Below are 72089 nucleotides of genomic sequence, written 5' to 3' on the forward strand. Positions count from 1 at the left end.
ACACACTGTGCCCTCTGCTGGACATATACTGCAATTATAACGCTGGTGAAGGGCTGGTTGAAAGAGAATTAAAGAAAAATGTTGCAAATGAGTGAGCATTCTTACATATTTTCATTGAATAATAATAATAAATAAAAAAAAAATTGTTTTTGTTTTTAGTTCATTGATGGTCGCTTGGATATTCTGAACAAAGAGAAGGAACCAGATGATCTCTTTGAGGAGGAAATCTTAAAGTGTGAAACAGCTGCAGGTGTGTGTGTGTGTGTGTGTGTGTGTGTGTGTGTGTGTGTGTGTGTGTGTGTGTGTGTGTGTGTGTGTGTGTGTGTGTGTGTGTGCGTGTGCAAATGTCTATTACTCGCCACTATTTTGTTTCTGTCTGTTTATATAGGGAGAAGCAAATCGTATCAACAGTTGGTTGGTCATTTAAAGGTAAGTTATTTTAATCTTCAGTGAAATAGTTTGAAGTTTGTTCCAGTCTTGTCGCAAAGTGCAACACAGATGCACTTGTACTTTTGACAGAAAGGGGGAGGAGCACTCATCCTTAACATGAAGTCCAAAGCAAACATGGGGGTGAGTATAAGGTATAAACCAAGGTGTTTTCAGCTGTGAATTCAATCTGCATTACCAAAACAACTAATGTTTTGATCTCTCCCAGGCCAAAGGTCTCACCAAGTCAGGTTTGAAAAACCTGCTGATGCACAAGGTGGGTCAGCATTTATGTGAGTATGTACTTTGATTTAATCAAATTTTGCTGTAGTTTTACTGTAATTCTTCTTCCTTGTGTGTGTGTGTGTGTGTGTGTGTGTGTGTGTGTGTGTGTGTGTGTGTGTGTGTGTGTGTGTGTGTGTGTGTGTGGCAGGCCCACAATGAACAACACACCCTACAAAGAGGTGGATCTGTGTCGCACCGCCGTGCTAAATCTGACTGCTTGCAGAACCGCCTGCCAATCACACAACACTTTGGGAGGGTGAGATCTGTTTCAAAACAATCCCATGTCTATTTTAAATATTTTATGAAATTGGAACAGATACCATCCACATAAATCCTTCTCATGACCTAATATTCATATGCTACTGTCCTGCACTGCTTCTTTGTGCAATTGTTGCTACTTTTACTGCTCCATTTCTTGTTGGGTGAATGTTGCGTTGCTATCCCTTTGCTTTGTTATTCTATTTTTCCTCATGTCAGTCACGTCCCCGTCGGCCTGCTCACAAACTTAGGGTTACTGGAAACGAGGAGGACATGCAGGACTCTGGAGACACATGGGATGGGTGAGAGAAACTGAGAGATGGAGAAATGTAGAAAAGCCCAGGAAAAAGACAAGAATACACAGCATGTATTTTCTTGCTTGTGCCATTCCTGTTTCTTATCTCTGTGCATCAGAGCTGTGTCTGGGCCTGTGGTCGAGGACTCTGAGCTAGAGAAGGATAAAGATGAGGGGGAAGATTCCTTACTGTGTGACTCGGAGGAGATGGATCTGCTGGGGGAGATCTTTGACACCCTCAGCTCCCGGAGCTCCCACGACCGCGGCCTTCTGTATGGCACACGTAGCCTGGATCTGTTTGGACCGGACAGCCATGACTATATCACAAAGGTAAGAAGATGAAGAACTGACACACACAAACACACACACAGACACACACAGACATTCTGTCTGGTCACACATAAATGTAATGTCTGGTCTAACATTGGCTGTTGTCTTGCCCAGCGCGGTTTTCCAGCCAACCCCAGCCAGGAGAGCCTGTCTCTGTCCATCAGCGGCAGTGGCAGCCTGCACAGCTGGAATCTGGAAACGACAGAGGAGCTTTCAGACCTGACGGAAGACTCTGATTGGCTGTGCCTGGACACCAGCGTACCAGAGGAGGAGGTGACAGAGAGTCTGCTGGCAGCGTGTGAAGTGGGGGAGCAAGAAAGCAGACAGAGGGAGGTCAGAGAGAAACAGGAAGAAGTGAAGGCAGCAATAAATGGGAACCAAGAAAAAGAAATAGTGAACGGAAATAACTTTAAGGAAGTGAAGTTAGAGGAAGAGACAAAGAAAGAGGGTCAAGAAAAGAGAGGGAATTTAGGAGAGGACCCTGTGAAAGAACTGGCTGAGAAGCAAAAGGATGAAGGGTTGAAAGAAAAGAGGGAAGACGAGCAAAATCAAAGTGAGGAGGTAGCTGAGGGACAAGACATAGAAACAGGAACAAATGAAATGCAGAAGGGCGAAGCAAGAGAAGAAGAGGGAAAGGAGAAGCAGGAGGAGAAAGGTGAAGAGGTGGCAGAATCTTTAAACAAACTTTTACAACTGAATACCCTTCATCCCAATGCCGAGGAGGAGCAGCAAAGACAGGAGGACATGAAGAGACCCACAGCTTCTCCTGGGCCTCAGAGTCTCATTGTTGATCCTAAACCTGCAGCAGGTCAGGAAAAAAGGAATGAAGAAGCAGTCAAGAAAGAGGAGCGGGAGATGAGACAGACTCCCTCTCCTCCTAAAGTGCTATCTGCTGTAGCGCGCTTCCAGTCTCAGGCGCAAAGGCAGGGCTTTCAAGTGAAGTACAGGACCAAGGAACTGGCTGAACCTGGGAGACCTGGCAACGTGCTTTGGAGCAGGGAGAAGGTACAAGCACACCCGCCATGTGACTCAAATATATCAGAAGAGCAAAAACGCTCAGAGGGGCATGAGGAGGAAGACCTGCCTCTAATTAAAGTGTCTGACCTGAAGAAGAAATTTGAAGCTTAAATTATAAGGCTGGTGACATTGTAGTTACTTTCAACAATGTGCAAGTCTGTCTTTCTGATTTTCTTTTTTTGTCTGTGACTCTCAGCCCCAGAACCAATTGTTTAAATTGGCTCAGTAATTTCCTAACACAGTAGCTTAAAGCGTAACTCTCACCAAAATGCAACCTAGTGCCCCTACCACTCCCATTCAAAAGGCCATTTGACTGAAAAATGAGAATACGGTAAATCTTAAAAGTGGCGCTTCCGTCCTAAATATGCTTTTAAACGAAAGTTTGACTCGGGTACATTCACAAAAAGACCCTAGGTTGCATTTTGGCGAGAGTTACGCTTTAAATCAAATGTTACAAAAACTGGAGTAAATAGTGCATTTGCTGGGGACTATTATCAGCCACAGATATGGTTCAGCAGGACCGTGTACGTGGGATTGAGTCAAAATTAACTAAAGTATGTATGTTAATCATAATGAAGGGACATGTCACCCAGTGAGGCTCACTGACATGTTTTTAATGTTTTGGGTCTGTTCATTTTTACAATAAGAAAAACATACGACACCTTGCCATGAATTAGCAAATATTTAAACATGTTTGTCTGAATGTTGTATACTTGATGAAATGATGTTGAATACACTTAGAATTAAGACATCAAGGAAGCATGGTTTCAATAAAGAAGTTGTCCAACACTGAGGAAAATTAATGTTTTGCATATCAGCCACTGTATGATGGGTCTTTTGTCACGATACATGAATATTTTCTTCAAGTGTATGTGTGTGAGACATGTAAGCACTTCATCTGCTAAAACTGACAAAGGAGTATAATTATTGAATTTTGGCGAGTCTTTACACAGAATCTGAATAACGTAAATGGTAATAAACTAAACATTTTGAACATCTAACATCCCCTTTCCTTTAATGGGCCAAGAAAAAAGGGACGGAAAGAGAGTCGTAGTACTGGGTGTGCACATATCTGGTTTATTAACAGAACACCTTGTGTACCATACATACTTTTATTTTGTTTCTAATAAATTGAGCTTCTCAGAGCTTGACATAAAAGTGCATCACAGTCATTTTCAGTGTTTTAATCAATATACTTCATAACTGGAAATATTGTAAAACACAAAGAGTGTAGTATATAAATACACAGAACACACAAAAAGAAATACTAACCTCCGTACAAATACAAAACATACTTCAGCTCATGTTCCTCATGTGGCAGAGTAAAGGGAGTGAGTTATTTTGATCAAAGGAATACGACAGAAACTCAAATGACATATTTCTTCATTCATGCAGGGAAATGGGTGATAATCTGATCAGTGTATTTGTTGTCACCAAGAATGAAAAAGTGCAGCACAGTGATAGTGTTTCTGAAGGTTTTCTGGTGCATAAGACAAATGTGGATCATCCCAGAGGACAGCAACAGCAGAAAATGGGAGGTATTGATCCACAGGTGTACACAGTGACATGGGGGGGTGAGTCTATTTCTAAACGCTCATCATATGAGGCGTTCTTCTTTGGGCAACGGGAGAGGCAGGCCAGGTTTTTCAGATCCCGCCGATGCCGTCTGTTTCCTCTCCTCTGCACTGGGCATGTATGTTCCCTCCATCCTTCTTTTCTTCCTGATGACACACAGCAGCAGCAGCAGAGCCAAGCTGAGCAGGGACAGCACGGCAGACAAAAACACTGACAATGCAGGTGGGATTAACACCTGCATCGCCATGGTGACAGACAGCTGGGAAGGAGGGGAGAATCCTACACAAGCCAGGCCGAGGGGTCAGTGAATGTATAACTCCAGATAAAACTATTGATATTACATGCAGCATGTCAAATAAAGTCTATGTGATGTTTTGGTATGCAATATCCAAATCATTTCCAAGAAGTTTCCTGGGGAGAACTGTGTAATTTTGTGGTATAACCTCCAGTCAATGCATAGCAGATCAACTATGCTGAATTTCCAAGTGTAATTTGTCTACAGGCAAGTATAAATTAAATATGTATGGAGAATAACTTTCCTAATAATATGAATTGAGTTCCCAAAGACTCCCCAAAAGCAAACACATATACAGATCAGACAACAGTGTTTTCTCTGAACTCACCTCCCTGAGGAATAGAAAAGTCTCGATCACGTCGGTGAGGCCTGTGTTGTTACATCTGGACCAACACAGCATCGGTAAGGTAAAAAGGACAGCGAAAAAATGATGAAATCTGGGGTTGATCAAATGGGTCTCGTCACTGTCCAAGATTCTATGTGCAAGAGGAAAAACAAAGATTATTTAGATTAGTCAGCATTAACTAAGAAAAGAGGTCGTCTATTAGAGCTGGGCATATATCGATATTATATCGATATCGTGATATGAGACTAGATATCGTTTTAGATTTTGAATATCATGATATGGCATAAGTTGTTTTTTCCTGGTTTTAAAGGCTGCATTACAGTAAAGTTATGTCATTTTCTGAACTTACCAGACTGTTGTAACTGTTCTATTATTTGCCTTTACCCCCTTAGTCATTATATCCACATTACTGATGATTATTTATCAAAAATCTCATTGTGTAAATATTTTGTGAAAGCACCAATAGTCAACACTACAATATCGTTGCGGTATCGATAGAGGTATTTGGTCAAAAATATTGTGATATTTGATTTTCTCCATACCACCCAGCCCTATCGTCTATGTTAAATCACCTTTTAGTCATAAATCACAAATTGTGGGGGGGAGGGGGAAGGCAGGTCAACATGCATGAGAAAGAATTGTGGAAAAGGGGAGGGACCACCACCTCAGGTAGATGCATACAGTATGGGTCGATCTGGTGAAGAGTTAAAGCACAAGTTAATATTTTTTATTTTATTCTTTTTATTAAATTAAATTATTAAAATTACAATTTTCACTCTGTTGTTATTACACACAGGCCTGAAATACACACACATGCTCAGGTCCTTCTACAAGCTCAAATGGAGAGATTTCAGAGTGAGTGGACTGCGACTGCTGGACAGGCACCCTGAGCAGTTGGGGGGGGGGGGGTCTGTGCCTTGCTCAAGGGCACCTTGGCAGTGCCCAGGAGGTGAAATGGCATCTCTCCAGCTACCAGTCCACGCTTTACTTTGGTCCGTACAGGGACCAGAACCAGTGACCCAACTCCCTACAGACTGAGCTACAGCCACCCACATAATAGAGAAATAATAAAAAAAACTGCAGATGGATGCCCTGAGTGATGTGAAAACAACCGGTCAAGAAAATATGCTTCTCTCAGAGCTTTGAATACCAGGGGAAATAATCTAACGCTGACTGGACTGGCAGCTAAATGAAGCAATGATATCACGGCCACGACTTAGTCAAGACAAGAACTGTAGACTAGTTGAACACACACACACACACACACACACACACACACACACACACACACACACACACACACACACACACACACACACACCCACCCCTTGGGCTACAGGAAGCTGCATGTAATTTCTCTTTATGTTCTGTTATAGACAAAAACAATACATAGAGAAAATAATCAGCAGATTAATAAAAATAAGTGTTGATTGTAGTTCTGAAATGCAGTTAAATGTACAGAATAATTCAAACAAAAGAAGTTACATCTTCACTAAAAAATTCCATCTTTATAAAATCAATCAATACTGTACCTGCATTGCTATCCTTCACACACGACAACCTTTGTGACTAGGATGAGTGTAAATGAGTCAATAAATGAACATAATATGTTGACATGGACAGAACACCAAAACTACAGTATAGGAACCACTGAGTTAATCAAACTCTTGAATATAATGGTGCCATAATACATGGGCCTACTATTAACGTCCTTTCACGTGACAGCCACGGGTAATTTTTCTCCTGGAAAGAAAAAGGTGTTTGACTAATTCAGACTCTGAAAAGACCTATTTCCTCCCTAACCCGATACACAATCACACCAACACTGACACACCCACCGAAGGTTTAACGTTATGTTGCCACAGACTGCTGCATGTCTGCGCACGGCGGAATGCAGCAGGTCCTGCTACACCTGTTTAACCGGTGTCTTGGCCCCTCAGCTCAGGTGAGCCTGCTGCTGCTGCTGCGAAATGACAGGTGAAACCGCTGATACTGTAGGGGTGAAGGAGCTTCCCCAGGCTCTCTGACTCACGAAGACGCTCAGAAAATGTTTCGGTTGCTGTTCGACCGGTAGGCCTATAGGACCTACGTGTTGTCTTCTTTTGAGGGGATAACCTAGATATTTGAGCAATTCAGCGGGAGTTAGGCCTACCTGCCGGGGTTTTGAGCGTCCAGGTGCGATGACCGACGACGTGCCCTGTGGTGACTCTTAGTTCAAAGCAAGATGCTCTGGCAAACCGACAAAACTCTTAATCCAGTCAGTGGTATGTATGTTCGCGTGTGGTATAGCTAAAACTATTTACTCCCACGCTCACCTGTCTGTCCATATGCAAATGTGCGTGTCCACGTGTCCCGTCTGCGCCAATCAGAAACATCTCTCTCTCTCTCTCTCTCTTTTTTTTTTTCTCTCTCTCTCTCTCTCTCTCTCTCTCTCTTTCTCTCTCCCTCTCTCCCCCTCTCTCTTTTTTCTCTCTCTCTCGCTCCCTCCCTCTTATTGTGCCATCAAATTGTCTCAATTTTTTTACTTTCTCATATTTTAATTTTAATTTGTAGGTTACTTTTTAAACACAAACCGCATAGCTCAGTACAGGGAGCAAAGTGTATTGATTCTGTTTGCCAAATCATCAATCACTCTGATATCATGAAGGTTTAATAATTAGAGAGAAAAAGCCTTGTGCAAGTTTAGAAGGCTGTTTGGTTTGTCAGCTGAGCACAGTCTGGCGTGGCCTAGTTTCATTATTACTAATCAAACAAACTGTTCATGTCCAAATAGTAGAACTCCTGTCGATATGCAGAACAAAGACACACTGTGACTGCTCAAGGCGGAAATTGGGGCTTATCAGAAGTTAAAAATTAGATAAAAATGAGTCATCCAGAATAAAAGTATAAGCACAAAGACATAAGCCTAATGCCATTTTTTATACTCAAGTCACACAAAGAAGCTTCCTTTGTTTTTCTAGTAGCCAGATGCTTTGTGGCATAGGTGGAAAGTGTTAGAATTGAGTTCTCAAGCAGATCTACTGTACTGTTCAGTGTGAGTTCTAAAAGGATGACAAATCAACCTCCTCCTAAATGGAAAAACTCTTTGAAATGCAACAACAAAATTTAAAGCCAGATTGAACTTTGCCTGAATGTTCACTCTAGCCAATATAAATGTGGCCAACTGATAACTGTGTTTGACAGTCCACAGTATGTGCACTTAAATGCAATTTAAAATGCTGCTATTACAAACAGTTAACTGGTGTAGAAGTAAGATACTAACTCAAAAATATTTGCAAAAAGAGTATGGTTATAACAATAGTTTGGCATTTTGGGACATATTATTGGCTTTATTTTTGAGAGTTAGATAAGAAGATTGATTCCATTCTCATGTTTGTCCATTAACTATGAAGCTACAGCCAGTTAGCTTAGCTTAGCACAACGACTGGAAATGGGGGAAACAACTTGCCTGGCACAGTCCAAATGTAATATTCATCTTCCAGCACCTCTGAAGCTAATTAATTAACATGTTATAGTTTGTTTAATCTGTAAAAAAACTACAATATAATATTAGGGGGGGTTATGTGCTCTGCACAGTCACTGGAGACTTGTCGTCACCATGGGGTTGACAGACAGAGGCAGGCTAGCTGTTTCGATCTGCTTACAGTCATTGTACTAAGCTAAGCTATTTGTCTTTCCATAGCTAATTGATTTACCACGTTGACTGCAATGGCCTACTACAAATAGATATTAAAGGAGTAGATTCATTGGTGTAAATTGTATGGCAAAATCTTTTGACATTTGACAAATTTGTCGACTATTATCTCCTTGTATTTATCATGATGGACCCTATCTTGCACCCAGCGCAGTGCAAAGCCCGATGCAGGTGTCTTTGCTAGGTTAAGACCGACGCAGTTGGCAATTTCCCGTCCAGCGTCCACGTTGTTTAAATAGCAAATGCACCTGCGCCCATCTGTGCGCCTATGGGTGTGCTGGTCTTACAGGGAGGTGTGTTCAGGTGCATTCTTGGCGTTATTGCTATTTTGAGGCAATGGAAAGTGATCGCGGCATTGACCAACAAAAACCTGGTCTAAAGTCAATAACGCAGCATTCACTTCACGCACGAGCAGATCAGTTTCTTCTCCTGAAAATCTCTCCTTTTCTGCTCAGCAAATCCGCCATCATAATAGCAATGTGCCAAGGTACAAACGCGCCTGGATTTTAAAAGTAATGGGAGATGACACTCTGATTGGTTTATTACACCCCCCAAAACACAGCTATGATTAATTAAGACATTTAAGTACAACCTTTTTAAACAATGCGCCTGGCGCACGGACCCTTTTTTCCGCCGTTTAACTAGCAAAAGTGGATTCGTACACGCCCTAAATGCACCTGCGCCAGGCGCTTCACACCGTGCGCTTAGATCGTTAAAATAGGGCCCCATAACTCCCAAGCCTGTGTGCAATAAATAACATCCACAACATTGTATCAAAATTCACTTTAATCTTTGAATCAATCACATTGAATGAATTGAATCAAATATCCAACATATGATCTGGATACTTTCCAAAATATATACTTAGTTTTATAATAATTAATAATAATTTCAAGAAATGCATTAAAACATTAAAATCACATAATACAATTATTGTTGTTATTGGAGAAAATTCCTTGCTGCTGAATAGCCCTAATTGTACTTTGACCCACATTGTCTGTGTGCATATGCAATATGTTTGATTATGTAAGTATGCTCATTTACCAGGCTCAAAATAGTAATTACAAGAGTAGTAAAAAGTAGTCATTTAAAGAAAAAAACATAAGTTTAGAATACTCTTTTCTGTAATTTTGCAGTGAACTGTTCATTCACAGATAAACAGTAGAAAATCAATGAGGGTTTAACCCTCATTGATTTTCTACTGTTTATCTGTTTCCTCAGAGCGGAGATTACAAAGTTTCTCAACTGCTGCTGGGAAATCATGTGGAATTGTGTTTGTATTTACACAACTGTAGAAATCTGTTGGATTAACATGAAAATAATGTGTATCAGTTGCACATATTAACATCTCATTCATTAAATTCATGTTCAATTCAAAGGTCTTGTATTTAAAAGTTCTGTATTATGTTCAATATATTAAATTACTTAACTAACTTGTATACAGAATGTTTTCATGTTGAATCAACCCAATCTGTTAGGAATCACGCTTATGTTTGGTTTATCAATTCTACATGATAATGTCTAAAATCTGATTTCTGCTAAAAGTATTTTGTACATCATTATTCCTGCTCCTGCTAAATATTTAAAGTACATTTACTACTGTACATTTTTGAAAGCAAAACTGTCAAAACGCATAAAACACAGTTCTTGCACAACAAATTGTATTTGGTCAAAGAATACTGTACATCTTTACCAAAAGCTTGAATGGAAAACATTGTACAGTGCAATTCAAACAAGTTTACGTTGTATATACTGCATATATACCAGAACCTAATAAAACACACTTACGTACCTAAAACATATGCCTTATGACAAATAGTAATATTTAAAAATGTTACGTTCGGACTTACTTCAAATCATTTTGTCAAAATTTCTGTTTTTGTCTCTCTTTGTAAGAGCCCTTAATAGAAACACAGTTAGACAACAGTTAGAACTAAGAGGAACACTGCATGTCTACAAGGAACAACCACAAAGAAAACTTAAAAAGCAGTAATGAGTTTATATACAAACAAAGTCCAAGTCCATGAGACATTTCCAAATGCAGTTATCCAAGTCTTGCCACACCATATTGCACTTACATAATACATATATGCACAATAAATATTATTCAAAATGCCTGCATTTACCAATAAAGTCAGTTTTAGTCAGGAATGTGCACTTGTAAAACGAGGGGACAGGGTATGAATGTAGCCACTTTAAAGGGACTGTTCACCCCACCCCCCAAAAAAATTGCTTTATTTTATTTATTTATATTTTCACGGCACTTTGAGCACCACAAGCCAGGTGCCATTTAGTTCCATTGTACTTGTGAGAATCTCTACTGCCAATAAATCCAACTCACACCAAAACGATCTAGATTGATAAATAGCAATACAGGTAAGAGGGGAAAAGAATTGTGTTTTTCATTTATCGTAAACATAACATGCACCCTGACACGAGAGAGATAATTTAAGAGGAGGACTGGTGACACATCATTGAGGTGAAGTGGAGGTGGTGGTGGTGGGGGGGGGTGAATAAAAGGAGGGTGCTGCAGAGCGACAGTCTAGAGCGGATCAGGATCAGGCCGAAGGATGAGTAGGACTCGGTTGTGGCTGCTGGCCTCTCTGGCCTTTGTCTCTCTGACTTCTCTGGCTGATGGAGCTCCATTGTAAGTAGACCTGCCTTACCTTTACACCCCCACATGTGCTTTAGTTAATTTACACAGAAAACAATGTTTATCTTCCTGGGGCCTGTTGCACACAGAACGATATTCAAGTTATCCTGGATAAATTTAGCTTTGATTTGGTTGCACAAAAGCAGGTTGAATTAAACCCAGCCAAGTAACCATGGAGATTTATTCTTTGCAGCTATATAGCCTGCTCCAGAGCAGGCTAACAGCCAGGCTAAGATTAATCCTCGAGTTTTATGTGTTAAATCAGCTGCCGCTCTGATCCGAAATAAACGTGTTTAACAGTTATTCCGATGTCTTCTGAATGTGTTCTGCTTTATTTTTATTAGCATGCATTACTTGTCACTATTGCTGTCACAAGTTTGATTTAAATCCTACTATTGCAGTTGTTTGGATGGTAAGAAATGGTTGCACTGGCACCGGAGATGAAGACAATGCGGACAATGCGGAGGAAAAGGGCTTTTCCTCTGCTGCTCTCCCCGTGAATTTGCCCCGTGCAACGTAGAGAGGCGGGGGGAGGCAGGGGGGGGGCAGGGGGATCCTCCCACATCCTGGCTCGGCAAACGTGCAACCAATTAAGCCGCGATGAGCGGACCACACTAGGTCAAGCTGCGTCTTTTCAGTTATCCTGGATTTCTTCATTCTACTTTTGTGCAACAGGCCCCTGATATTCACATTGCTATTGTTTAAACTGCAACCAACAACAATATCCAGGATCCTCTGCATTTATATTCAATTTGAAGTGTATGGATACAAATATTAGTTTTAACTTGTGTCTTGTAGTCCAGTTTGCATTTTGTGTCACAAAAGGTACTGTGGTCTTTGAAATGATGCCAATGAGTTGGCCTTATTCTTGTTCAGAGTTTGCACAGCAATGCATTAAGCCATGCTGGAGCTCATGATTGTTATCTGAGCTAATAGGTTTGTTTTCTTTGTGTAACTATGTGGACTGATGGTGGATGTGTCCCCTAAAGATTATGGTGCGGGAGGATGGAATGGCCACATAGCTCTCTTGCTCTCTTTAATCTGGTGTAAACAAAATCACAACAGCACATAATCTTCATCAACAGTGTGTTATGCAACTGCAAGCATTCATATCTCCAGCTTCAATTTTTTTATTTTTTCTTTCTCTGACTTTCACAAAAGACTCAAATGCATTTTCACATTACAATGCTATTTTAGTCTTTACATTGGAGTGGGATCATATAGTGGTTTTATTTTGTAAGATTTTAAATAGTGCAGCAAAAGTATTATTTCATATCTATGTAACATAGTTCAAGAGCAATATTAAAACATTCTGAATGCACATTTTGTCCACAGATAATAAATTGTAAATGGAACGCCAATTATTTTTCTATTTACGACATATTGCCGTAGTGCAAAAACATTGTGTGTGTGGCTAGCTAACTAGCATTAGCTTGGCATGCTACTAAAAGTGGTACTCATGGATAAAGTTACTATTACTGCACATACGTGTCTGTAACTTTCGGATGACATGCTAGTAGCGCTTATAATCAAAATATATGTTACTGATACTGGCAAAACACAATTTTTAAATGTTAAACAGACATATCAGTAGCAACACTGTTTGCATGCTCCCAACTCCATCTTCAATATTTTTCTCTTTGCTGAAGGCATGTACAGTGCGCAATAAGAAACACTAAGCCTGCAGTTTCATTATTAACCCACAAGGTGGCTCCAAAACTCTACATATGTAACCAACAGATCTATTTTGTAGAAATTCATGAAGGCTATTTCCAACTCTGTTAAATTTGGTAATTTGGTTGAATTGAAACTTTAACTCGCAGACTCAGAGACAGTGGTTCTCCAACATAAAACTGAGGGGTCAGAAGATAAAAAAAGGAATAAGTAGGGGAAAAACTTTGTACAAACAAATACATCTGTAAACCATGTGTATGAACACTGGCAACTCTCCATTATAATGTGTGTGTTTTATAGTGCTTAAAAAAAGAACATGTTTGTCAGTACATCATAAACACTATTGGTGTCACTTCTGCCCAGGGACTACAGTAAATTCACAATAATATCTTTCTCTATCTCACCGCTGCTCTGCAGGAATGTGATGTCTGCCCCTAACTTGTTGCGGGTAGGAACAGCAGAAAACATCTTTGTGGAATGTCAAGACTGCACTGGGGGAAACATCCCGGTCATCATCAACGTGATGAGCCATCCAACCAAAACCACAAAGCTGACATCCACATCTGTGACCCTTACCAGTGCAAGAAACTTCCAGGAGCTCGGACAAATAACTGTAAATGAAATACCGTCATGCTGTATATGCATGTTACTGTAACTTGGCTTCATTTTCTAACATGACCACAAAGAATGTAGATATGAATCCAGAAATGTACATGATGTACCCCAGCCTGCTCTTGATGCACGTACTGCTTATGTCTCATCATACTGGTTTCAGATCCCTCCTGGAAGCTTCAGTAAGGATCCTACCATAAAGCAGTATGTGTACCTGCAAGCTCAGTTCCCTGACCGACAGCTGGAGAAAGTCGTCTTAGTGTCCTTCCAGTCCGGGTACATCTTCATCCAGACTGACAAGACCCTCTACACCCCCAACAGCAGAGGTGAGTTCAATACTGAGCTGCATAACTGTTAAGAAACACACTGTGAGACTCTTTTTTTCCAAAATTGAATTGTACTGTAAATTAAAGTAAAATTAACCCCTCTTGACATAAGTGGAATAGTAAAATCAAAATACACCTTCCTCCAACCTTCAGCAGCTAAATCAACCTCTTTCTTTCTCTGTCAGTTCATTACAGGATGTTTGCAGTGACGCCCCGTATGGAGCCTGTAGAGAGGGATGCCGAAACTCAAACTGATGCTTCTATTTCCATCGAGATTGTGGTATTGTATTTTATCTTTGATAAACACAGATTGTAACATAATGTTATATAGTCAGCTGAAACTGAGAGCATGACGCCTCTTGATGAGGTGATATCACAAATGCTTAAAAGTAGATCATTTTCCTATAAAGGCCCGAAAAAAAAACTAAAAAACAGCTCCACAGTTAACTTTGTCTTTGTTAGGTTTCATGACTAGTAAAACATGTCCTGCTACTTACTGTAAAAATAAATGCAAGAAAAAATAAATCTAGTGGTCAAGTTGCACAGTGAACTCTTCTTTCAGTGGAGATGTTTTAGAAATCCCTGAAAAAGTGGATGGTAGACAAAAGACCTTCATCAAATATACCATGGACTTACTAAATCAATTTGTAAATTTGCACAGCTCTCTGTTTATGGTTGTTCAATATTGTTTATTTTTAGACCCCTGAAGGCATCATCTTACCACTTGATCCAGTCTCTTTGAAATCAGGGATCCATTCTGGAGATTTCCAACTTGCTGAAATTGTCAGGTTAGTATTTTATTTTCATTTCATTTCTATACATTCTGGGCCTGATTTACTAACACTAGCGCAGTTTGCGCTGCGTCTGTTTATGCGAGTTCGGTAATAGCGCACGCTATGCTTCCACATTTTGCGTAGTATTTATCAACCCTGACACCCATCAGGCAATCAGCGTCTTTCTCCGCCCACTAGACCGTAAATTGCGCTGTAGCAAAGCGGTACTTGTGCTATGATACGGCTGAGTGCAGACTGCGATATTCCCACTGCTGATGCTATGACTGTTTGAAATGATCCTGATGCCAATATTTGTAATGTAGCGAGGAGTTTAACAACTGCTGGAATGGGATGTGAACGCTGAGTGGGAGATGCAATTTCATCTTTGATTTCTTCCAGTAACTCTAATATTGCATGGCTGCTTGATCTGTAACGCTAAATGATGTTGTGTTCACTGACAAAGTGTGATTCTTGTGTTCAAAATATTTTCAGCCTCGCCTATGTCTTCGTCTTGCTCAAATTACTGTTGCCATTTCACCAGCGGCATAAAGGTCTACGAGGAAACTCGATTGCGGCTGGTTTAGACCTGCTTTTAAGAGGTGGAGAATTTCCCCCGCAGAATGGAGGCGCGCTCTTACTGACAGTCTTTATAAATACCACGGAATATATAATTAGGTGCACTTTGCGCTTATCCTCCCACCTTTTTGGGTGGAACTCCCAGTTTCCCCACGACCCTCCCACGAACGCATATTGAAAACGCAACTTGTCTCTTCTCGCTCATGTGGCAGACAATCTGCGATTTTACCCAAGTGCGCCCTGTTTGTAAAAAGCCCGCATCGGTTACGTCCGTCTTTGCGACCAATTATCAAACGGCTTAATAAATCTAGCCCTCTGTTCTTTAGTGGTGCATTTAGATGTTAACATGGAAAACAGCTGACCTAAATTTCAAAAGATTAATGTCTTAAATCATTGAAGATTAAGCAAAGCAAATTTCAATATGTTTATGTTATCTTTCTACAATTATTGTCCATGTTACCAATATATAGTGTTCCAAAATGATTTATTTCTGTGGTATAGATATATTAAACATAAAGTCAGAGTCCTTCACACATGGCCTGAGGAGGTTCTGGGTGTCGAGACAAGATAAATACCTTGGAGACCAATGGACTAAAATAATCATCCTAATAATGCAAAACACTGTTCTACAATATTTATTGTGCAGTTTGCTGGCCAACCTGAAAACTTTCTTTTTCTTTCGTGTTTCTGTTGTTAGGGACTGTTCAATATTTATTTAAGAGGCCACCAGAGGAATTTTGGGTTCTTTAGCCAAAATAGACTTGACCATCCCCTTGCCAGTGATAACTTTTCTATGACCCCCCAAAATTATTTGGAAAAGAGGCATGACCCTCCCCAGCGACGAATTGATGCCTGATGTACTGGTTTGTGCTTGGCTCAGATGTACATATGCTATTGAGTTTTTACAGCCATGACATATATGAGTTAACCTCTGCTTTCTCATCTTACACATCCCACTCCTCTATTATGGTGTGGTGGCCATTTCAGTAGATTTACTCACTAATATTGTTGTGGAAACACAATAAGCATGGAAACTAAAGGCACACTTTCTGCATTACTGCATTACTTCAAATACTAAATACTTACTTATCTAGTAAACTAGTATTCACCTGAAATAAAACAATAAAACATTGACACCATTAAGCAAAGCACACTGGGTAACAAATTCAACACACAAATTGGTTGCTATGGACTCGTCACTAGGCTTCCTCTGTCATTGTATATTTTAGCTTATAGGTCAAGCTGCCGAAGCTGAACATTATATTCCAAAACATATATGTTTATTTTTAAAGCAGATTTTAAATTACATTGTAATAATTTAACAATTTGCCCTTATGAAATCCAATCGCGGCACGGCTGTCTTGGAACGCAATAGACAGACGGTGGCGGAATGCCCCGAAACTTAAATTCAACTAAAATGTAACCTACAGTGTGTTGAGATGCCTCTCCAAACACAGAAACTAAGCGCAATCACTCCATAAAACGTTAAGACACGTTAAGGAAAAAGATCTGTATTTTTCCGTAATCCAATGACACGAAAAAAATGTAATCCACAGCGGTCAGTAGATCCACAAAAAGGGTCACGATGTATTCAGCAAGGCCTACGCACGTCACATTCACCAGCCAGCTCCAAACAGGTGAACGAGGCCTCTCCATTTCGCCGTTTAAACAAAGTGGAATAAACGTATAAAAGTCCAAATCTACACAAAACCCACAATCAATTAGTAAGCTGACATCAAATGTATATACATGGCATTTAGACAACCTTTATTGCAACATTGGCACGGCAAGGTGTCCAGACTAGTGCAACAGTGATTTTAGTTTTTTGCGTCCTGCTGCTCCCATCGTCAGCCAGGAAATATTTTTTTTACTAAAGCAGTATATGAAATCACCCGTATTACCTACCACCATTTAGTTGTTTTGTGTTTTTTAAGATATTTATAAAATATCTGGTCATGCCAGACGTAATTATTCCAGTCATTTTTTAAACAATGCAATTACCCGTTTGCTCCCCCTGCCCCCAGCAAATTCATGGGTCAGACCCATCTGGCAGTGAAGGAGGGCCGAGACAGAGAGCTACATGGAAAAATATGCACCAAACAAGCCACTTTAAAATTTTCCTGTTTTCATGAATACAAAATGTTGGGTGACCCTCCCCTCAACAAAGACATGAACCTCCCCTATTTTCCTCCGGTGGTCCACTCCATAAATACCGAACAGTCCCTTACTGCTCTCTGTATTGTAGTATAAACGTCAAGTATAACTCAATTTGTGCAAGATATAAATAGCTTCAAATTCACTTCTAACTTGATATTTATACGTTGTGCTTATAAATAATGATGAAATAATGTGTGTGTGTGTGTGTGTGTGTGTGTGTGTGTGTGTGTGTGTGTGTGTGTGTGTGTGTGTGTGTGTGTGTGTGTGTGTGTGTGTAGTCTCGGACTGTGGAAAGTGGTGGCAAAGTTCCAGAGCAACCCACAGCAGAGCTATTCTGCAGAGTTCGAGGTCAAAGAATATGGTGAGCCCCATGACCTGCACTTTTATTTGTATTTATATTTAATATTTAAAAAGCTATAACATTCATTATTTTTTTATTTGATTGGACCTACAATAAAACTCCTTTGATTTTTTCAGTGCTGCCCAGTTTTGAAGTTAAACTGATGCCTGTAAGCTCCTTCTTCTACGTGGACAGTCAAGAGCTCACCGTCAACATCAAAGCTACGTATGTGATGGTTTTGGTTTTGTGGCTTTAGAGACCTGATTGGGAGATTGATGGCAGGAGAAAATAAAGGGTGATGTTCAGAAGCTTTTGTGCCTCATACTCTTTTAGTCTGTTAGTTATTTAGTGTTTGTTGTATTTACTTTCCTTGTTTACTTCATTGTGGGCTTAAACATTGTGGATTTAGGTATCTGTTTGGTCAAGAGGTGGATGGGATGGCCTACGTGGTGTTTGGATTTATGCAAGAGGGTCGTAAGAAGAGCTTTCCAAGTTCTCTTAAGAGAGTGCAGGTGAGCTCGTACTTAGACGTCTGTTGATTGATGATTCTGTCGTATGCAGTATATGTATACAGCTTGGCCTTTACCAATGATACAAAATCTGCAAGATTCTAAAACATGAAAAAAGGACACCTATAGTATACCTCCAATTGTTTACTGTACTGTATTTCAAGATGCATTTTCTTTTATGTCACATTAGATAGAGGGAGGTATTGGAGTGGTCAAACTGAAGAGAGAGCACATCACACAGACCTACCCAAACATCCTTGAACTGGTGGGGAGTTCCATATATGTAGCTGCCAGTGTGCTGACGGAGAGTGGTAAGAAAGAGAGACTGTGTGTTTGTGCTTCTTCACTATGTTTGATCATATGTGGGTCAAATTAACTATCAGTATTATCAGTTTATTATCAGTTAATAATAATAATAATAATAATAATAATAATAATAATAATAATAATAATAATAATTATATATATTATAATAATATATAATATATTATTATATATAATAATAATTGAACTATGCACACACTAGTTGCTCTTTGGCTAGCAATGGCAACCAGAGTGTTGTCCTCCCCCACTAAATAACTCATATCAGCAATGCGGACAATAATAATAATAATAATAATAATAATAATAATAATAATAATAATAATAGTAATAGTAATAGTAATAATAATAATAATAATAATAATAATAATAATAATAATAATAATAATAATAAAATATAATAGTAATAATAAGAAGAACGAAAAATAAAATACAGATATGGATATGTTGTTCTGTATAAGTTAATCTAAAAGAAAGTAAACAGATGTTAAAATCAGTTTTGTGTTTCTGCATTCATTCACAGGTGGTGAAATGGTGGAGGCGGAGTTGAGAAGTATCCAGATTGTTACATCACCTTACACTATCACCTTTAAGAAAACGCCCAAATATTTCAAACCAGGAATGTCTTTCGATGTTATGGTAAAGTACTTATTTAGATTTATATAAACTGAGAGCAAAATTATTTTTACATTTCTACTTAAATTAGAAAAATCTTTTACAGAAAACATTTCATTAATGAATACAGTTACTCTAAAAACACAGAAACAAACACAGATGGCAATATATTCTAAATATGAAAGTTTCATCCATCATGGATTTCATTATGAAGCAAAGGCTGGTTTTCTCAAACAGGTGAGATTCCAGAGAAAAAGAGAAATGTTTACCCATTTGGGTCACTATATACTATCTAATTTAAGTCATTAGTGCACAGCTAGGACAGTTTGCATTAAAACTAATCTTATAACATGAATAAACTTAATATGTTTTAATAAAACAGACTACTTTCTGATTGTACAGGTGTTTGTGTCTCTGATGGCAGGTTGAAGTTGTGAATCCTGACGGCACTCCGGCAAACGGTGTTGCAGTGGTGGTTGATCCAGGCCAAGTGCAGGCTTTAACCCGAGCCAATGGCATGTCAAAGCTTACCATAAATACAATGGCCCAAAATCAGATGATCACCGTAAGTCTCTATTTTTTATATTTATTTTTTTAGCAAACGTAAGTTTAAAGAGTAATTTTGTTATTATTCAACCTGGACCATATTTTCCCATGCATTGATATCTAAGTGACTAATGTTAACAAAACTCTTAAAAATTGGAGATGAGCACAGCACCCATTGGTTAATTTTCTTTATTGGCACTGGCCTGACCCAATCGAATCCAGGAACCCCCTTCCCCACTCCCGGCCGCAAATTTACAAATCCCACTATGGCCACGCCTCCCGGCCCTGAGACAGAGAGAGGGTGAGGGAGTGTGTGTGTGTGTGTGTGTGTGTGTGTGTGTGTGTGTGTGTGTGTGTGTGTGTGTGCCTCACGTCATAACGGCAACAAGCAGTTTGGCTGTCACATTAAAGTTAGTGGCTGTCAGGTAACCTAACTGTTCAAGCTTACATTGAAAATGCTAGCAGTTAGCCTGTTGGGTAGCTTGAAAAGTCTGTGTGATCTATAAAATCAGTGTTGATAGCATCAGTGTTCCTTGAAATGCTTTATTAGCTCTTTTCCAGGGCATATACTACTCTCAGCTTTATTGTAGGTTTTGGGAAGGGTTATGGTTATTGGTATTTGTATTTAGCAGACACTTTTGTCCAAAGCAACAAAATATGAATCTTACAATAGTTAAAATTAACAGTAAACAGTGTTTAAAAGCCAATATGAAGCAAAATAGTAATAATAACAATAATAATAGCAATATAATATCAAATATCAATAATAATAAAAATACCATAAATATACATAAATAAATAACATAACTCTAAGAATTAATTTATTATTTAAGTGTAAGATCAACAGATAAGTCTTGAGACCCCTCTTGAAGGATCCAAAAATATCACATGAACGCAGAACACTAGGCAACTCATATCATAGAGGACTGTCTGCAGGGAATGTGTCTGACAATCATGGTGGGTGTGGGCCGCCTGGGCCAAAAATGCCAGGGCCGATTTTCATAGTCCAGCCCTGCGCTCATGTATTTGCTATTTTTCTCCTCCTTCTCCATTCACCGCTTTTTCCTTTTTCGTCTTAAAATACTTGGCCCCAACCATCGCTGCAGAGCAGCTATAATTTTAAATTAAGTTTCCCTCTTTAATCATAGCCCCCCTCTCTGTTCAGGAACATTTTTTTAATGTTGCCAGGAAGTAAATTGTTTCTCGCTTTGTACATTAATTGTGCCATTTTAAAATCAACTAGATCCATAAATGTCAGAGCATATGACTTTAAGAATAATGCATTAGTGTGCTCGCGATGACCTACACTATACTTATTGCTTTTTTGAAGTATGAATATTGTTTGCAGGGTGCTTCTGTAGGTGTTTACCCACCTAGTTTTACCTAAAACACCAATACTCTTTGCTAACTTGGAACGTACATGATTTATATGGGGTTTCCAGCATAAATTGTTGTCTAGTATCAATCCCAAAAACATATTTTCATTAACTCTTTCTAACATATTATTGTTAATCATCAAAACAACCTTTGTATTCAAATGCATTTTCCTCTTCCCAAACACCATAAATTTAGTTGTATTTAGATTTAGTGATAATTTGTTTGAGTCAAACCACAATTTCAGCTTCCCCAGCTTCTCAGACAACCTCCAGCAGCTGCTATACGTTCTCCACAGAATAAAGCTTAAAGGAAAGTGAATATCAGCAATGAATTAATGCTAATGTTCTATGTCTGAAGATGTTGAAAGTACATGTTAGCTATAATAACATTGCAAGCCAATGATGTAATAAATAGAGGTCACGCTTGTTAATGTTTTTCTGCCCAATGGTGGAGGTAAATGTATTTTAGTTATTTTATTTTATCTCGGATAAGTGTCACACAACTCTAAGCCAGCCTTCTATGATTGGTCATCTGCTCCTTGTAGGCAGGACTTGAGTGTTTTTTTATTTAAAATACTGCGGTATCACATGCTGCTACATGCTAAAGGCAGTCAAATATGTCATCCTGGCTGCCAGTGTTGTTAAATTCTCCCCAATTGTGGGTCATATATTCTCCTGAAACATTTCCGGTTATTTAGTATTTGGTTTAAAAGTCTTTAGCTGCGAATTTTGATTTTTGACTGTACAAAGTGCTGCTATATTCTATTAGTGTCCACTGCTAACTATAGGAGCTACATGCTAACGGCAGTAAAATATGTCATCTTGGCTGCCAATTTGTCAAATTCTCCCAGATTTCGGGTCGCATAACTGCTGAAATATGTCCAATTGGGTAGTGTTTGGTTCAGAAGCTTTTACCTGCGATTTTTGACAGTTGAAAGTGCTGCTTCGTTCCATTACAATCTAACGTTAGCCTAGTGCTAAATATTTGGTAACTGCATGCTAATTTATTGGTGATTTTTTTTCAGTCCAAAGTTTTATACACCGTTGCAGTAGCTCCACTTTCAACTAGTAAAACAACAGCGGAGGCTGCAGAGCGCAGATTCCAGGAAACACTCTGGCCAATCAGAGCAGACTGGGCTTTATCGGGAGGGGGGGCTTAAAGAGACAGGTGCTCCAATACAGAGGGTGAATACAGGTGCAGCTGCCATGGGCAGTATGAGAATAATAAAGTGTTTTTTTTTTTTAACATTAAAGCATGTTCTAGTACAAACTCAAAATAAGTATATTCTTGATAACGCTATATAATAGTTGCCCTTTATTAAGTGATTTTGTTGTTGTTGTTGGCTAATGCCAGGCAAGGTCTCCATAGGATAGGATAGACTTGAGACGTTTTTAATTTATTATTTATTCAGCGGTTTGTGTATGCTTACCTGTGTGTATGTCGTTAATTGCAGGCAAGGACCAAGGATGATCGTATTTCAAATGAAAGGCAAGCATCAGCCACCATGGTAGCTCTGCCATATTCCACTCAAAGCAACAGCTACATTCACATAGGTAAGGGACATCCTGAAAAAAGGTGGTGGCTTCGGCGATGTATGCACCATGTAATACATCTTCTCAGTGTCCAACACTCTTCACATGTCACATTTGCAGGTGTGGATACAGCTGAACTGGAATTAGGAGACACCCTGAAAGTCAACCTCATCCTCAAGAGGAAGGAAAATCATGACATTGACATCACATACCTGGTGAGAGATGTTTTACACCTGCATGTATGCATATATAACTTTTTTTTTGTTGCATCCCACAACCTGTGTAGTCTATACATGTCGGCTAACAACTGATTATCTGTGTCTATAGATCCTGAGCAGAGGTCAACTGGTGAAAAATGGCCGTTTCAAGACAAGAGGCCAAATACTGATTTCCCTTACAGTCACTGTTACCAAAGAAATGCTGCCATCGTTCCGCATCATAGCCTACTACCACACAACTAGCAATGAAGTGGTATCAGACTCTGTCTGGGTGGATGTAAAGGACTCCTGCATGGGCTCGGTGAGACACAGATAGTACGATTTTTTTATATAGTCTAACTGCTTTAACGTTGCCTCATTCATTGACCTCCCCTTCACATTTAGCTGAGGCTGGAATCATCCAAACCCAATCCATCCTATGAGCCTCGCAAGATGTTTGGTCTTAAGGTCACTGGAGACCCAGGGGCCACAGTGGGACTGGTGGCAGTTGACAAAGGTGTCTACGTTCTAAACAACAAGCACCGTCTCAACCAGAAAAAGGTATTTTCTTAATTTTATATTTAACAAAAAATAGTTGACAGGGTTTTCATTTAAAAAAGCTGTGTATAAAAAATTAGACATTAACTTTCATGTTTGTTTGCGTTTGGGTTCAAATAATATCCAGTATAAGTTTTTTTCCTGCAGTAAATATATTGCATGTGTAAATGTGTCTCGTAAATGTGTTTAATGAAATATCAGAACTGTCATGTGAGTTTATAGATATGTCTGTTTAACTTTTGTAGCTAGTGTAACCCTATGTCTTGTCTGGTTGTATTTGTGTGTGTGAATGACTTTCACACTGCCCAGGTGTGGGATATTGTAGAGAAGTATGACACAGGCTGCACACCAGGTGGAGGGAAGGATGGTATGGGTGTGTTCTACGATGCTGGGCTGTTGTTTGAGTCCAACACAGCTTTGGGGACTCCCTACAGACAAGGTGAGACTACTTTCTACTACTTTCTCTTCCCTTCCCTGGACATAAAGTGGTGTGCATAAGTTTACACACCCATGCTTAAGTTAACTAAAAAGAGGAATAAAAAAATCATCTTTTGGAAATTGATCTTAATGCCTAATTAAAAAATCCAACCTTTAAGGACATTTTGTTTGTGAATATATAACGTATCGTAAATAAATAAATATTCTTCCTTAAAATACAGGGGGCATAAGTAAGTACATCCCTATGTTAAATTCCCATAGAGGCAGGCAGATTTTTATTTTTAAAGGCCAGTTATTTCATGGATCCAGGATACTATCCTGATAAAGTTCCCTTGGCCTTTGGAATTAAAATAGCCCCACATCATCACATACCGTTCACCATACCTAGAGATTGGCATGGTTTCATTTCAGTTAGCCTAATAGTTTGATTTGCATTGAGAGATGATCTTATGGAAAGTACCTCATGCCAATCTCTAGGTATGGTGAAAATTAAGGCATTAAGATTTCCAAAAGATGATTTCTTTATTCCTCTTTTTAGTCAACTTAAAGGTCCAATATGTAATATTTGTACTGTAATAAATCCAAAAATGACACCAATGCCTCATCAGATATTAAGGAAACATGTTAAACTGAAATACTATCTTTTCTGACAACAATGCTAATGTCAGTATTTTTTCTTTTTGAAATTTACATTCCGTGACGGAATTTGTGTTTATGTTTTGATCTGTGTGTTGTTATCAACGGCCCAGTTTGACAGCCAGGCCGGGTTGCCAGATATACCTGTAAAAACGTAAACCCAGCGCGCTGCGGCTAACGGTAGAGTACAGCCATGAAAGCAGCACACAAACAAACAGGATCAACGGAGATAAATTTTACCTGACGTAAAAAAAAAAGAAAACAGCATGTTTCTAACAGTTGCGTGACCAGAGACGTAACAACCCCCTGGTAAATATTGGAGATGTATTTGAAAGATGGAGACAGCTTAGATCCCAAAAGGACGCAGAGTTGGCTTATTTTCTCCTGAACAGGTAAGCATTAGCTTCAGGCTAATTTATCACAGCTACTAGGGATGGGCATTTTTTGTTATTTTAACATTTGTGTACTCATATTGAATTATATAGCTAGAGTACCCGAGTTGGTTACTCGCAAAAACAATTGAGACATAACGTGATCCCGACTGGTCCTGGCTAACGCCGCCTTGCTAACCCTGCTAACTGCTAGCTAACGTTACCGGAGGACCAGGCATGCAGCCCATGGCTGTTTACAGCGTATAGCCTCATGAGCGGCTGGAGCCGACAACTGTGAGTTATTTTAAGCCACGAGAGGGTGGCTGTAAATCGGAAAGAGAGGACTGTGAGTTTGCAGTGTGTTTAGCGATTGTTGCCGTAATTCTAAGCCAATGAAGTGTGTTCCGTCGGCAAGGTAGCTAGTGGTATTTTTAGCGGTTCGTATTGTAATTCTAAGCCGAGAAAGTGTGCCTGACTGGTGTGTGGAGAGGACAGTGAGGTTGTTGTGTTTTTAGCGGTTCATACTGTAATTTTAAGCCGAAAAAGTGTGTCTGTCAGTTGGTTACAGAGCTCCGCGTGAGCACGGGCTTTTATGACTGTCAATATAGCCAGCTACTCCGCTGTGCTGTGGAGTAATGTCTGGCTATGTGAGAAAAGCGTCTAGCAACGTTGTTGTGAATGCTGCGGTCTCAGCCTGGCAACCTCCGTGAACTTCGAGTCTGAGCAGGAGGGGGCGGGGGAAACGACTCTCCAGTATTTTGAATTTGTACTGCAGTAACTATTTTAACCGCTAGCTGCCAGTATTACACACAATATTACATATTGCACCTTTAAGCATGGGTGTGTAAACTTATGCACACCACTGTACCCCTCTTTAGGCTTTGATATTGTACCACTGAAACATCCCTAATTACAGTAGGAGAAAGTGTGTGTAAAAGTTTGGGGTTCTCTTAAATTAATAATTAATTTCAATGTCTCACTATGGGATAAGCCCCATCAAGTATTCACAGACACACTGATATATCATAACTCTTCAGGGCCCTGCATTCATACTCTTACCAGAGGTATGCCTGTGCCACCCAGTATAAAATAAATTCTAAATTATTTTCTTCAAAAAACAACACCATGCAGAGTCTGTCTACTAATGTTGTTCCGTCAGGTGAGGGTAGAGAAACATTTATGGAACCACATTAAAAATCCAGAGTGTGACTATATTGAACAATGACAAGGTGCTAGCTGTTTAAATAAAACAAAACAAAATTGTTATCATAAACATGTGTCGAGACACCTATAAAGTAGGGGCATCCGCTTGGCCCCCTATCTGGACAACTGGCTACTGCTGGCGCACTTGGACATTGTGTTGGCACACCTGGCCGATCTGGGTTTTGTGGTGAACAAGGAAAATAGTGAGTTTAACACAGAAACAGGATGTTGCTTTTCCGGGTCTGACGCTGAATTTGCTCACCTATACATCCTGCCTGATAGCCAAGAGAGTGGACACTTTAAGTTCCACTCTGGCACATTTTGTTGGGAAACAGGTCTGTACGGTCTGTGTCTCAGGCTGTTGGGACTGATGGTGTCAGCACTGTTGGTGGCAGGCTGTACATAAGAGATTTGCAGCATTGGGTGGCTTTTCTCAGACTGAACCCTGTTTACCACAGACCCCGCAGGGTTATGGTGTTAGCAACAGAGAAACATGTGAACGATATCTACACTCTGTCTGTGCATCCTGCTTGTATACGATTCACACCTGGTAACCTTCGGGTAATCCTAAAGCCCAATCCTGCATTTGTACCAAAATGTGGCAAGAAAAAGGGCCTGCAAGAAAAGGGGGACCAGTTTTTTGTGTCCTGCGCTATTCTCCACAGATGGAAGCCCATCATTAAACAAACAAAGACAATCTCACTGGACAGTCAATGCTATCACAATGGCCTATGCTACTTCAGCTCAGGACTTAAGCTTGGAACTGGGTTGTGGGCACATTCCAGCAGAGGTTGCACAACATAACACACACATCATTTTTAAAGCATCACAATTATACAGTGCAAAACTCAAGTCTAGTTACAACCTTGTTGGGTTCTCGTAAAGATATTGTCTGCGTTGCATTTCCAGAATTGAATTGTCCGGTCCCCAGCAGGAGGAAACGAGCTGCTACTATAATGGACGTCACAACTAGCTTAGGTAAGAACCACAGCTCTAAACTACCCAATAACCACATATTCAGTCATCTTCTGACACACAGTTCAGGCTCTCCACAGTCTCTGTAGTTGGACATCTTGTGTGGTTGACTTTTACAATAGTTTGAGAGGGAGCCCTAATTTCTTGCAGGTTTTACCCTCCCTTTTCCATTTTTTTGTCCTAGGATAGAGTTTGTCACATGTTTTACTGATTGACTAGAACAAATGTTTTATTCTTATTAAATAAGAAATAGAAACATTTCTAAAAGCTTTCCAGTTCCCTATTATTTTTCCCTCCATATCTTCTTACTTCTGTTGTTCCTCCACAACCCTCTTTCTTTCCAGTGAGTCAATATCAAGACCAACTCCAACGTGACTGTTGTTTGGATGGCATGAGGAATACCCCCCTCTCATACACCTGTGAGAGGCGCAGCGAATACATCAGTGATGGTGCAGCCTGTGCCGCAGCTTTCCTGCACTGCTGCAAGGAGATGGAAGCCCAGCGAGCTGAGAGGAAGGAGGATAGCCTCATACTGGCTCGCAGTAAGACACAGGGACAAGGAATGGGGGGTAGTCCTGGGTGGTTATTCATGATCATACTGGTAGTTAGAAAACAGTCAAAATAGTAAAATTTTTGATGACACTTTAGGTGAGGAGGATGACAGTTACATGGACAGCAATGAAATTAATTCTCGCACCGAGTTCCCTGAAAGTTGGCTGTGGACAGACATCAAACTGCCTGCTTGTCCTCAGGATAACCCTAACTGGTGAGTCAACTAAAATATAGACACAAACCATACACTGATGACTTCATAATGACACCACTAGGATGTGTGTTAAAACTTATCCCAAAACTTTTCTTTGTTTTAGTGACGTCACAACATTTACGAAAAATGTTCCTTTGAAAGACTCAATCACAACCTGGCAGTTCACTGGCATTAGTCTGTCAAGAACTCACGGTGAGTAGTCAGTGACTAATAGCTGTCTTATGCTTTAGTCGGGCCTCTAGCCTTAAACCGCTTCCATCCCTTACAGTTCACCTCTCTCTCTCTCTCTCTCTCTCTCTCTCTCTCTCTCTCTCTCTCTCTCTCTCTCTCTCTGTTTCATTACTTGTTTCATCATTCATCATTGTTTTTATCCCTCTCACCTTAAAGGAATCTGTGTTGGAGAGCCATTAGAGGTCATTGTCCGGAAGGAATTCTTCATTGATCTCAGGCTGCCGTACTCTGCTGTCCGTGGAGAGCAGCTGGAAATTAAGGCAATCCTCCACAACCACAGCCCCGATCCTGCAACCGTAAGCCTGTGTTAGGGGGTTTTCACACCTGAAAGTCCTAACCAATGTCGGACCAAGGTTCATGTTTTTGTGGGACAAGCGTCTAGCAACATTGTTGTGGATGCTCCTTCAGCGCGCTTTAGAGGAGGGTCTGGCAAAGCAAGACTATGGATGCTGCGGTCTCAGCCTGGCAACCTTGCTGAACTTCAAGTCTGGGGAGGAGGGGGTGGGGGAGACTACTTTCTCCAGTATTTTAAATTTGTACTGCAGTATTACATATTACACTTTTAACTAATCAAAATAATAATTGAAATTAAAGCTGCAAGCAGCGATGGACGGGCCCTCGCACCTCTGTGCGCGTTGGGGTTACTGGTGGACGCCGCTCCTTGCAACCGTGTATTTGCGCAGCACTCACACACCGCAAATCATCACCAATGAAAAGGGAACTCCCCGCTGAGTTCAACGGTACCTCACACAAGACTCTACGTCATACAGTTCATTAGCTGTGAAAGGGGGCGTGGCCAAAGCATAGGGGGCGGGCCAAACCTTTACCAATAAAAAAGGAAGTCTCTGCTGAGTTCATTGATACCTCACATAAGACTCTACCTTAAATGGGTCACCATTTATTAAAGGGGGTGTGGCTTAAGCATAGGGGGGCGGGCCAAACCATGACCAATGAATAAGGAACTCTCTGCTGAGTTCAATGATATCTCACACAAGGGTATACCTTAAATGGTTGAAATGCTTGAAAGGGGGTGTGGCTTAAGCATAGGGGGTGGGCCAAACCATCACCAATGAAGAAGGAACTCTCTGCTGAGTTCAATGACACCTCACACAAGACTCTACCTTAAACGGTTCAAATGTTATGAAAGGAGGGGGGGGGGAGGGAAGGGGGGGGGGGGTTATATTATAGGGGCCGGTTCAGTATCACATGTAGACCACACATTTTAAGTTTCATTGGGGGCGCTATGACCAAAAGTCAATATTGGCTTGTAGATGTCCTCAGGCCTGGACCCTTTTTGATTCTGTGAAATTTCAAGCAGATATGACAATGTACACCGTAGTTACAGCCACTTTCTCGTTCATCGCTAAACACTCAAAATGGCCGCCATGCCACGCCCACACCGTTTGACGAAAAGTTTATCTTTTAATAACTTTTCATCTTTAATGTGTTGAGATGGTACAGACCAAGTTTGAAGTCCGCCGGATGAAATCTCTAGGAAGAGTTCGTTAAAGTATAGCACCTTGACTTTTAGGCCTACTTCCTGTTGCCACTAGGGGGCGCTATGACTTTAAGTAAATATCGGCCTTTATTTCTCCTCAGGGTTGGACTCTTATGAATCCTGAAAAGTTTTGAGCCAATTGGACAATGTACACTCAAGTTACACCCACTTCCTGTTTTGATGGCGAAACGCACAAAATGGCCGCCCTGCCACGGCCACGCCCTATGAAGAAAAGTTTTTCTTTTAGCAACTTTTCATCTTTAACGTCTTAAGATGGCACAGACCGAGTTTGAAGTTGATCGGATGAAATCTCTAGGAGGAGTTCGTTACGACATGTGGAAATGGCCAAAATTGCACTAATTTCAAACTTTGAAATCAAAATGGCGGACTTCCTGTTGGGTTTAGGGTATGGCTCCAATTACATTTTCTGTGCGTCTTGACAGGATACATATGTGTACCAAGTTTCTTGAGTCTACGTTAAACGTACTGCAGGGGCTCCATTTTTTTAACTTTGTAGGGTGCGCTAGCGAGCCATTTTTGCGCTCCTATTCCCGATACCCTTAAAATACGTAAATTTTCACCAGACTTGATGCAACCGCCAAATTTGGTGAGTTTTTTAATATGTTAAGCCCCTCAAAAAGGCAATTCATTTGCCGGGAAAATAATTCCTTCAGTTCCAATAGGGCCTTCGCTGCTGTCGGCGCTCGGGCCCTAATTATGATTTTTTACAACAAGATATCAGCTGTTCACAGATGTTTAAACATATAGCTAAGTGATGAATAGTAGAAGTAAATAGCTAAAAGTACTGACTAAACAGTTCAAATGATTCGCTAAAAGTAATGGATAACTGTTGAAATATTAAGCTGCACTTCAAGTAGTAGGCCTAGCTAGTAGTAGAATGTCTGACCAAACCAACCTAAATGTTTACAGTTCAGTTGCATGAAAAAATAATAATATCCACTTTAATATAATAAATAGTGTTATATATTTGGAACACATTGATAATTGATAGGGCGAGGTATGTGAGTTTATATGACAGGGCTGTGGGGGAACCTCAGATCAGAAAGGTTGGAAAGCACTGATCTACAGTATTTTATAGGGTGAGGCTATTCGCACCCCTGGTACAATTAGCAGTGTATGCTATTTGTACCCTGGTGCAATTAGAAGTGCTATTCATACCCTGGTGCAATTAGAAATTAATGCTATTCGTACCCCGCCGGTGCACATAGCAATGTGTTCTATTAATACCCCATCTGGTACAAATATCAATGTATGCTATTTGCACCCCTGTGCATTTACAGTACCTTGGCATATATTTACACACAGTTATCCATACTACTCATGTATTACACCTTTTTGGAATATTATCGCCCTGACATTCTTACCCTAACCATAACCAATCCCACTCCTCTTGCCTAAACCTAACGAACCCAACCAGAGCAGGCATATTCATGAGTCTTCCCCTACCACCCTGCAAAAAACATTTCGCGTTCGCGGCCCCTGACTTGCGCAATTGCATGCAAATTATCCAATCCAAAATGTAAAAAACAAGATAACCTCACCAGGGAATCAAACTCCAGACTCCCAGACCAAAGCTCAGAGTCCTAACCATCACCTAGCAGTTCTTACTGGATGTCATACAACTGTTTACCACTTGGTGTCTTCAAGCCTCGGTTGCTAGGTAACCATACTGTATACAAAAAATAGGTAGGCTACTATGGTACTAACTAATAAAACTAACTGTTGTATGCTTTCACTGAAGACAGAAAGCGCAACTGTAGTATCAATTTTCCGCTAGAAATTCAATTGTTATAAACTTTAGAGACATACACTTTGCCAGTTTCTGCGGTCCTGGAAGATGAACGTCCGCCATGATTTTGGTGCACGCGAGCAACGTGTTTTTGTTGTTACGTCACAGGGTGTGAATAGCTCAGCTGTGTGGCCACGGCTATTCGTACCAGGGGTGCAAATAGACACTCCGTATTTTATATTATTGTCCTACAGGTATATTACAAAATGCCTAAATAGCTGTGTTAATCATAATACCGTTGTTTTGTTTGAATTACAATTACATATCTCCTTGTGTGACTAAGTCATCCTTCACAAGCAATCTAACGTTAGCCCAGCATGGATACAGTCTATGCATCCAACATATCATCCGAACACATCTACGATGTCACAATAAAGCCACATTTAAGTTTTTAATACTTGTTACATAGTTATCGTGTTTTATTAACCTTAATTCTGTTTGCCGAGGCTGTATATTATTGGCTTGCAGAGTAGATATTCATTGCTATGCTAACGTTAACTAATTTATGTGAAAAAGCAGTAGCTAACTAATGTTACCGCCAAGATATGTTTTTTTAATTCCTTTGAAAATAAGGATATACTAACGTTACCAGGCACATCGCAAACACTACAACACAACACTTCACAAGTCTTACAACACCTCTCTGGTCTCCAGTAGGGTGACTAGATTTCCCGGAACTAAAACCGGGACACTTTGTGCGTGACAGTAGTGCTCATGCATGCACATGCTTTTTAACGTGAACATGTGCCAGCCCAGGTCAGACATTGACAGAGACAGATTAGACACAATTTTGCCAACAGCACACGTAGGCCTACTGCTCACAACATAATGGGGTATCTCAGCTAATATTCATGAATGTTCTTGGTATGTAGCCTACATATCTAAGAAATAATATTAAAAGACATTGAGTGAGTTTCGTGCGGGACCAACTTTATTTTTCAGAATTAAAGCATTCTTTTGGAAAATGCACCCACTGAACTTGTGAAAAACTTGCATTGCACTAAATTGGATTATTTGTAAAGAGTGCAATATGTAATACTGACAGCTAGTGTTTAAAAAAGTTACTGCAGTACAAATTCAAAATACTGGAGAGAGTTGTCTCCCCCGCCCCCTCCTCCCCAGACTTTCATTCAGAGGTTCACGGAGGTTGCCAGGCTGAGACCGCAGCATCCACAACAATGTTGCTAGACGATTGTGTCACATAGCCAGACATTACTTCACAGCACAGCGGAGTAGCTAACGTTAAATGCTGGCTATATTGACAGTCGTAAAAGCCTGTGTTCACGCGGAGCTCTGTACCCAACTGACAGACACACTTTTTCTGCTTAGAATTACAGTAGGAACCACCAAAAACCCCACAACCTCAAGTCCTCTCCATATGCCAGACAGGCACACTTCCTCGGCTTAGAATTACAATAGGAACCATTAAAAATAACACTGTCTTGCCGACTGAACACACTTCATTGGCTTAGAATTACAGCAACAATCGCTAAACACGCTGCAAACTCACAGTCCTCTCTTCCCGATTTACAGCCCACCTCTCGTGGCTTAAAATAACTCACCGTTGTCGGCTCCGGCAGCTGAACAACACGTTGTAAACAGCCATGGGCTGCTTGCCTGGTCTTCCGGTAACGTTAGCAGTTAGCAGGGTTAACATGGCGGCGTTAGCCAGGACTAGCCAGGACCAGTCAGGATCACTTTACTGGCTGTGTCTCAGTTGTTTTTGCGAGTAAGCAACTCAGGTACTCTAGCTATATAATTCAATGTGAGTACACAAATGTTGAAATGACATAAAATGCCTGTCTCTAGTGGCTGTGATAAATTAGCCTGAAGCTAATGCTTACCTGTTCAGGAGGAAATAAGCCAACTCTGCGTTCTTTTGGGCTCTAAGCTGTCTCCATCTTTCAAACACATCTCCAATATTTACCCAGGGTTTGTTACGTCTCTGGTCACGCAACTGTTAGAAACATGGCGGTTTTTTTTAGGGCGGGTAGAATCGTTCTCCGTTTATCCCGTTCGTTTGTTTTCTGCTTTCATGGCTGTACTAACGTTACAGCTGTAGTGCGCTGGGTTTACGTTTCTACAGGTGTATCTGGCAACCCGGCCTGGATGTCAAACTGGGCAGTTGATAACACACAGGCCAAAACATAAACATAAATTCCGTCACGGAACGTAAATTTCAACAAAAACAAAATACTGACATTAGCATTGAAAAGATAGTATTTCAGCTTAACATGTTTCCTTAATATCTGATGAGGCATTTGAGTAATTTTTTTGATTTATTTCAGTAAATATATTACATATTGGACCTTTAAACTAAGTTATGGTAACACTTTATGGTAAGGGTACATGAATTATGATTTCATGCATGAATTAATTCATGATTTGTGCATTACTTCATTCCTTTATATCTTATGAATCATCAGGAATTGACATGAGTTCATAGTCTCTCATTCATGACCTCATGCATGAACACCACATCAACTAAAGCATTAGGTAAGGTGGCTACATCATTATGCACAAGTTGTGTTAAATTCTTTTGCAGAAAAATAAATAATCATGATCATGCTTAATAAATCAAAATTCATAATGATGTGCCCACGTACCTAATGCTCTAGTTGTGTTGTTCATGTATGAGGTCACGAATGACAGTCAATGAACACGTCAATTCCTGATGATTCATGGGATATTAAGGAATGCAGTGATACACATTATTAATTAATTACATAACGCATTATATATAGGTTACATCAATTTATTCATGCATGAATTCATGATAATTCATGTACCCTTACCGTAAAGTGTTACCAGTGTTATTCTAACCAACAACACACACACATACACACACACACACACACACACACACACACACACACACACACACACACACACACACACACACACACACACACACACAAAAGTAATCTCATTTGATAGAGCAGATAGCTTCCCAATTGGAAACATTCATTCCGTATATTTGTTAGAGTGAATTTACTCAAGAATCAATTTGTTCGCTGAAAGCCTACTGTGAAATTGCACACAGGTGACAGCAAAATTGGCCCATGTGACACGAAGTGCCTTTAAGCGAAAAGATCCGTTCAACAGGAGCATTTGTACCCGGTAGACACATGGCGAACTGACAAAGGAGACCTACATTTTTGTACATTTTTTTCCGCTGTGTCCATTCTTTCACTATCTATGGTTAAAACGAGACAGATAAGAAGAGGCATTGCAACAATGTTTACAAATAAACATTGTAACGGTGGCTGCACAGATTATGCAGACGCAGACCGCTACAATTGACTGACACACACACACACATTGTTAAAATCATACACTGGATGCGTTATTAGTCTTTCTAAAGTTTCTAAAGGGTTTAGTTAACAATAAGACCACCGGGACGTCTGGTCACCCTAGTCTCCAGTGAAATCATACCTTGGCAGTAGTTAGCTAGTTAATGTTTAAGCTTTTTGAGATAAATTAGCATTAGCAACAGATAGCTCCTTCGCAAGCTAATATATCAACAGAACAATGGTTAATAAAACATGGTAACTATGTAACCAAAGTATTAAAAACTACTTACATGTGGCTATAGTGTAACATGTAGGTATTGCTGTTCAGTCTCGAATTGTGAGACCTAATTTACGGCGCTGCGATGCCTGTTCAAATGACATGTCGGCTGCATAGACTGTATGTGATGCTCCGCTGCTGTGTGCTAACGTTAAATTGCTTGTGAAGGATGAGTGAAACTAACGTTAGTCACACAAGGAGATGAGTCAAACAAAACAACGGCATTATAATACACCAAAATATTAAGACATTTCTATCAATAATACAAAATACTGACCGAAATGTGTTTTAATGCAAGTAACGTTAACGTAAGTCGAACACCTCCACTGAAGTTAGTAGCTATATGCTTTACCAGTATGACCAACAGGTGTTGACTGAAAAATAGTGGTGGGCGGATCAATCCAAATATCGATAATATCGATACCAGCGTTGGTATGATGTTGTACCGTTGCATGACTCAGCGGCACCAGGCAAACAAGCAAGCAAACAGCCAGGCCCGGCAACGGCCAGCAGCACACACACACAAGCAGGACAGAGACAGAGCAGAAGAACGGCAGAGAGGAAGAGGAGCGCTGTGTGGCTATATTTTCATGTCAAAAATTCAACGGCAAGCTGTATAATTTGGAAAAAAGGCTGTAAAATACAGTGGTAACACAACAAATTCATACAAGCATATGAAAACAATGCCCCGGGTTTTAACGTATGTATAATCCAAAGGAAAAAAATCACAAAAACTTCCTCGTTCATTCATTCAGATGTAGCAATTTGATGATGAATCCACCTTAATAATTAAAAAGTATCGGTATCGTATCGGTATCAGCGTTACTGGCACTGTATTTACTTGGTATTGGATCGATACCAAAATTTGCAGTATCGCACACCACTACTGAAAAAGACCCCTGTTAACCCTAGATTTGTGTTTCCTGCTACTAGCCCTCTGATTGGAGACAAACAGCCTATTAGAATAGACCTTTAATTTTCCGATTGGTTGGTTTTGTGGCACACTTGTAACGCTATTAAAGATTTGAGCGAGTGTGTCAGAGTTGAGCGCGCACAGAGTGCAGAGCTTGAGAGCGAGGGAGACCTGACCGGATCGCAGCAGCATCTACCTGCGTGCAGAGAAATAGTTTTTGAGACGGCACATGAGTAAACTGCGTGATAGTAGTTATTAGTGCACGTTAGGATAACAGCAAACATGCAAATACATTTTTTGAGCACGGAATAGGTTTCTGTTTACTCAAACGGAATGATTTTTGCCAGTGTTAATTTCTGTTCAAATTGTAATGTAATGGGCTTGCAAAATATAGTTCTCTGTGCTCAAAACATACAATTACTAATTGTTTTCCTAACCATTACTAAGTATTTTTGTTTAAGGTAAAGTTGTTCAGTTTTAACTCACTGATTCTTGCGAATTTGGATAAAACAGGTTTTAATTTTGAAAATAAAAAGAATTACAGAATTACAGAATTTGAAGGTCTATCATTATAGACCAAAGTCTTGGCTGTTCAGCAATGTACTGGTGCAACCTCCTCATTTTGTATTTTTTTCATAAAATAGACGTTTTTCCAGTTATTACTTTGTTTTTGTCAACACCGTCAGACACAATAAAAATCAAATTATGTTTTATTTATTTTGTCTAATATGTATTTAGATATGTATTTTATTTAAATCATTATCTGGCATTTGTAGTACACATATATGCTGTTAAATGTTGAATATTCACTTTTGTTAATTTTTTATACTGTTTCACGTGTACTCCTTTAAAACATCTAACCTCATACAACGTTTACTTTAAGCCTAACTAGAAAAAAGTAATGAAATGTTTTATGGCTGTCCCAAACAATTATTTTTAAAACGATTAATCTAGCAATTATTTTTTCGATTAGTCGACTAATCTAACGATTCATTTTTCGATTAATCTAACGATTCATTTTTCAATGAGCAATTATCTTCCCATTGCTCAATTATTAACAATTTACACAAAACAAATTTCAATAAGGTTCAAATCTCTATTTATTAAAATTGTTTGACACTGCACTATTCAAGTAAAATTAATTTTTAGTGCAACCTGAAGCCAGATGTAGGCTATCAATCCAACCACAAAATAAAGTCACTTTCAGGAGGAATACAAAAATAAAAACTTAAAGTAAACTGAGCAACTGCAAAAAGAGTAATGTATGAGAGATTAACCTGTATTTGCTTTTTTAATAGTAGGTAAAATAATGCATACGCTATTTGTATCTAAAGGCTGGTTAAGCACTGTAGGGAGAAGTTGGACAGTTTTTTTGTCTCATTCCAGTGATTGGTACATCTGGGTGATGGCGTCGGATATGCGTTAGCATATTAGATGTATTTCCATTCAAATACCCAACAACTGCTGAACAACACCGACACACAGTCCCCGTCTTATCCATCACTCTCTCGCCTGTAGCCTACTACTGGAACTGACCCGAAGACCAAAGTTTTCGAGGCGGGGACGGCATGAGACGAGAAGGCGTGACACGGGAGGCTCCAGACTGCAGCCGTACAGTCTTAAAGTTTTGCCAAACTTGCGATCTTAAAGAGGCCGGCGGGGAACTCTTGTGGGTCGCCACCACTTGCCATACACATCCTTTCGTGCTACTGTCTCTAACTCACTCACTGGACCATCCACCTGACAAAAAACCGCATGTAGGCGGAGCATGAGGCGGAAGAGCTCAGCTAGCTTCAGAGCTAAGTCAGGGCTACAGATCAGGTGTCCCTAGAACCTGCGTATCTAACAGTAGTTCCGCATTACATTAGTTCTGCATTACATTAATTAATTTGCACGCAAGTTTTATTTATTTATTTTATTTAGTGACGCGTTGACGCAAATTATTTGTGTCGACGCATTTATGTAATCGTCGACAAATCGTCCCAGCCCTAGTTTTTTTATTTAGCAAATAATATTTGTATTAAAAGAGACTATTAATTTAATAACTCAACAGCACTGAAGAAACATATTGTAAGCATATTCATTTAAAACAAATGAAACTCCCTCTGACGGTGGTGACTTTAGAACTGAGGGTGGTGACACTAATCTGGTGAAAGTGGCCTCATAACAACATACAATTCAAAAATGTATACAGGGCTCCAGACTAACTTTTTGCCTTGGTTGCACTGTTGCGCCTAACTTTTTTATTTAGGTGCACCAGCACAAAATTTAGGTGCACCCAAATTTTTCCTTGTGTCGCCATTAGCGCTGAATGGCGATACACGATATATAGCTCTGTATTTTTTTACAAAGTGGGCTAAATGTTCAGTTTTAAGTCAAAGCCACTTTTCACAAGCTTTTTTATTAAAACAGATTGTGAATAAAATAAAATGCAAAGACAGGGTTTCCTTTACCAGTTTGAAAATATACAGCTGCAACACATGTAAATGAAATCCTAGGATATATTAAAATATATATATATATATATATATATATATATATATATATATATATATATATATATATATATATATATATATATATATATATATATATATATATATATATACTCCAACCTGCGGCCCTTTCCTAAATGTCATTCCCCCCTCTCTCTCCCCTTTCATGTCTTCAGCTTTCCTATAAAAATAAAGGCCGAAATCAAAAAAAAAAAGAAAAAAAAACAGACATAGGGAGACAGAGGGAAAGAGGGGGAGTGCGATGGACTGAAACGTATGCTAGCCTACTCAGAGTTACGGCTGACTCATTATGAATGAGTCCAGCGCGCGTCGAATGCACTTTGGCAGGTCAGCAGCGTTACACCCATCTTGTTTAGGCTATGAAATATCTGTATCGTCACTGCGCTGCATTTTTATGAACTATGATATTTTGGCCATGGGTCACATCTTTCGCCCAGGTCCAGCAGGCTCCGTCTTACACGCTATATTACTCAACGAACTGAAGTTAGTTGCATTTAATAACTTCTAATGTGTTTTTCGCCGTGGCGGCCGCAATAACACAGAGTTACCAGCGGAAACACTGGTACCAATACAGGTTTCCCTCTCATACTTGACAATATACAGCTGTGTTAATAACAATTAAAACTGTAGACAAATGTCAGCAGGTTGGAACGGCGGCGCTGTGTGTCTCTATGTTGCATGTTGTTGTGTGTGTGTAAATGGGGGCGGGGCTGCGCGGAGGAGAGATCCAAACACAGGCACGGCTTTACAGAAGGATTTACTGAAGGGTCATGTAATGCAACATTAAACCATATCGATATAAACGATATCGCTTCGTTCGTGGAGAGGCAGTGAATGCGAGGACGTTAGGTGCACCGGTGCGTCCTAGGAAAAATCTTAGTCGCACCCTTACAAATTTTGTCTGACAAAAACCTCCAAATAGTCCTTAACGGAGGCTAGAATATAATTGTTGATCACAATAAATACGGGCTCACGGCTGTGGTTCGGCCGCAGCCTCAAGGCCGAACCACAGCCGTGAGGATACCCACGAAAATCTGACAGTGGTGACAAAAACCTACTCTTTCACATGATATGCATGAGTTGTTCACATTAGCAAGCTTGTTTCCCCTCTATTGCTAGCTACTTCAGACCTCTTCTTAAAAAGTATACATTTATGTCATAATCTAATCTAATATTTTTTATACAAAAGAGTTGGTGTTGACATGTTATGGTTGCGACAGTAGCAGTGTCCAAAAATATGAACAAGTTTAACAGAAAATAGCAAACTTAAGGGAGCTTGAGAGATCTTGAAGCATGCAGTAGAGCTGAAGGTTTGAAAATGGGGTACTCAGGAATGTAGTTGACCTTGTAGTTGCCTGATTTTATAAATATTTTTTATATTTTATATATATTTATATTTTTATAAATATCTGACGGTGGTGACGAATATGTGGGACACTTTTTGAGCAACCACAAAATAATAGTAAATATTGTACTATTTCATGTGGTAAAGATATTTTGCGCCGGCCGCAGAGCCCCGCGGGCTGCCTGCCGCGAAGCCCCGCAGATCTCAGTCAGGGCAGCTGCATTTGGTTGTCCACTAACCCAGAAACAGTGACTTTGCGCCGGCCGCAGAGCCCCGTGGGCTGCCGATATCTCTGTGCCCGAGTAGCAGTGCTTCGGCTGTAGCCTACTTCCACCCAATATAGTCCCAAGTCAATATCTGCCTAGGAAATCGTCTAGTCTTAATCTGCATTGCTATTTTTACTCGCTGTGAATATGCAGGCCACAAGAAGTCATTAGGTTTTGTTTTGGTTGTTGTTGGGTCACTTTTACTCACGACATGCGGTAACAATGGTAACAAAGGATTTCATTCATTACGCTAAGCTAGCGGCAGTGCCACCGGACTAAGACAATGCATGCACTGAGACAAAAATGCGTTTGCCCACCTATATAAATATAGAGGAGACGGTGAATAACCCTATTTCAACAAATGGTGGCGTATTCCTTTAAATTAATAAAAATGTAAAATAAACCTATAAAAGAACCTTACATATGTGCAAAGGACCTCCTGATTATAACCTTGATTCTTTTTATTCATGAAAATGTTATTAATTTCCAACAGAATTGGCACTTTTCTTAGTGGGACATGTTTTTGCCAAAGTTTCAAGAATCAGTGAACTGCATGTTTAAGACTGCGACCGTTACATTAAATAGAACAGTCATGAGATTAAAACTGCAACTACTGTGTTAGGGGCATGCGTTTAAAATTTCCCCTGTGTGGCTGTATCACAGCTTTCAATAAAATGCTCATATATATATCGTTTTTTTGAGAGTCATTGGCAATCAACCTATTCTGTTGGTTAAGTATGAGGATGTGTTCCAGAAGACGTGCTCCGCAGCGCTGTGGAGATTTTTCATTCATTATTTTTCTCAGGAGTTTGCAAAGAAAAGGGCAAAGACAACAGTACATATAACAGTAAATATTGGACTGACATGTGACGTGTGGAAAAAAAAGAGAATGAATGAAATCCTTTCTCTAGTCTTTGATAACTGTAATAGCTGGTGGTTGGTCCCAGAACTGTGGCAACCTTACTGTTACTAATGTATACATTTGTCTTTCCATTCTTCTGAAGGAAACAACGTAAAGCATTACATTTCTTCAAATTAGGGATGCATCATTGTAGGTGACCTAAAATAACTACTACACATACCTCAGTCTCTTTCTGCATCTTTGTCTTGTTTTCAAGGTGCGTGTGGATCTGACTGATGAGGAGCATGTGTGCAGTTCAGCCTCTAAACGTGGAAGGTATCGCCAGGAGGTCAAAATGGGGGCCCAAACTACACGAGCTGTACCCTTCATCATTATTCCCATGAAAGAAGGAAAATATAGCATTGAAGTCAAAGCAGCTGTTAAAGATTCTTCGCTCAATGATGGAATCATGAAGAAGCTACTGGTGGTGGTAAGAGAAAAAGACTCCATCACAGCAAACTCCTGTGTTACTGTAAAGTCAGTTAAAGGAATCAGTCATCAGACAGACAAGATTGCTCCAAAATAGTTGTAATTTCTAATGTTTGTCCTCACTGTTGTTTTTCCAGCCTGAAGGCGTACTGGTTAAATCTCCTCAGATTATAATTCTAGACCCCACTACTAAAGGTGTAGGTGAGTTTACCCATTAAATAGCCACATTATGTAGTAATTACGTAATATTATATGTTCACCATTTGCTACCTGATCACCCAACTTTCCCACTGTTTCTCCCTTTAGGTGGTAGACAAGAAGAAACTCTCAACAGTGGAATTCCGATAAAAGATTTGGTTCAAAACACACCTACTAGCACACAGATCTCAGTGACAGGTCAGATATTATGTTATATTTCAGCATGTTATGTCATACAGTGCCTGTATAACGAACTCTGCATAGGTGTAAATTGGTAAATGACCACCTCACTAGTTGTAGGAACCTTTTCATGTTTGTTTAATTGTTTCTTTCTGTTGATTTTTAATAACATTTTGTTTTGTGTGTGTGTGTGTGTGTGTGTGTGTGTGTGTGTGTGTGTGTGTGTGTGTGTGTGTGTGTGTGTGTAGGGAGAGAACAAGTTTCTGCGCTGGTGGAGAACGCCGTTAGTGGGAACTCTATGGGTACTCTGATCGTCCAGCCCAGCGGCTGCGGAGAGCAAAACATTGCTGGCATGACCCTACCAGTCATTGCAGCCACATATTTGGACAAAACCAACCAGTGGGAAACTGTGGGCTTTCAGAAACGTAGCGAAGCCCTCCAACACATCAAGACCGGTGGGCTCAAAGATGTATATTTTAGCACAGATAACTGGGATTTTAAAGTTTCTGGGCAGAATTGAAATAAAAAAGGCAGTGTGGTAGACAGTAATGCATGCTATATCCTTGCCCCACATATACAAGCTAGGGACACTGAGAATGAATAGTCTGAAAGCAACACATAGACGATGTTTTAGCTAGGGTTGTCAGTTCAAACAAAAACCTATGCCAACAGAATCATTTGAAAGATGCTATAATCACAGAATGTAACAGGACTTCTCTGGTTGTGTGTTGTTTGTGTCCAGGCTACCAGAATGAGCTTGCCTACCGTAAAAATGATGGGTCTTTTGCTGTGTGGACAAAAAAAGAGAGCAGCACCTGGTGAGGCATCCATACATCCATGAACTGCACGTCCTCCTCTAACTTAGATTCTGAAAACGTGAGGATGGTGTTTGTCATGTGTGAATAAATGAAACTAAGCTTCCTCTCCTATCTAAGGCTGACAGCTTATGTTGCCAAGGTGTTTGCCATGGCTAACAATCTGGTGGCAGTGCAAAGCCAACACATCTGTGACGCCATCAAGTTTCTGATTCTCAAAGCACAGCAACCTGACGGCTTGTTTCGAGAAATTGGATATGTGTTAAGTAATGCAATGCGTGTGCGTGTACTGATGTAATTTACATAAATTCTTCATCTTGGTACAAAAATAGCTAATTGAGATGAAAACATGATATGAGTAAAAATGTGTATGTGTGTGTGTGTGTATAGAGTGGGGTGGTAGAAAGAGAGTCAGATGCCTCCATGACGGCATTCTGCCTCATTGCCATGCAGGAGTCTCGCGCACTATGTGCTGCCAGTGTTAATGTGAGTACCTCACTTTCTCTCTCACCTCTTTAATTTCTTCATTTACCCACTCCACACCAGTGATAAGCACTGAACCACTATAAAGCAACTGATCATTTGCAAAGCCCCATGCCCCCTTAGATACTGTTGCTACTCCAGTCTCCCAGCTTTCGGTTCTCGCACGGGACATAAGTCAGTTTCCAATAAGAACAGGGACAGGTTTTTGACTCAAAATTATTAATCATTTTTTAAATTGGTTCTTTATTTCAGACAAAGGAAGACAAAAGCCATTTGCATGTCAAACCTTGGTCTTGCATTTGTATGGAAACAATAAATCCAGTGACACAGTGAGTCCTTATACAAGTGGTCTCATTGTTTTGCGAGTAAAAACGGACCACTCTTCTACACTCTACATCCTCACTTTTAAATATTGTAGCAGACTGACAAAGACATCACACTTTTCATCACAGACCCCATTTCCACCTTGTATTTAAATCTGCACTGAGTGATCTAATCACAAGTGGATGGCTCTAAGTACAGTTGGGAATGAGGGTCGCATTGAGGACACATTGAGGTTGGATCACTCAGACCACATAAGGAGGTGATCTGGGCCACATATGACCACATTATTTTAGCATTGTGTACATGTATGTATCCTGTGCCACATTACGGACTCAACTGTGAGCGGAACTACATACTCATTCAAAGTATTTTCTCATGTCCCAGAAACCAATGATCGTGAATTGTGTGTTTTCGATGTTATTATCATACGTCGGTGATGTGTCAGTGTTTTTGTTCTGCTGCTGCCTGCTTTTATATCATATTATATATATCAGGAAATGTTGGGTCTTCATCAGTAATAACCTAACATGATTTCTATAAGCAGACATGAAACATAAAATAAAGCAGATATAGATGCTAAACTTCAAACCGCAGGAATTCAGTTAGAAGCTACTAACATAATGAGAGCACTAACAGAAAAGTCTTTCTCTCCTGCACATGTCCCGGTGCCGTATGTATGATATATATGAGATTAACAACTGAATTGTTGGCGTATTAAAGAGAGGCACCAAAACATCTTGCTGCGAAACACTTGCTTTGGAAGGTCGATACTGTGTGGAGTAGTCTGTTTTGAGAGCAACATTATTACCTGACACCCCAATAGTAAGTGTAACTAATGGCGGCTCAGTATAGCTCATAAGACACAGAAGAGAGAGGGACATTCCAGTCTCAGCTATTCTCCCAGGATCAAATGTTACAACATTCCTGAACAGATATGGATTGAAATAAATGGATTACTGTTATCCGACTGTTCTCCCATTATTCTCCTTTCTCCTTCCTTCGTCTTTTCCTTCTGTTCAGAGTCTGCCAGCCAGTATAAACAAAGCCGTGGCCTATCTGGAAAGGCGTTTGCCCCACCTCACCTACTCATATGCTGTTGCCGTGACGTCTTATGCCCTGGCCAATGAAAACAAACTGAACAAGGAGATCCTCTACAAGTTTGCTTCCCCAGGTGTCGTCACACATCAACATTCTTAAACTAATAGTACATAATGATAGTATATGGTGTGGTGTATAGATTCAAATATGACACATTCATGAATAACAACTATAACACCTTTATTTGAGCCCGACCGACACACAGTAGTGTAGTTTGTTAGAACAAACTACAAACAGGCCTGAAATGCACACACACACATGCTCAGGTCCCTGTACATGCACAAATGGAGAGATGTCAGGTGAGTGGGCTGTGACTGCTGGACAGGCGCCCTTAGCGATTGGTGTCAAATATCGATATCTGTATTGACCTTAAAAATCCTTTCTCAGTCGGGCTGTCACAAGCCTCTATGTAAATCTCTGCTTTTAAGGACTAAATTACCTTACAAGTATAAAAAGCTAAGTTAAAATTAAACATAATATTAAATATAACTAATATATAATATAATAATATTAAATATAGATGAGGGATTGGGGAATTCATTTCAGGTACAGGATTGTGCTAAAAGTACATTTGTGTGTGTGTCTTCCTCAGACTTGTCCCACTGGCCAGTACCAACAGGACACGTTTACACACTGGAGGCCACAGCTTACGCTCTTCTTGCTCTGGTCAAGGCCGAGGTGAGCATGTCCCACTTGGGTTTTTTACCACAATGTCATACTATAGAAAACATACAACCTCATCAATGCTACCTCACTCAAAGAAATCTGGAAAAAGTCAGTGAAATGACTGATGACAATGTCTCTCAATCATGTAGAAGCTCTATGGTAGACTTTGGAAACTGGCAGATTTCAATCTAATCTATAACTCTGAGAACAGAATCAGGACTTATCTCTATTTTTACAAAAGTCTTCAAAGTTAAGTCAACCAAAGAGAATTTCAACCATTGACTTGCCTTCTGTTAAAAAAGGAATTTGAAGAAGCCAGACCTGTTGTCAGATGGTTCAACACACAACGGAAGGTGGGCGGAGGCTATGGATCAACTCAGGTAACACAGACCCCTCTCTCCATCTTGATACCTGCAGCTTATGTTAGCTCATAACTTATTTTTCTTCTAAATCTTGTTCCCCTCCCTCACTCTTTTTCTCTCTAGGCTACTATAATAGTGTATCAGGCTATAGCAGAGTACTGGACTAGTGCTAAAGAACCAGAGTACGATCTGAATGTGGACATCTTGTTGCCAGGCAGGTCAAAGCCTGACAAGTACAACTTCAACAGGGACAACCACTATGCCACCAGAACATCTAAAGTGAGAAAACACACAAACACATAGTGGCTCATTAATATGATCCTTCCTGATGTATTTTCTGCTGATGCCTGTGTGTGTGAGTGTTTTACATATTTAAATCCACCAGATCAAAGATATAAACCAGAATGTAAAAGTAACTGCAACAGGCACAGGAGAAGCAACGATCACAGTAAGTACAATGTGTTATTGTTTTATCATCTGTTATGTGTACAGGTGTCCTACAGTATTTCTCAATCACTTTGTCAAATCTTTTGAAATAGTCATCATTCTGGTAGTCTCGCTTTGCCAGACCCTCCTCCAAAGCGCCCTGAAGGAGGGTCTGGCTACTCCACATAGCATTCGGGGATGGGAGGAAAACGTGCTCTGGTTTAATGGCATTTCTTTTAACTAATCAGAATCGTAAAATACATGCATCCGGCGTAATTTCCTGCAGCACCAGAGCAATCCCGGAAGTGGAATGCGAAGGATATAGACTATCATTCTGGCAACCCACAATTTAATTCAAGGGCTGTGTGTCCAGCTCAGCTGCTCTCTGTGCAGCCAGCTAACCTAACGTAGCTGTTAGCTTACAATTGTAAAAACAGCAGGGCAGGACGGAAAATTGAAATACACTACCAAATTTAAGCAAAATAGAACTGAATAGTTTCCATTTTTATCCCCCCCAACCTAAATCTTGGCAGGTATGCTGTTTAAGACAAATGTAAAACAGAGTTTAAGTTTACAGAGTTTGTATGCATAAATACTAAGCTAACATTATGTGACAGAGACATGGAAAATATTTCTATATGTTCCCTAAAACAAAAGTATGAACCTGAAAATTAGCATATTATTTCTCCATCATCTCCATCGTGTCCTTTATGAATCTCAGAAGAGACCAAATACTTATTTTAGATATTTTTAAAGTAGATCTCAACTAGTTTATCACATATTAAGATGCATTTGTATCTGTCTGACAGATGGTGTCGCTGTATTATGCTCTGCCTAAAGAAAAGGAGAGTGACTGTCAGAAGTTTAACTTGTCAGTGCAGCTCCTCCCAGGTAATTTGGTACCCTCTCTTTTTTGTTGTTTTTTCTTCTGCCAAGTACTTTACCTTATGAGAAACAAATAAACAAAATATTCTTGCTCCTGCAGAGAAAGTGGATGAGGATGAGAACGTATACAAGCTCAGAATAGAGGTTTTGTAAGTACAATCAAGAAGTCAAACTGACAACAGTTATAGTAACATGGACATTTATAACCAGCTAGTCCCTACATTACCCTTTTCTGTTATTTCATTATTCTGTCCATTCTGTGTGCAGGTATAAGGACAAGGACAGTGATGCATCCATGTCAATCCTGGATATTGGCTTGCTAACTGGCTTCACCGTTAACACAGATGACCTGGACTTAGTAAGAACGTGTATAGATACACATAGGCATAATACCCACATACAGTTCAAAAGTGTGTGTTTTAAGGTTTAAAAAGTTGTCTGACAATGTGTGTGTGTGTGTGTGTGTGTGTGTGTGTGTGTGTGTGTGTGTGTGTGTGTGTAGCTATCTAAAGGACGAGCCCGCATTATTGCAAAATATGAGATGAACACAGTCCTGTCAGAAAGAGGCTCACTCATCATCTACCTGGATAAGGTTAGACATCACTGGTTCCTACCTCTGTACTTTTTCTCTCTGCCTTGTTCTTCCTTTCTTTATCTCTATCTCACATTTGTCCACAGGTTTCTCACACACGACCAGAGGAGATCACTTTTAGGATCCATCAGAAGCTGAAAGTGGGAGTCTTACAACCAGCTGCTGTGTCTGTCTATGAATACTATGACCGTGAGTCTCAGACACACTTTGAAACATGATGCCTCCATGTACATTGCTGCCAATAGATGTCAGAGTAGATAACACTGGATAAGCAGGTATTATTACCTTTTTAAATTATTTAATGTACATGAAATTTTTCTTTCCCATTACAGAAACACATTGTGTTAAATTTTACCATCCAGAGAGGAAAGCTGGAAAGCTGCTGCGGCTCTGTACAAATGATGAATGCACATGTGCAGAAGGTAACCAGGATGATGTCAAACTGACGTAATCTATCTACTTTAAACAGTAATTCGTTATATCTTAAATTCTTGAACGAACACCTAAACCAAACACTAACATTGTGCTTCATAGAGTTAAAGCATGTATCCATTATGTGGGGCTTATAATCCTGCATTGTCTGTAAACTGCAGCAATTTATTATTGTACAAATAAAGTTAATAAAGTTGGGGGACTTAATGCTAATATGCTCAAAATGACAATGCTAACATGCTCCTATTTAGCACATATAATGATTATCATTTTCACCATCTTATCATCATATAAGCACACTAAAGGAAATGCCATTTGTTTTGCAAGTGTACAACAATATAGCACAACAATGACAAGGGTAGTCATTGGCGATGAAAATCTTAGGCTTCAGGCACCTCCAACTATGCATATTGTAAATAAAATCTGAATCTAAGACAAAAGAAAAGAATAGTGCAAAGCCTATATATATATATATATATATATATATATATATATATATATATATATATATATATATTCCTTGTGCATCTTGTGTATTTCCAGAGAACTGCAGTATGCAGAACAAGGAGAAAATCTCCAATGATCAGCGAACAGCTAAGGTCTGTGAGACTACACAGACCAGCATAATAGATTTTGGTAAGTGTAAATGAGTGTAAATAAATTGCATTTATATCACATAAAAATGGATGTGTTTGTGTGATAGAGATTGAGAGAATAGGTAGGACTAAATGAGGGAGCAAGTGACCTTACAATCTGCAACTTTTCTGTCCTCAGTGTACAAAGTGAGATTGGAAACTTTTACAGAAGATTTGTCCACTGACATTTTCACAGTGAAGGTACTGGAAGTCATCAAAGAAGGTAGGTATTTATCTTTGAACTGCCTGAAATGTACTATAAACTGATGTTTTATGTTATAGGTGATAACGGCATAATTTGTTTTCCTCTTTTTGAATTGTTATGGACACATTGAATCTTAATGGTGTTTCCAGTCAAACAGAAAAAAAATTTTTTTTTTTTTAAAAAAAATGAAAAAACCCTTTTTTTCTTTTTTTTCTAAAAAAAGAAAAAAAAAAAGGGTCTTGTTTAATGTTCACTCATGTTGGTACGCTTAGTATGAAGCTATCTCTAGCAGCAAGCTAACTTATTTGGCATTGCCAGGAAACCAGCAGATACTTCCTATGACAGTGGTATCAATATCGGTATCAATCTAAGTCTCAGCAAAAAAGTTTATTTGTTTCTCATAAAGCATATTTCTCAAAATGTCTATTTTTTAAGAATGATTCCACTGGGTATATACAGTATGAGAATACAGCATATATGTTTTGTACTACATCTTTAGCTATGCATTTAACTTAAGTACCTAAAGTACCTTTTCTTTGTTCTCCTATATTTGAATTACAGGAAGTCTTGATGTGGGTCCTCTGAATAAACAGCGCACATTCCTCAGTTATCCCCACTGCAGGGAGTCTTTAGATCTGATGACGGGAAAAACCTACCTTATCATGGGCACGTCCAAAGATATTCACAGAGATGACCGCCATCAATCGTATGTTTTTTTTCTTTGAGTAAATGTTTTTGGATTTTGCATTTAAACATTTTTACTGTTTCACTGTTCTCTATTAGTTACAATGGAGCATTAGGGCCACATCAAGGGAAATAAAATGAAGGAGGAAGATTTTTTAGGGGCTATTTGCACTCCTGGTACAATTAGCAGCGTATGCTATTCGTACCCTGGTGCAATTAGAAATGAATGCTATTCGTACCCCGCCGGTGCACACAGCAATGTGTTCTATTAATACCCCGTCTGGTACAAATATCAATGTATGCTATTTGCACCCATGTGCATTTACAGTACCTTGGCATATATTTACACACAGTTATCCATACTACTCATGTATTACACCTTTTTCGGAATATTATCGTTGCAGTGTCCAATATTTTGCATACTTCAGAGAGACGCTAATACATACACTTGTGTGGGCCACAATATTTTTTTTTACAGGGTGGTAGGGGAAGATTCATGAATATTCATTAGGGAACTCATCACTGATTGGCTCGCCCCGACATTCTTTACCCTAACCATAACCAATCCCACTCCTCTTGCCTAAACCTAACCAACCCAACCAGAGTAGGCAACGAGTACTAGCCATTCAGGGATGAGTCCCCTAATGAATATTCATGAGTCTTCCCCTACCACCCTGCAAAAAGACTTGCGCAATGGCATGCAAATGATCTAATCTAAAATGAAAAAAAGGGAATTGAACTCCAGACTCCCAGAACAATGCCCAATGAGTGGTAAGTGTCCTAACCACTCACCTTACAGTTCTTATGGAATGTTGGACAACTGTTTACCACTTGTCGTCAAGCCTCGGTTGCTAGGTAACCATACTGTATACAAAAAAAATAGGTACTAACTAACAAACTAACAGTTGTATGCTGCAGACAGAAAGCGCAACTGTAGTATCCATTTTCCGCTAGAAATTCAATTGTTATAAATTTTAGAGACAAAACTTTCCTAACATGCCAGTTTCTGCTGTCAAGGAAGATGAACGTCCGCCATGATTTCGGTGCACGCGAGCAACGTTTTTTTGTTGTTACGTCATGTGAATAGCTCAGCTGTGTGGCCGAGGCTATTCGTACCGGGGGTGAAAATAGACACTCTGGATTTTTTATTAATTTATTTTGAAATTCGAGAATAAAGTCGAAATGTCGAGAATAAAGTCAACATGACAATAAAGTTGAAATACTTTTTAGAAAATAAAGTCAAAATGTCGATTTTCAAGAATCAAGTCGGACTTTTGAGAATAAACCAAACTACTAGCTTTACCTATAGTCTTCTACAAAATGCATTGCCTATATGAACTTGTGAAATTATACTTCAGAATCGGTTTTAATAACAAGGAAATTATTTGTCTTTTCGCGCATAAACAGTATGGTAAGTAATAGGACTTTGAAGAGATTGTGCCGAAAATTGAGTCTGTTCAGAAGGAGAAACCACACAAACTTGGAAGAGGTGCCCGTATTCCTGAAAACTGAAATAGCTTGTAATGGATAGATGCAAGGGTATCGATGGTTACACCTAAGCATATGTTGTATCACAAGACACAGTAAGACAATTGATCAAATTGTTTTATCCTAAAAGGAGTGGGGGTCAGGCGAGTGCGGCACTCCAAGGACGTAACCCATATCTATGATGTTGCCTACAAGGCAGCTGGCATGGCAGATAGTTGCTCTAATGTGATTAAGCGATAAATGAGTTGAATTTATTCTTGTCATTTCAACTTTAATCTCGACATTTCGACATTATTCTCAAAATGGTAGTTCAACTTTATTTTTGTCATGTTGACTTTATTCTCGACATTTGGACTTCATTCTCGACATTCCGACTTTATTCTCGAAATGTAAAATAAATTAAAAAAAAAACTTCCTCCTTAATTTTTTCCCCTTGATGTGGCCCTAATGCTCAATCGTAATTAGTACATCAAGTTAGGCTTTCTTGTACTCTAGCTTAAGTGTCACTCTCACTATTAAAAGTGATTGTGGGAAAGGGTGAGGAGGCTTTTCATGTCATGTTACAGAGTGTTACAGATGTGTATTTTTCACTGCTTTCCTCAGGTATCAGTATGTATTCGGAGAGAGAACCTGGATCGAGTACTGGCCAACAGAAGCAGAGTGTCAAACTGAGGAACACAGAATTACCTGTCTGGGCATGGAGGAGATGGTTCAGCAGTACCAGCTCTTTGGGTGTCAGCAGTAGTGAAACTCAAGAAAAGAAAATGTTCATTTTAAATGGTTTTTATTTTGCATAATTCTTGTTATGTCAAAATGTCTCTGCTATGGGACATGAGGGCTTACAATGTTGCACTCTATTGATTAAAATGTAATGGTTTTTAATCTAATTGTCTGTGTTTGACTAATTGACACTGATTGCTGTTATGTTGATTACTGTATACTAAGCTTTGAATTTAATAAATAATTGATTGAAATTGACAATGTTGAGGTCAGTGGAGTGATGCATAGACAGTTCACTTTAAAATGAACCAAATTTCAAATTGGTTTTGATTCAGAATATGCGTGCAGAAGCTTCTCACAAATTTTAAATTCACAAATTCCTTTAGTTTATCCCTTTCCAACAATATTGCCTAAATGAAATAAAAACTCAGTTTTTCTGAATCAAACAAAATATTAAAATTGCTTTTCATGTTTTTGGTATTTGGCAGACACGACATAGGTTTAGTATATAAATAATAATAATAATAATAATAATAATAATAAATTTATTCAGGACACAAATGGAAGGTCCATAGTACATTAACAATGACTATTTACAAACATAGCAATAAATATACAGTACAATTCATATAAATTAATAAAAGGTCAACAACCTTCCCCTGTAATATACAAACAGGAGCACCAATGTCTCCACAGTCTAGATGCATACATGACAGAGCTAAATCTACACATGAATCAATAAATGAGGTTTTAGTCCATGAGCCAGGGCCCCAAATTTGGGCCATCGGCATCATCTGGGGGGACAAAGGCTCATAGTGATTTTTGGCAAGGTATACACCCCTAGTGCTAGAAAAATCATGATAGCAGTGCAGGGGTGGTAGCGAATCACTTTTTTTCAGCTCATGAAGTTACTAACCCCCTAAGATAAATTCCGTTTTTTAAATCTGGTGTATATCTGCTTTAGGCTCGTGGTAGGGATATTGTCAATATTCTATAATATGGTGCTTGGTATCGTTGGAAAGGGGAGCTTTTAGGCTTTCATTTAAGCTCAGTACTGAATCTGTCTGTCAATCACAGAGGTCACATGACTTCTTTAAACCAGAAATAACACACATTTTCTCCCAATTTCCGCCTAAACCGTGTGCTTTCTTTTATCCCTGGGGCATGACAGAACACCAGGGACACAAAACTCAACAACTTCAATACTCAAGGCACTCTGATGATTCAGAAAATGTACAATATACCCATACTATTTATATGTGAGAGCCTTAAATTAGACTTATGCAGCCGGCACAAGTCTTCAAAATAGAATTTAGCCAATAGAATGGACATATAGAATACCCTATTAGTCCAGGGCCAAATGGCCTCTTTATTCATGTACAGTTGTAATAAAAAGTAATTGTTTCAATAGTGTTGTCAACATAACACTTGTAAGTGGTTTAACAAAATGCTTCTATCATGTATTTTGATATTCAGCCACTTTAAGTTAGAATGTCAGAAAGTAGCTCATGCACGTAATGTTGATGGATCTTGACAGTTTGACAAGGTTTTGTCAGTTTTGTGAAAAGATCGTTGGTTCAGTTGACTGGTTATAACAACACTACCAACTATGCCATCTTCAATCAACTTCCAATGAGTTGCAGGGGTATTAAATGTAAGTACAAAATACTTTTTCTCTTGTGCTTGTGAATTGATGGGGAATAGACAGAGGGACATTATAGCTATAGTAAGGGTGGGCGATATATATCGTCTACGATAATATTGTCGTTGTTGTGTTAACGATTTGCAAATTGACATTATTGAGTATTTAAATTACTTAGAAAATAACACTTCAAAACACGCATTGGAACGCTACACATTCACTAATGTCAACAAAGATGGCCACCGCAGATCGTGCAGCGGCTGCTAGCTCTCCTGTCGGTGTATATTTATACAAGTACAGCCACACTTACCTAATCAATATAGGACTACGATACAACACAAGCCGTTACAGGAGCCTTCCCAGCGGCTCATAACGTCGCGGAGGACCCTTAGCCAGAAGCCGGCGCTCCATTGGTTGTTTCGGCATCTAGTACGCGAGCTAGTTACCGGCAGGATCGAGACAAGAACTCCGGCAAGACCAGAGGAGGAAGACTGCATTTTTTTGCAGAATGAATGGAGTACTGACCGCAGGGTCGTTGCCCAGCACTGCTCACCTGACCTGGAAGCCCTGTTGGTAATATACAGGCCATTTTATTTACCACGAAAACAGCACGCCGCCGTCTACACAGCCCCCGATGCAAACGTACAACGCACAAATGTGGCTCACTGCTAACCATAGTGAACAAACTGCAGCGCGATCACCTGGAGGGGATACATATTGTAGCAGGGGACTTTAACAAAGTGACCTTAAAGTCCGTACTCACCAGCTTTACCTCTCCCTTACCTGGGCCAGTCAGATCATATCCAACTACTCCTGATCCCAGCATACATCAGATCACATCCAACTACTCCTGATCCCAGCATGCAATAGATCACATCCAACTACTCCTGGTCCCAGCATACATCAGATCACATCCAACTACTCATGAGCCCAGCATGCAATAGATCACATCCAACTACTCCTGATCCCAGCATGCATCAGATCACATCCAACTACTCCTGATCCCAGCATGCATCAGTCAGATCACATCCAACTACTCCTGGTCCCAGCATGCATCAGTCAGATCACATCCAACTACTCCTGGTCCCAGCATGCATCAGTCAGATCACATCCAACTACTCCTGATCCCAGCATGCATCGGATCACATCAACTACTCCTGATCCCAGCATGCAATAGATCACATCCAACTACTCCTGATCCCAGCATGCATCAGATCACATCCAACTACTCCTGGTCCCAGCATACATCAGATCAAATCCAACTACTCCTGATCCCAGCATGCATCAGATCACATCCAACTACTCCTGATCCCAGCATTCATCAGTCAGATCACATCCAACTACTCCTGGTCCCAGCATACATCAGTCAGATCACATCCAACTACTCCTGGTCCCAGCATACATCCCGGTCAGAAGGAATATACAGCCAAGTAGGACTATCAAAACCTCAGCTGACACTGCCCTATCCCAGCTCCAGGACTGCTTCCAATAAGGACATGGTTGTGTGCAATATATATAAGAATGGTTTTCATTCAACATTGAGCTCATTATCTTATTTATTTTCTTTAAAATGTAAGTATTTAAGTAAAAGAAATTCAAAGACATAAAATACTAATACTATACTAATACTAATTGAACTAGTGTAGTACCATTGAATTCTGAGTAAACATTCAGTTGTACACCTCTGCTGTAATGTAAATTGTGCAGCATACAAGCACGATGAAATCATAAAAATAACAAAAGGCTCTGTTCTGTAGATCAGGAGTAGTTGGATGTGATCTGACTGATGTATGCTGGGACCAGGAGTAGTTGGATGGGATCTGATGTATGCTGGGACAACCCGTTCTCATTCCGAACTCGTAAAATAAGTACGTTTGGTCAGTGTCCTTCAGCGTCTGATGCGACGAAAAAGGCACCCTTCGGCGTATTTGTGTAACGTACTGGGGAGAGCCGCAGTTGGATGAGACTTAGCGAGTGGTATGTAAGGGGAAATTGCTGGGTAAGGACGGTGGTTGGGGTGGCGGATGGGTAAAACACCAAACTTTCACTCAGGAGACTCGGGTTCGCGCCCCGCGTGTGGCGTTTTGTTTCCCGGCTTTTGAGGCGTCCTTTCCCCATTGTTTTTCTTTTGTTTCCCCGGTCTATGGCGTTTTGTTTCCCCGTCTCCGGCGTGTGTTTCCCGGCTTTTGATGCGTCCTTTCCCCGTTGTTTTTCTTTTGTTTCCCCCGTCTACGGCGTGTGTTTCCCGGCTTTTGATGCGTCCTTTCCCCGTTGTTTTTCTTTTGTTTCCCCGTCTACGGCGTGTGTTTCCCGGCTTTTGATGCGTCCTTTCCCGTTGTTTTACTTTTGTTTCCCCGTACGACGTGTGTTTCCGGCTTTGGGGCGTCCTTTCCCCGTTGTTTTTCTCCTAAACCCAACCTCCGCGATTCCGTTATTGTCGCGCTTCACCCGCGGTGTGTTTCCCGGTTTTTGAGGCGTCCTTTCCCCGTTGTTTTTCTCCTAAACCCAACCTCCGCGATTCCGTTATTGTCGCGCTTCACCCGCGGTGTGTTTCCCGGCTTTTGAGGCGTCCTTTCCCCGTTGTTTTTCTTTTGTTTCCCCCGTCTACGGCGTGTGTTTCCCGGCTTTTGATGCGTCCTTTCCCCGTTGTTTTTCTTTTGTTTTCCCCGTCGCGCGGTGTGTTTCCCGGCTTTTGAGGCGTCCTTTCCCCGTTGTTTTTCTCCTAAACCTGACCGAACGTCCTTATTTTACGAGTTGGGTGTGAGAATGTGTTGCAACCCGCGACCAAGCACGTTTACATGAGACGCTAAAGGAGACTTTTAACGTCAAATAAGAACGAGAAAGGCTCCTGACCGAACGTCCTTATTTTACGAGTTGGGTGTGAGAATGTGTTGGCTGGGATCAGGAGTAGTTGGGTGTGATCTGATGCATGCTGGGATCAGGAGTAGTTGGATGTGATCTGACTGATGTATGCTGGGATCAGGAGTAGTTGGGTGTGATCTGATGCATGCTGGGATCAGGAGTAGTTGGATGGGATCTGATCTGATGTATGCTGGGATCAGGAGTAGTTGGGTGTGATCTGATGCATGCTGGGATCAGGAGTAGTTGGATGGGATCTGACTGATGCATGCTGGGATCAGGAGTAGTTGGTGTGATCTGATGCATGCTGGGATCAGGAGTAGTTGGATGTGATCTGACTGATGCATGCTGGGATCAGGAGTAGTTGGATGTGATCTGACTGATGTATGCTGGGATCAGGAGTAGTTGGATGTGATCTGACTGATGTATGCTTGGATCAGGAGTAGTTGGATGTGATCTGGTGTATGCTGGGATCAGGAGTAGTTGGATGCGATCTGATGTATGCTTGGATTAGGAGTAGTTGGATGTGATCTGACTGATGTATGCTGGGATCAGGAGTAGTTGATGTGATCTGACTGGCCCAGGTGAGGGAGAGGAGCAGTTCTGTATGCTGTCTTGATGTTAGAGTATACATAGTCTAGTGTGTTCTTCCCTCTAGTAGCACACTCTACATGCTGGAAAAAGCTGGGGAGTACAGACTTTAAGGTCACCTTGTTAAAGTCCCCTGCTACAATATGTATCCCCTCCAGGTGATCGCACTGCAGTTTGTTCACTATGGTTAGCAGTGAGCCAAATTTGTGCTAATGTTTGCATCAGGGGCTGTGTAGACGGCAGTGTGCTGTTTTTGTGGTAAATAAAATGGCCTGTATATTACCAAGAGGGCTTCCAGGTCAGGTGAGCAGTGCTGGGCAACGACCCTGCGATCAGTACTCGATTCATTCTGCACAAAAAATGCAGTCTTCCTCCTCTGGTCTTACCGGAGTAAGAGCGAAGACCCCATTCAAACCCATTTCCAATGTCCTCAAAATTGAGGAACCAATCCCAACCATTGAGGCGGGCTTTACACCAATCCCAACCATTGAGGCGGGCTTTACGCAACGACGATAGCGTAGCGACGGCGAGCAGCTTTTTGTTTACGTTCAACATGACTGCTACCGAAGCCGTGCTTCACGTGCTCGGTCATGACCAGCTAGCGGCAGGTCAGTCTGACATATGCCGATTTCATGCAGGTCAATACTACAATTAACTGACAACTTAAGTTATACGAGTTACAGTTCTCAAGGACGCACGCACACACGGACAGAAAACCGGTCTCTTCTTCCTTCCTTCTTCTCAACTTCTCCGCTGTGTGTGGCGCGTGTCCGCGCTATTCTTGCACATTAGGGAACCTCGTGAATTAACCTGCAACATGTCAGCTGTTCTGTTCAAATTCTTCAGCGTGTGTGCAGAAGATAACTTTGCAATATGCAACACCTGCTGCAAGGAGAAAGTAGGGCGTTGAGGGACGACACCTAAAACCCAAATAACATTTTTTTTTTGTTGGATATTGGATGTGAAAAGAGTCACCCGGATCGTTGGTCTGATTGGTTGAAGGACTATCCAATGGCGCCCAGAGGCATTTGAGCGGCGTACCTTTGGAAATGAACTGTCAGTGAACCTTTCCCAGACCCACTCTCAGTTACAACTGAGAAGGGTCTGGTGTCAACCAGGCTACCGGTAGCTAGCTCAGCGTACTAGATGCCGACAACAATCCACGGAGCGTCCGTTCTTATGAAGGTAAATATGGTGCAAAACGTGAGAGCTTGTAGAATACAATGTGAGAACTTGCAGAACAAAAAAATTTAACTTGTATGTTAAAATTTGCACTTGTAAAATAAAAATGTGCACTTGTAAAATAAAAATGTGCACTTGTAAAATAAAAATTTGCACTTGTAAAATAAAAATGTGCACTTGTAAAATAAAAATTTGCACTTGTAAAATAAAAATTTGCACTTGTAAAAATTATTCACATTTGAAGTCACAAAAGAAAAAAACATGAGAGCTTGTAAAAAATCTGAACTTGTAAATTGAAATTTGCACTTGTAGAAAAATATTCACAAATGTGTAGATTGATATTTGCATGAACACAATGACAGCTGCAAACTTGTAATGCAACATTTACTCATGTACTTTTTTTTTACTCAGGTTGATTTTCCATCACAACCACAACTCAGTGATTACAACCTCTCGAATCTGTCACTGTATCCGCTCTCGCATCACCAAGGCGAATCTGCGAGCTCGACTTTTGCAACACTTGTTGCGATACATTTGGTGCAAAACTAATTTGTACCTGTGGACTTAGGCTGTGGAGCTCTGATCCAACAGAACGGGGAAAGCAGGGTTTCTATCGCCAGATGAGGGACAACTCTGTCCGGCTTATTTAGCTATGTCGCATGGAAGCCTGGTTGAATAGCAAGCTAGCGTTAGCTAACTAACCAACCAGCCTGATTCTAAATAAATACCTTTTAATTATCTTAACACTTTTTAACAGTCAAACTGAAACACTGGCGGTGAGCTCCAGGTCCTGCAGCCGCAGACGGACCGTCACCAGCGGGTATCGGCCAGCGGGCAACATCGTCTATTATTGCCAGAAAGCTCGCTGCCGACCTCGACCTGCAGTCGGGCTCCAGCGGGACACAGAGAGCCCCGCACCCGGTAGCATCGGCACATCCCCGGCCATGACCACAGCTTGCTTTGCTGATGTTGTGCCTCACTGCCAATCATTGCACCCGGCAGGCAGCAACAATAGCTTCTGCAGAATTACATCCACCTCGCGGGCAGCAATAATTATTTTGCCGAATAATGCGTCATCTCTTAACCCTCGTTGCTGCCGAGATTTGCACCCAGGTAGTAAGGAAATGATAGTCTGATAAAACATTGATGTCTCTAAACGTTGTAAAATTATAATCATCATTGATGAACATGACAAAGGAATGTATATAGCCTACATTTTAATTAAACAGTAGCTACTTTGCCTTATAAAATCATTCCCTTATGGATGGAAGTCTTGGCAGGGATGCAGAACTTGGCACGTGTTACCCGCTGATGACGGTCCGTCTGCGGCTGCAGGACCTGGAGCTCACCGCCAGTGTTTCAGTTTGACTGTTAAAGTGTTTAGATAACTAAAAGGTATTTATTTAGAAGCTGGTTAGTTAGCTAACGCTAGCTTGCTATTCCCAACCTAACGGTGAGCTGCTACGGGTGCGGGGCTCTCTGTGTCCCGCTGGAGCTCCGACTGCAGGTCCGGGTCGGCAGCGAAGCTTTCTGGCAATAATAGCGATGTTGCTCCGCTGGCCGATACCCGCTGGTGACGGTCCGTCTGCGGCTGCAGGACCTGGAGCTCACCGCCAGTGTTTCAGTTTGACTGTTAAAAAGTGTTAAGATAATTAAAAGGTATTTATTTAGAATCAGGCTGGTTGGTTAGTTAGCTAACGCTAGCTTCGCTATTCAACCAGGCTTCCATGCGACATAGCTAAATAAGCCGGACAGAGTTGTCCCTCATCTGGCGATAGAAACCCTGCTTTCCCCGTTCTGTTGGATCAGAGCTCCACAGCCTAAGTCCACAGGTACAAATTAGTTTTGCACCAAATGTATCGCAACAAGTGTTGCAAAAGTCGATGCGCGAATTCGCCTCTTGGTGATGCGAGAGCGCATACAGTGACAGATTCGGAGGTTGTAATCACTGAGTTGTGGTTGTGATGGAAAATCAACCTGAGTAAAAAAAAAGTACATGAGTAAATGTTGCATTACAAGTTTGCAGCTGTCATTGTGTTCATGCAAATATCAATCTACACATTTGTGAATATTTTTTTCTACAAGAAATCAATTTTTACAAGATTCAAATTTTTTACAAGCTTTCTCATTTTTTTCTTTTGTGACTTCAAATGTGAATAATTTTTACAAGTGCAAATTTTTATTTTACAAGTGCAAATTTTTATTTTACAAGTGCACATTTTTATTTTACAAGTGCAAATTTTTATTTTACAAGTGCAAATTTTTATTTTACAAGTGCAAATTTTTATTTTACAAGTGCAAATTTTAACATACAAGTTAAATTTTTTTGTTCTGCAAGTTCTCACATTGTATTCTACAAGCTCTCACGTTTTGCACCATATTTACCTTCATACGTTCTGGCTAGGTCCTCCGGGACGTTATGAGCCGCCTGGAAGGCTCCTGTAACGGCTGTGTTGTATCGTAGTCCTATATTGATTAGGTCAGTGTAGTGTAGTGTTCCAATGCGTGTTTTGAAGTGTTATTTTCTAAGTAATTTAAATACTTGATAATGTCCATTTGCACAACGTTAACACAACGACAATATTATCGTAGACGATATATATCGCCCACCCTTACTATAGCTGTAATGTCCCTCTGTCTATTCCCCATCAATTCACAAGCACAAGAGAAAAAGTATTTTGTACTTACATTTAATACCCCTGGAACTCATTGGAAGTTGATTGAAGATGGCATAGTTGGTAGTGTTGTTATAACCAGTCAACGGAACCAACGATCTTTTCACAAAACTGACAAAAACTTGTCAAACTGTCAAAATCCATCATTACGTGCATGAGCTACTTTCTGACATTCTAACTTAAGTGGCTGAATATCAAAATACATGATAGAAGCATTTTGTTAAACCACTTACAAGTGTTATGTTGACAACACTATTGAAACAATTACTTTTTATTACAACTGTACATGAATAAAGAGGCCATTTGGCCCTGGACTAATAGGGTATTCTATTTGTCCATTCTATTGGCTCCATTCTATTTTGAAGACTTGTGCCGGCTGCATAAGTCTAATTTAAGGCTCTCACATATAAATAGTATGGGAATATTGTACATTTTCTGAATCATCAGAGTGCCTTGAGTATTGAAGTTGTTGAGTTTTGTGTCCCTGGTGTTCTGTCATGCCCCAGGGATAAAAGAAAGCACACAGTTTAGACGGAAATTGGGAGAAAATGTGTGTTATTTCTGGTTTAAAGAAGTCATGTGACCTCTGTGATTGACAGACAGATTCAGTACTGAGCTTAAATGAAAGCCTAAAAGCTCCCCTTTCCAACGATACCAAGCACCATATTATAGAATATTGACAATATCCCTACCATGAGCCTAAACCAGATATACACCAGATTTCAAAAACGGAATTTATCTTAGGGGGTTAGTAACTTCATGAGCTGAAAAAAAGTGATTCGCTACCACCCCTGCACTGCTATCGTGATTCTTCTAGCACTAGGGGTGTATACCTTGCCAAAAATCACTATGAGCCTTTGTCCCCCCGATGATACCGATCAACCCCCCTGGCTCATGGACTATTTCTTATTAAGGCAGAACAGGTAGCTACACCAACACTAACAAACATTTGACTAGCACTACCCCATCTTGCTTGTTTTAGAAGCAGTCTCACGCCATCATTATACGCTACATTCAGTCTCTGTATGTTCTTTTTTCTGTTAAACCGGCACAAGTGGGCAGTATATAGTGGTGTACAGAATGCTTTGAATAACGCTACCTTAACATTAGCAGAATACATGCCAAATTTCGAATTCTCTCCAACACTTTAGATACAATGCTAGCTAGGGCTTTAGGTCTATAATTGTCCATGCCGTTTATTTTGCCAGCTTTGTCTTTGATGACGGGCACTAATAATACAGGTAAGATAGTTTCAGGCAGAGTCCCATGAACTAAGACACTTGTCATTCAAATAGCAAACAGAAGAATAAGTTTCTTGCTTGCATATTTTAGATGTTCAGCAGTTATTTTATCAGCGCCACACACTTTATTGTCATTTAATCCCAATACTGCAGATTGTACCTCTTCTGAATTTAAAACCACATTTTCATTATTATCAATATTTTCCACCTCAAAAGTATTCCTCCCAATACAGTTAAACAACTCATAGTGTTGCTGCCACATTTGGCAGATTACATCTGAGCCACTGACACTCTCAATATTTGAGGCTAAAGACTACTGTTCATGGCTCTGACATCTTTCCAGAAGTCATTATAACTTATATTATGCATCTTACTTGCCAAAGAGTTAGACCTCACTGAGTTCTCATTCCTTTCTTTCTTGGCTCAAGCTGAGCTTAAAAGTTAGTTATCAAGCATCTCAGTCCTACTTTGAGTGAAGTGTAGGACTAAATCTTAAGCGTCAGTCTTAGTGCTGATTTACGACACTTTGCTGTACCGCAAACAGGATTTTGGATGACGATGTAGCCAAGGACCAATCACTGAATAGATTTCCTCATAATAGATTATTCTCAGATAAATTCACATTGAATGGTGAAACTCCAAAGAGGAGTTTATATTCAAAACATTTAACAATAAATAATTTTCAAGACAATAAATTATGATATAGGCCTACACATTAATAAATAAAAGATTAAAAAGTTGATCTTTATGAGCGCCATCAATTGCACCTACTGCTCCTGTAAAGCCGGCTATTTGCATGAACTGCGTTTGCTTCTGTTGGATTACGGGTGTTGTTGTTGGGAAGTCGATGAAATGCGTGACAATGTGTGGAGCTGTAGCATAAGTGCTATAATTGTTTCCATGACCATTTGCCTTATTGATGGTTATAACGGGCCAAAATCATCAGCATTGCTGCGTTTGTCCTGTGGCAAATAAACAAAGTGTCATCACAACCTTGAATTTAACTGAAAACAAATCACTGCGTAAAGTCAGTGGTGAGATGACATCCCTCACCAACTCGCTGACAAATATTAGTGTGTAGAGTTTAGGAAAAATTGGCAATAGTTACAAAAATTTTGCCTATGCAATCAGAAATTTTTTAAAACAGTGATAAACTTGCGGTCCAGCCCAAAAAGCAACCTTATTTAAAATTATTAATGAATTTTGACTAAGAAAATATTTTGATGCCACTGACCTTTACACTGAAGCAATGCACAAGCCACCTCAAATCGTGCCTTCTGAACAGCTTGTGGAGATGACTGGACAGTACTGATGTCTCCTCTCTTCAGATACTCTTCTGCAAACTACGAAAAAATCGCATTTTAGCTGGCAATAGTAATTTCAGTTACTTATAAATTCCTATAACATTAGTACAAAAATGTTTACCATCAACACTAAAATGCCACAGCTACTGGAATCTTGCTGCTTGTTGTGCTTCATTGTTTGTACTGTCCATTTTGCTCCCTGGTCGCCACACTCTGTCATCCTCAAGAAATTCCTAATTGTAGTTAAAAAAAAAAAAAAAGAACACACAAAGTGACAAAGCGTCATGCAAATTATCTTAACATAAAAAAAGCTTCAAACTTTGTTCTGTAAAATTGCAATGGTCACAATAAAACCTGACCACTCTGGATGATTTTGATGTTGAAACTGTATCACAAGCACGTTTACCTCCAGTTTCGTAGTAGTTTACGTTCACAGGCACCTTCGTTTGCCAGTGGCTCAATCACCACAAGTACCTTTTCTGAGATGCGAACAATCTAAAAATGTTGAAATGCATTCATGTTATTTTCTCATCACATTAAAACATTTATATTTAACAGATCATTTTATCCAAAGTTACTATGAGCGCTGATGCTTCAGAGGTCAACTGAAAAATCTGTATACATGATATATACAAAAGAGATGTCTTGTAAATAATATTGCACAGTAAAATGAGAGACAGAAAGGTAACCGAACCACCAAAATCCAGTGAGCTCCAACATTTACAGGGCACGTCCACGTCTTCCACTGGAAACTTCATTTGAGGAATGGGTTTAATACCAAGTTATTGTTTATTCTTTTTTGTGATAATCAATACTGATAGATAATATCTGTGACAAATAGATTACCTTTTTGAGTCTCTGGAATTGTCTAGAAAAAAACAACGCAGTTGCAACAACAGCACTAAGCTGGTGAACAGGTTTCTGGTAAAAAAAAAAAAAAAAAAGTATAAAGCCAAATTATAGTGCAAGAAACATCCAAGAAAAACTATATAAATATGATTTCCACTTGCCTGCTGTTTTTCAATCAGGATGTGCAAGTACGCATCAATAACCTGCGTTGCAAAAAGTTATTAAACAATAGTAAATGTAACAATAATAAATTTTCTCTTTTAATACATTTTCAACAGTGTAGCTTAGTCTCTTCATCAGCCAGCCACTCAGTCCCATGCAGAGTATGGATAGACGAATCATAAAGTTTATATGGTCCGACAACTGCTTCCACCTGGCCATGATCTTCTGCAGCCCACAGCATTTTAACTGAAAACAAAACATGTTAAAATAGACTTTTTTTTTATTATAATCTCATTAGTATAACTGCTACATGGTCAAAAGTATATGGACACCCGAAGGCCTTATATCAGGGGTTCAAATTCTGAGACTGCTGCCTCTCCTCAGACCCCCATAGACACTCAAAATTTGAGCCAAAATAGCCTAATATTGCTGTTTGACATAACTTCTGACTACACCAAATAGTTTTAAAAAAGGTCTGTCCTAAGGCTTTTATTACTTTCTGACTCTGATGGGGGAAAAAAGAGTTCCCAAAAACTATTCTATCTCTGAAATCTCACACATGTAGGCTATTCTATGTGATCTCCTTTTGATAACTAATGCAATGAGTAATGTAATATTGTTTCAGTTCCATTCACTGAGCCTCCCCTGAAACGGTTTGGAGCCCCCCCATGGGAGGCCCGCCTCACACTTTGAAAACCCCTGCCTTATATCATATGTACTTGTTTTAACATTTACTTTTAAAACCATGAGACCTATATGGAGTTAATTCAACAAAACTGGAGGCACACAATTCTCTAGAATGTCATTGCATGATGTAGCATTACGATTTCCCTTCAATGCAATGAAGATGCCTTGCCAAATCCATTACTTAGAAGGGGTATCCACATCCCGGTAATGTAGTGTAATTGAAACCCAATGACCAACAGGTCAACATGAACATCTTGAACAGTCCAAACCCACTTCATGCACACAACAAATGTGGGTAGGCCAAACAAATGACCAGCAGGTCAGAACTCAGTAACTACAACCTCTTTCTAGTACACTCTCCTTATTCGATAAGGGATCCTGTGGAGGCTTCAAGATTTAAGATTGTTATTCGTCACATATGCAGTTAAACAAGATGCAGTGAAACAAGATGCAGTGAAACGGAATTAAATGTAAACTTGGCCTATTCTCCATAGACTGTAATTAAAATGTGACTGAAACGAAATTAATAAAATGCATAAAGGAGGAATACAGTAGATTACATAAACATTGAACAAGAGGCATTCTATTCAAGACCGATGTATGCAGGTTTTCAGGTAGTGATTTTGCTTTTACCTGTATTGTGACATCAGTTTTGTGGGTAAAATGAATAACTGATTGTCTCTGTGGCACAGAAATGTCTTCAGCCATCCTCTCAAAATCCTTTGCCTGGTTTAAAGTGTGTGGGCTGTGGGACATTAGATTGCTCTTGTTCTCTTCTGGGATCCTGTATGATCAGAATGACTCCTTCTGTATGGCTTGATGTGGTTTACATTGTATTTGTTCTTTAAAATGGTCCCTTCAGAATCGGACAGTGTCACAAGCCGACTGCATATTGACCATTATGACACACGGTCCAAAAAAAATCAGGCTCCATTCTTCCTCCCTTCCTTCCCTGCTTCCTCATGTTGAACAGAAGCACCTCATCTCCAACTTGATACACTTTATTTTGGTACTTGTTTTGCACTCGTTTCGCATATGCCTGTTTCTGTTTTTCCTGAGACTTGGCGATGTTTTCTGCTGCTGTTTTTTTTGCAGTCTCCATTGACGTTCCTTTGTCATCCAAAAGAGTACCATTAGCACTTGCCTCAGGAATAATAAGGTTGGAAAGCTGAAATGAAAAACAACTGTGAAAAATAGTAACTTCTTTACAAGTAAATTTGTGCGTAATTGAAATTTTACCAACCAAATAGGTCTATAAATCATGATATGAACACACAGTATGCATTATTTGAACTACACTGTTTCCAGATTAGTTATTTGAGCATTCATGGTTCACTTTATTTAAAGTTTTAAAACTGAGTCACAAAGTCTGAAAATGTTGGAAACAAACTAACCAGCATGTCCACAGGAACCTCAGAGGGGAAAACTGCCTCCCTCCCATACATCAAAAGAAAAGGGGAGAGTTTCGTCGTGGTTTGGACTTTTGATATTAGTGAAAACAATGTAGCATCCAAGAAGACATCCCAATTGTTCTGTCTCTCACTGACCAATTTTGTGAGAGCTCTAAAATGTAAAATAAAAACAAACAAATAAAATTAAGTCTCTATCATTAGGTCAACATTTCTTGGTCCAACTATGCACTGCATAACATATTTATATTAATCATATGAAATACATAGAGTGAATAGATAGTAATAGATTGAATATGTGGGGTGATGATGGCGCAATGGATAAGACACATGCCTTTGATGTGAGAGACTGTCAGCTAAATGAATAAATGTAAATGTAGATAATATCAATTACCCATGGTTAAAAGCAACACAAGTTCTTTTCCATGAAATTGGAGTGGAATGTCACAAAGCTCCACTAAAAGCTTGAAAACAAACTTACCGCTTTATGTTGCTGTTTGTTTTCTCATCAAGGCCATTGGTTTGGGGATGATAAGCAGCTGTGACACTTCTTTCAATGCCGAAGATATTGCAGAGACCGTTGTTGAGCTGAAACAAAAAACCTTTTTAAAATTAAGCAGAACTGAATATTTTTTTGAATTGTATTTACTACAACAGCATTTTAAAAATGCACAGACTTCATTCACAAATTCTCTTCCCTGGTCAGAGAGGATTCTTTTGGGACAACCATGTCTATAAATAATAGAACAGATATGGCGTCCCACCTCAGCTGCAGATTTTGACTTTAATGGGAAAGCCTCAACCCATTTGGAAAAGTAATCTGTGGCTGTTAGAATATACTGGTAGCCATTTGCGGTTTCTGGAAGAGGGCCTGTGAGCTCAATGCCAATGAGCTCGCAGACAGCAGACACCTATTAAGGTACAACAGACAACACATTTAGTTTTAAATTTTCAATACTTTAAGAGCTGTTGTATAATATCAACATACCACTGTTCACATTTACCTCTATACAGTCTAACGACTGTGTAGCAGTCAAAGGCTTTCCAACTTTCTGGCATTCATCACATTCCAATACCTTTAAGAAACTATCTGTTAATAAAAACACAAAGCACAAAAACATGAAACACAACAATAACGTATACATATACCCAGTTGTCAATATCAATGGACATGCCAAGCCAGTAAAATCTGGAGCACATTGCAGTGCATGTTTTCAGGATGCCCCCGATTGGTGAGGAGTTATATTCCTTGAAGAGCTTTCTTCCATCCTCCTTGGATTTAATGACTCTTCTGCTTCTGAAAAAGACCTCCCTTTCTGCCATGAACATTAATTTAAAGAACTTTATCAACACAAATTTAAACAATCAGCATAACGGGACTGCTGAGCACCGCGGGGGGCGAAGATTTGATTATTCGCTGTTAATTACTATCGAAGCGTCGAAGCTCTGATATTCGGGCCAGCCCTAGTATTTAGATACTGACCCTTTAGTGTGAATTTGGAAGCATACCTCCTGACGTTTAGTTTCTGGGACTTATTATGTCCAGGTGGGTATGTTCCCAAAGAGAGGTAGTCACACAAGCATTGTTATAACACGATAGATATTCCTCTGACACTTTTGACTTTTTTTATTTTTTTAAATGTCATCTTTCTTATTGTATGCCAGTAAGGTAAAAAAATGCAAAGAAAATGTTGTGATTGCATTTGGCAAACCTTTAGTCATAATTGCAATAAAAATTTATCAAAAAGAAGGACATTGCATTAAACCAAACTGAAGTGGGCTTAATTTAAATTAATCTCATTTCAAGCTGGCTCATCCAAACAACGCTGAAGTTAGTGTCCAATTTGGCAGTTAAGCGGAAAGTTAAGTGACAGTTAACTTACATAGCTGAGCAACTGATTCTCCGTTTTTTGCTTTGCTTACTGTTGTGAAATACAAATATACGTTACACTTCAAATTATTTCTGCGTTAATATTCGCGTTAATATTGCAATATGAATTAGCCTACACTAGTAGTTTATGTTTGTTTAAGATAACACACGCTACATGCTAGATTCATCAAATTTCTACATTCAGCTGCAAAGGCAGTGTGTACATACCAATATTTACATGCTTACAGGTCAAAAGGCACAATGAATACATTTATTAGATATTACTCACCATTAACCACTGTATCAACCGCAAGGTTGCATAGATTTATGGGCTGGGAATCAGACCACGCTTGTGGGTCGTGCGCAAGCGCAGAACCGTTAAGTAGCACATGTCGATAGGCAAGGCAAGGCAAGGCAGCTTTATTTGTATAGCACATTTCATCAACAGGGCAATTCAAAGTGCTTTACATAAAACATTAAAGAGCAGTTAAAAACAATTAAAACATTAAAGTGCAGGTAAAAATGATCCCAAAAAAAAAAAAAAAAAAAGTGTGTTGGTGTTTTCGTTACCCATTACAAGATTGCAGTAGTTCTACTTTTCACCACGATGTAGCTGTCGCTACAAAGCTTAGTTTAATCTCGGTAAACCTTGCTAAATCCGGGGCGCCTGGATAGCTCAGTTGGTGGAGCGGGCGCCCATATTGAGGTTTACTCCTCGACGCAGCGGGCCCGGCTTCGACTCCGACCTGTGGTCCTTTGCTGCATGTCATTACCCCCCTTTCATTTATTCATCTGTCCTGTCAATAAAGGCCTACAAATGCCCCCCAAAAAAAAAAATCTTAAAAAAAAAAAAAACACTTGCTAAATCCGGGACAGTTCACAGTCTGTCTCTTGATAAGTTCACAGAAATATCTGATAAGTTCACAGACGTTGTCTTTCTTATTGACCTAGTTCACAGACTAAAACTGACCAGTTCACAGACGTGTTCCTTGTATGGATAATCTATTGTCACACCCGTGTTTTTTGAGTTCTAAACTATGTCACACTCGCGTTGGAGAAATTCTCAGAAATATGACCGTTATCTGTTAAAAAATACCGCTAGATAAAAGACAAGAATACATTTGACAGTACAAGAACAGAGAGATAAAATACGTGAATAAAAGTTACAGTGCAGTATAAGAAATTAAACAATAAAATTGATAGTGCAGTATAAGAATTTAAAGAACTGAGAGATAAAATACGCGAATAAAAGTTATAGTGCAGTATAAGAAATTAAACATTAAAGAGCAGTTATCGAGTGTCATACAGTGTCATCAATGCAACTTCAGTATAACCAATGAACAGTTATTTAAAGAAAGGCAACATCAAAAAGCCTTGATTTAAAAGAACAGAGTTGCTGTGGACCTGCAGTTTTCTGGGAGTTTGTGCCAGATATGTGGAGCATAAAAAGTGAACGCTGCTTCCCCCTGTTTAGTTCTGACTCTGGGGACAACAAGCAATCCTGTCCCAGACAACCTGAGAGGTCTGGGTGAGTCATAGTGTAGTAGCAGATCAGAAATGTATTTTGGCCCTAAACCGTTTAGTGATTTATAAACCAGCAAAAGTATTTTGAAATCAATTCTTTTAGGCACTGGAAGCCAGTGTAAACACTTCAGTACTGGAGTGATGTGATCCATTTTCTTGGTCTTAGTGAGGACTCGAGCAGCAGCGTTCTGAATCAGCTGCAGCTGTCTGATTGATTTTTTAGGAAGACCTGTAAAGACACTGTTGCAGTAGTCAAGTGTCAATGTGGCTGTTAAAATTCAGGTCTGAGTCCATAACTACACCAAGATTTCTGGCTTTGTCTGTTGTTTTTAACATTGTCGTTTGAAGCTGAGTGCTGACTTAATCGTTCCTCTTTTGCTCCAAAAACAACCACCTCAGTTTTTTCATCATTTAATTTAAGAAAATTCTGGCACATCCAGTCGTTAATTTGTTCAATGCACTTAGTTGTTGTATTGGATTATAGTCCCCTGGCGATAAGGTTATATAAATTTGTGTGTCATCCGCATAACTATGGTAACTTATTTTATTGTTTTCCATAATCTGAGCCAGTGGAAGCATGTAGATGTTAAACAGGAGAGGCCCCAGAACTGAGCCTTGGGGAAATCTGCACGTCATATTTGTATGCTCAGATGTACAATTCCCCATAGACACAAAGTAGTCCCTATTCTTTAAATACGACTCAAACTACTTTAGTACTGAGCCAGAGATGCCAACCCAGTTTTCCAATCGGTCTAGTAATATGTCATGGTCGACCGTATCAAATGCAGCACTGAGATCAAGTAGTACTAAGACTGAAATTTTGCCACTATCTGTGTTTAAGTGGATGTCATTAAAGACTTTAACAAGAGCTGTCTCAGTGCTGTGATGTGGTCGATAACCCGACTGGAAGGCATCAAAACTGTTGTTTAGTGACAAGAAAAGGTTGAGTTGTTGAGAAACCGTTTTTTCAGTGATTTTACTTAAAAATGGAAGGTTTGATATCAGCCTATAGTTGCTCATTAGTGACGTGTCTAGATTGTTCTTTTTTAAGAGTGGCTTGATGACTGCAATTTTCAGGGCCTGTGGGAAGATACCTGAAAGAAGAGACGCGTTTACAATTTGTAGAAGATCTGTAGCCAAACAATTCGAAACATTTTTGAAAAGGCCCGTTGGTAGAATATCAAGACAACAGGAGGAGGTTTTCAGATGTTGTGTAATGTCCTCCAGATTTTTACGGTTAATCATATGGAATTGGGTCATATTGGAATTTGTTTTGCCTGGACACTGTGACAACACATACTCTGTACTCGATATGGAAGTACTGACTGTTTGTCTAATTTTCTGAATATTGTTTTGAAGAAAGTGGCAAAATCATTGCAGGCCTTGGTGGATAAAAGTTCAGATGCTACTGGTACTGGAGGGTTGGTTAACCTATCGACAGTAGCAAACAAAGCACATGAATTATTACTGTTTTTGGCAATAATGTCCGAGAAAAAGGACCTCCAAGCATTCCTGAGTTCCAAATTATAAATGCGAAGTCTCTCTTTATAAGTGTTGTAGTGGACCTGAAGATTATTTTTTCGCCACCTGCATTCCGCTTTTCAACACTCTTTTTTCTGTTCTTACCAGTATGACCTTTCTCCATGGATATCTTTTCTTACCAGAGACAGCTTTGACTTTAGTGTGAGCAATGGCATCAATAACATTTGTAATTTTACAATTGAAATTGTCTACAAGCTCAGTGACTGAGACCCCAGTGAGGGCAGGTGTGGAGGAGAAAAGCTGAATGAATGATTAACTGGTGTTTTGAGGAATATACTGTTTTCTGATTACCTTTGTTTGGACACTTTTGTGCATATAGATATTGTCATTAAAGAAAACACAGGAATGATCAGAGAGAGCAGCATCAGTCACCACAACCTTGGAAATGTTCAAACCCTTCGAGATAATCAAGTCCAGAGTGTGCCCCTTGTTGTGTGTGGGCTCCGTCACATGCTGAGTCAGTCCATACTTTTGTTCTTTGGTCCCTCTATTACGGTGGCTGGGAAGTGCAATGCAACATTACAAAGAATGAAACACTCTTTACAAAGCTCAAGACAAATTTACATTTTGGAAAACAAATTTACATTTTTAGAAAACAAATTTACATTTTGGAAAACAAAATAACATTTTAGAAAACAAATTTACATTTTAGAAAACAAATTTACATTTTAGAAAACAAATTTACATTTTGGAAAACAAAATAACATTTTAGAAAACAAATTTACATTTAGGAAAACAAAATTACATTTTAGAAAACAAATTTTGCATTTTAGAAAACAAATTTACATTTTAGAAAACAAATTTACATTTTGGAAAACAAAATAACATTTTAGAAAACAAATTTACATTTCGGAAAACAAAATTACATTTTAGAAAACAAATTTAAATTTTAGAAAACAAATTTACATTTTAGAAAACAAATTTAAATTTTGGAAAACAAAATAACTTTTTAGAAAACAAATTTACATTTTAGAAAACAATTTAACAAGATGCAAAACACTTTTACAAGTCCCGAAACAAATTTACAAATGACAGATTCTTCACGGAAAGGGGAATGTACCACAAACCGGAAGTGATGAGGTGTTGCGGGTGTTGCTGGGTGGCCGGTCAATTTGTGTTGTTGGTATGTGCGGCGTGAATGAAGTTTATGGTGACTTTACGTGTGGTCGGTGTTTGGAGTTTTTATAGCGGACGCGGACCTGAC

General features: G+C 39.7%; 2 protein-coding genes and 1 long non-coding RNA gene across 5 annotated transcripts in view; 2 read left to right on the forward strand and 1 right to left on the reverse strand.

Moving 5' to 3' along the window:
* Positions 1-3774, forward strand: part of dennd1c (DENN domain containing 1C) — a 13470-nt gene extending 9696 nt beyond the window's left edge. For all 3 annotated transcript variants that reach the window (XM_039807259.1, XM_039807268.1, XM_039807277.1), the window contains 8 exons: positions 160-250; positions 389-429; positions 520-570; positions 656-703; positions 860-967; positions 1189-1271; positions 1384-1594; positions 1709-3774. In XM_039807259.1, coding sequence (XP_039663193.1) covers positions 160-250; positions 389-429; positions 520-570; positions 656-703; positions 860-967; positions 1189-1271; positions 1384-1594; positions 1709-2722 — 1647 coding nt within the window. In that variant the 3' untranslated portion in view covers positions 2723-3774. The remainder of the gene's footprint in view (positions 1-159; positions 251-388; positions 430-519; positions 571-655; positions 704-859; positions 968-1188; positions 1272-1383; positions 1595-1708) is intronic.
* A 1034-nt stretch (positions 3775-4808) lies between these two features.
* Positions 4809-7162, reverse strand: LOC120563150. Its single transcript, XR_005639916.1, has 2 exons — positions 6980-7162; positions 4809-4957 (listed from the first exon to the last, which is right to left on the reverse strand). It is a non-coding gene; the product is annotated as an uncharacterized LOC120563150 (long non-coding RNA).
* A 3875-nt stretch (positions 7163-11037) lies between these two features.
* On the forward strand, positions 11038-51609 carry LOC120559708 (complement C3-like). Its single transcript, XM_039802028.1, has 43 exons — positions 11038-11168; positions 13266-13461; positions 13624-13786; positions 13972-14066; positions 14486-14574; positions 17571-17653; positions 17770-17857; positions 18042-18144; positions 18332-18452; positions 18986-19101; positions 19502-19642; positions 22454-22553; positions 22653-22747; positions 22860-23051; positions 23135-23290; positions 23597-23726; positions 26845-26913; positions 27255-27452; positions 27559-27676; positions 27780-27868; positions 28064-28203; positions 40944-41156; positions 41293-41356; positions 41462-41551; positions 41782-41988; positions 42276-42351; positions 42469-42628; positions 42739-42834; positions 44176-44326; positions 44846-44931; positions 45222-45299; positions 45405-45560; positions 45667-45729; positions 46517-46598; positions 46693-46741; positions 46860-46950; positions 47095-47184; positions 47271-47373; positions 47517-47606; positions 48160-48252; positions 48391-48474; positions 49018-49162; positions 51232-51609. Exons 1-43 carry the CDS (start codon positions 11092-11094, stop codon positions 51371-51373), a joined length of 4968 nt encoding a protein of 1655 aa, XP_039657962.1. The 5' UTR covers positions 11038-11091; the 3' UTR covers positions 51374-51609.
* The last annotated feature ends 20480 nt before the right edge of the window (positions 51610-72089 follow it).

This window comes from Perca fluviatilis, chromosome 1 (genome assembly GCF_010015445.1).
Source record: "Perca fluviatilis chromosome 1, GENO_Pfluv_1.0, whole genome shotgun sequence".
Classification (NCBI taxonomy): domain Eukaryota; kingdom Metazoa; phylum Chordata; class Actinopteri; order Perciformes; family Percidae; genus Perca; species Perca fluviatilis.

Excerpts from the sequence above, each read along its gene's own strand:
- LOC120559708 (XM_039802028.1), top strand. The coding sequence starts at position 11,092 with ATGAGTAGGACTCGGTTGTGGCTGCTGGCCTCTCTGGCCTTTGTCTCT. Across the intron at positions 18,453-18,985 it reads CAGTGTGCTGACGGAGAGTG|GTGGTGAAATGGTGGAGGCG; the intron begins GTAAGAAAGAGA and ends ATTCATTCACAG. Across the intron at positions 27,453-27,558 it reads TAGCCTCATACTGGCTCGCA|GTGAGGAGGATGACAGTTAC; the intron begins GTAAGACACAGG and ends ATGACACTTTAG.